Source organism: Ictalurus furcatus, chromosome 1 (genome assembly GCF_023375685.1).
Source record: "Ictalurus furcatus strain D&B chromosome 1, Billie_1.0, whole genome shotgun sequence".
Lineage (NCBI taxonomy): Eukaryota > Metazoa > Chordata > Actinopteri > Siluriformes > Ictaluridae > Ictalurus > Ictalurus furcatus.
This window is the reverse complement of record NC_071255.1, coordinates 26343516-26415604: the sequence shown is the minus strand read 5'-3', so window position 1 is coordinate 26415604 and position 72089 is coordinate 26343516.

Here is a 72089-nt window from a genome sequence, read left to right as displayed (position 1 = left end):
TTTCAAAATCCTAAATTTCAGGTTGAATATCTCTGGTGGGGGACCAGATACGAACCTGAAATTCTAACAGAAATAAGTCCTCTATAGTACCATTCTTCTGTAAAAATTGTGAGTTTGAAAAATTGTGAATTTGTACTTTCTTGCCTGCATAAAAAAAGAAAGAAGTCTCAAACCTGAAGTGCTCTGCATGCACACTATACTTCCCTAGGTACCCCCTAAAAAATTATTGATCCTAAATGTGGAACTGTGAGCAATCTTTAGCATTACATTTGGACTTAAGTTATAAGTCTAAAGAACAAGAATGCGCAAAATGTACATGTACCTAGTAATGTGCTCTAGATATCAGTTTTTGTTCCAAGGAGCTAGGCCCATCCTGAGCCGAGATATTGAGGTTTCCATAAACAGCCGTAAAACCAAAATATCTTGTGTGCCATGACACAAAGATGGCCATCATAGTTAAACCAAGCAAATAACAACATTAACTACAATAACAAAAAACTGTGGTTTTGCAATGCCAATACATAGCAGTAATCATTCAAAAAATTTTTTTTGGAAAAATTCAAAAAGGTCAAGCAACCAACTTTGCAATTATTGGACCACTTGAGATTGAATGACCCAGCACTGACTGATTACTATAGCACTGATAGCACTTCTTCATTTCTCTTTCTTATTGAAATTTTCCAGTGGATGACCTCTCTTACTGGTCTTCTAGTCTGCTCTCTTTGCACACATGCATACAGAGTTTCATACAGATACCTCTGATACCTACTGATAGCTAACACACGCTCAAGTTCATACATTTTCACAGACTCCAAAATATACTGGTATTATACCACTTCTAAAACAGCACAAATCACAGACATGATTTTCTAATAAAGAATTGGATTCTGTAGCATTAAAACCATTAAGATGAACACAATATGGATTTATATTCTGTGATGTGTGATTTAACTCCTTATCTTACCTTCTAGGAGTTCTGTTTATTAACCAATAGTCACTGTTTACAGTTTTGTTTAAACCCATCCTGTTGTAGGCCTGGTTCCCATCTGGTTGCCTAACCAATTAATAACATACAGTAGTTGTTCAACACAGACTTCAAACTATACTCAAGAGGTATAAAATGCTGGTAACCCCTAAGTTTGGGTGGAGATCCAGACAAACATTACCATCTGATCTCTCTCTGATACAATTACTTGTACATCCACTGTCCCACACTGTCCGATTACTTCACTGAGACCTCTCAATTTTTACTCATTACTTGTGCTTTACTTGTATTTTTCCTTGTGTTTTTTGGGTAATAAAGTTTTGTAATTGTGTTAGTCTTGTAGTACTCATTTCTTCTTAAATGATTTGCATGAGTGCCCTGAGAACAATGAACAATATGTGTGATGAATGTTTTGAGTCATTAAAGTAGTGGTATGCTAGACAAGTTTGAATTGAACCTCTGATGAGCAAATATGAAATGCGATTACTTGGAAGTTAAAATAAATCCTATGACAAGTAAATATAAAAGGCTTTGCTTTGAAGTTAAACAGTAAAATCCAGCTGAATAGCTGCTTAATAAATACAAAAAGCCTTTGACACTGTTACATCAAATTCTCATGAAAAACATATGTGTCCAACATTTTATATAAAGGTTTACTGGGTGGAGTCCGTTGCAGTAAATATTTAAATTGGAATCAGATAATTCTGTGTTTCAGATGTTTAAAAATTAATAACATTAATAGACTCATTTAACCTTTGCCTGCAACAGTTTACATAAGTGGTCTTTAGGATAGCAGTGAACTAAAATGTACAATTTTTCGACTTATTTGTATGATTCCTTAAGTTTGCTTTGTATTTGTTTTGTGTTTACAATTTTATTGCTACCAAACTTCAGTGAAGATGCTAACAATAAATTGTTTGGTCATTCTTATTACATGATGTGATTTTGTTTAAGCTATGTATAAATTAAACTATTGGATTTTTAACTAAATATTGAAGATAGACCTTAGTTTTCCATGATAACAATATTCAAAAATGTATTAAATCACAGGAAATAGAGCTATTTTAGAGATACAGCTGCTTTTTAGGTGACACTTTTGTTTTTTAGTTAATATACCTCCAGCTCCACTTCCAATTTACACATAAAATGTATTTTGACTTTGTACTTACTGTACAAATATGAACAAAAAGTATGTATTTATAAAAACAACAAAGATGTGTTTAAAAAAATGAAATTGATAGGGAAAAAAACAGACCCCACAAATGAACAGCATTAGCACTTTGTTGCAGAGCTGTTGCTGGCAATTTCAGCCTTGAAAAATCTATGCTAAGAAATAATTAGTTTTTTTTTTGTGCAGCATTGTGGTTCCATTTTGGCCCATTCTTCTTGGCAACTTGTCTTCAATTCTCCAAGGTTAGGATGGTCCCTGTGATGTACTCCCAATATGCAAATCCTCCATAAAATTTAAGTGGGATTCAAACCAGGAGATTGGCTAGGCCATGCAAGGACTTGAATTCTTTTGGCTCTATGTTTGGAGTTATTCTCTTGTTGAAACATTCATCTTCTCCCCAGAATCTTCTCAGTAGTGAGATTAAATTCTTCTCTAATGTGATCCAATATATTCCTCCATTCATGTATCCTTTGATGACATGTAATGCCCCAGTACCACTTGCAGAGAAGCAGCCCCATATGATGACGCTCCCACTTCTGTAGTTCACTGTGGGTATAGCGTTCTTGGGATTGTACCCACAACCCTTTTTTCCTCAAACATGACGAGCTGAATTATTGCCAGAGTTATATTTCTTCATTTGTCTGAACAGAATATAATGTTCTAAAAGAATTCTGATTTGTGTTAATGTTCATATTCACAGATCTCTGTGCTTCTTATTTAGCAGAGGAGTTTTCTGTGGCGTGTAGGAATGGAGATTAATGCATTGTGGTTCATTGCTTATTGTTTTCTGTGTAACTGTTGTTCCTGCTGCTTTCAGGTTGTCCTGCAACTCTTTTCAAGTGACTGCTGAATTCTCCCATACCATTCTTACCATAAATGTTTGCTGCTGACGGGTATGTGTAGGGGGACTTCGCCAGATCAAGTTGACCCAAGTACATCTTATCTTATCTTATACAAGCAAGGAATCAAAATAATCAACAGATTTGTAACATAAACATAACAACAATAACAACAATAATATATTATTATTATTATTATTATTATTATTATTATTATTATTATTGTTATTATTATTATTATTATTATTATAAATATTAAATATATTATTATTTATTACATATGTCATTGCTATATATTACTGCTATTATTTTTAATGATTAATTATGTATAATATTAATATACAGTAAATTACATCTGAGTTTACCTAATTTCTTCAATCCACCAGATGCTGACTGGAGTGCTCAGGACCTTGGGACTTGTTCTCTTCTCTGGATATGAGGGGTCAGAAGTGCCTTACCTTGTGTCTTTGTCATGAATTAATGTTTTAGATTTACATTTACTAGGACCTATCTGTTTTCAAGTCCTCTTTTTAGCCAGTTATTACTCTTGGGTCAAATTGACCTGAGGATCTTATAAGGGATGTAAATGTGTAGGCGTTGGGTGTAGGACGTTTTCAAAAATATATTTTTTTTCTGGTACACATTCCTCACAGAAAATAAAACAAAGCCACTGAGTTTCAGCTAGAAAAAAATTATTTGCTCTACATGTTTTCCTTTCTTAAAAAATATAAATGATTCACTTTGACCCGAGGGCTGCACAAGGGTTAATCCCAGCAGAACTGATGCTGCTCAAGGCACTGCAGCTGTTAAACTGCAAAGCACAGCAATGATTAGTGACAGCCTGAAGTACATTTTTATTATACTTGATTTGCATAGAACAAATCATAATTGTGGATACACCGTGGATCATGTCATATTATCACATTATGTATGTACTGCTACAAACTGTTTTAAAAAACCTATTTGTAATGAATAAAATATTCAACTCCCATTCCTCTTTCCTCATGCGCTAGTGCATAGGGATGTGTACTGAGGGCAAGAGAAAGAGCATCTGTTCAGTCCCTGCACATTGATTCTCTAAACACACGAACATGGCTTTTCTCTCTGCTGTCAGCTCATTCCAACTCTCGACATCATACCAAAGCCTTGCTACTTCATTACAGAATGAATTAGACTTTTAAATGATCCCTGTGCAGCAAACAAGTTAGGCACTGAGGCAGAGGAAGGTGGAGTGGGAGAGACAGAAACACAGGCAGGCATTAGCATTTCATTTGCAAAGATTTAATGTCAAATTATTCAGTTCAATTTTGTGGTCACTATTTATTTATTTCCTCATCTCACAGCTTACAGTGATTTACTGGCTTGGTTAAATCTCCACCACCACTGTTTGGTGGTTTCTTTAATTTCTTTGGCATATGGAAACAGTGCTACAGTGTCACCCTCAGCGCATCTTGTCTGTGTCCAAGAGAAGTTTATGCAAAGGGGGAAAATGTTATCTTTAGTAATTATTCACAAAAAACACACTTTATAAATTGGATAGTCTCAGTTCTAAAATCTGGCTGAGCCATGCACAAAACAGTTGTAAAATCCTCAATATAGACACACCCATGACTGCATTGCAGTAATTCAATTCTGTTTGAATGTGCCAGATCATAAATCAATAAAACTATTTTATTATTTATTTATTTAGCCACTTTTCTGTGCATATAAAAGCCAATTTTATATATTAAAAATTATAAAATTATACAAATACAAATTATATATATTAAATCCAACTTTGCTTGTTGTGTTGCTTATAAAACAAAGCTTACTACCAAACTACTGTACATTGCATGGTGGAAGAATTGTGTCTGTATAAATAATTTAATAAATAAGTTAATAGATGAAATTATTTAATACATTAAGTGATTCAAATTATAAAGTTAATATATTTATTGAAGACTTGATTTTATCATATTGTTTTTGTTGGCATTTTGTTGGCATAAAAGCAATAAGCCATTCTGCTTCATGTTGTGCCTAAGAAAGCCCACAGCCATTTCAAAATCAATATAACACATGCCCTCATGTGACTTATTGCATTAAAGTCCTGCATTGCCAGAGTCCAGCACAGTTTGGTGATTTCCCTGATCAAACTCAAATAGCGAGCCAGAATTATACTGAATTATTATATGTTTATAGAAACATATAATATAGTTCATTGCTCAATTGCTAAATTTAATTTATAGGCATAATGTCATGTATTGGAGGCTAGGCTGGATACAAGTGCAGAAAAGAGCTTTATTAAAGACGCAGGCAAATCCAAAGCGTGAATCAGAGTCATGGTGGAAAACAGGCAAATGGTCAGGCGATCGGCAAACGGGCATAAATGAGGCAAGGCAAAACACAAAACGAGAAACTAGAAGTGAGATCAAAAACACGATGAACAAAGGATGAAAACACTCAATGCTTCGCATTTAACATAGACACACGAGGGATTTCAATAACAAACGCAATCAGGGGTGAAACACAAAACAGCTTAGACAGTTTTTCTTCTCTTCTCTGTCCCCCTCCTACCCCTTCCCCTACCTCTCTCACTGCAGACGACTTTGCCACTTTCTTTTCCGACAGGTTACATCAATCAGGAACCAGTTCTCAACCCGACACGCATAGACCGGCTCCTCCTCCATGTAACTCTCAACTGGCCTTCTCTCCTCTCACAGAGACTGATGTCTCTAAACTCTTCTTCTCTAGCCGTCCCACGACCTATCCTCTTGACCCTATACCTTCTCACCTTCTTCAGTCCATCTCTCCCGCACTATTACCTGCACTCACACACATCTTTAACACATCCCTCTTTACTGACACATACCCTACCTTATTTAAGCAGGCCCGGGTTACCCCACTGCTTAAAAAAAACATCACTTAACCCTGCTACAGTTGACAACTGCAGACCTGTTTCCCTCCTCCCTTTTCTTTCCAAAATCCTTGAAAGAGCTGTTTTTAATCAACTCTCCATTTTTCTCACACAGAACATCCTCCTGGACACCAAGCAATCAGGCTTCAAAAGCAGTCACTCCATGGAGACTGCTCTGCTTTCCATCACTGAAGCCTTACGTCTAGCAACCTCAAGATTATCTGTCCTCATCCTACTCGACCTCTCTGCTTCTTTCGACACAGTGAACCATCAGGTCCTCCTGTCAACTCTCTCCAGCATACGCATCACCGGAACGGCTCGGCGCTGGGTGGATTCCTCTCTCTCAGGCAGATCCTTCAAGGTATTGTGGAGGGAAGGTATTTCTGAAACTCAGCAACTCACAACTGGGGTTCCCCAGGGGCCAGTTCTGGGTCCACTGCTCTTTTCTATTTATACTACACCTCTAGTGCAGTTGATTGAATCTCATGGCTTCTCATATAATTGCTATGCTGATGACACCCAGCTCTATTTGTGCTTGATGATCTGATGATCCATCTGTCTCTACAGGAATCTCTGCCTACCTGTCTGAAATCTCTGACTGGATGAGGGAACACCACCTTAAGCTCAACTTGGCAAAATCTGAGCTTCTTGTCATCCCAGCCTGCCCCTCAATAAACCACAACCTCACGCAATCTGCGATCAATTAATGAATGACGCTTAGTAATGCCTACTCAGCGTGGCTCATTGTCCTTTTCCAGAACCTTCACACTAACTGTCCCTCAGTGGTGGAATGAACTTCCAACCTCAATCCGGACAGCAGAATCTGTCACTAACTTCAAAAAACAGCTAAAGACCCACCTCTTCCATGAACACCAACCAACCCCTAAAATGCCAACCCCACATTATCCTTAAAAAAAAAACCAAACACCTACTCTGGCACTTTGCTTTGCTAGAACTCAATTAAAAGATCTTGCATGGTTGCACTACTATTGTTCTCCGCTTGGTATATCGCTTTGCTTATATTTCCTCATTTGTAAGACGTTGGATAAAAGCGTCTGCTAAATGAATAAATGTAAATGTAATGATCCATACAGGAAATAACCAATGACAATACGAGGTGGAGACAGGACAGAAATCACAACAAAACACACGTACCAGAAGTAAACAAAGTCAATGTCACTGACAAACCCGGAAGTGCGTGCTCACACTTTGAGCTCGCGCTTCGGGTTTCAGAACGCGTCATGTGCTCCAGCGCTTTGCGTGAGGGGAAATCGTGACAGACGCTTTCTGACCCCCCCCCCCCACAAAGGCGCTACTCCTAGTTCTAAAAAAGAAAAAGAAAATCAGATGGTATAAATTAAAAATCCATTTCAGTTAAGTATGATCTACTTATGGTGTGTTTTTGTATGTATTAGCTCAAGCAATAGACTGCTGATGATCTCCTCTGGTTCCTCACTACTCCTACACTGTTTCTCAGTCATAAAAAAGAAATCATCTGGGAAAGTAAGACCAAAACACCTTACTGACATGTTCTTCCTGTGTTCTCCTGTGTTTCCTCTGGGTTCTCAGGTTACCTCACAAAAACATGCTGCTACGTGGATTTGCTAAAATTGCCACTAACTGTGAGTCAGTGTGTGAATGTATATGTGCATGATGGCCTGCAGTGGACTGGTGTCCCATTCCCAACTCATGCGCAGTATTCCTGGAATAGACCCTGGACCGACTTGACCAATATAAAGTGGTTCCTAAAGATGAATGAATAAAGGAAAACATTAAGGGATTTGCAGCATCTTCTTTATCAATTCTTTAACAATCCACACCGTTTTATAATTTTTGTACAGCACAGCAAAGCAACAGTTACATATTTATAGCCATTAATTTATTGAACAATATTTATTTTGTTTAAACAAATATGCTAATATTCACTACATCATAGGTTATATTGAGTTGTAATCCTATATGCTGGGTTACAGAAGTAAGAAAGAAGAATGAGGAAGAAAAATGAGGGAGCTCTCTGAGAGCACTATGAAAGAGATAAATGAAGATGAATGGAAATATGATTGTAAGAAGAGGTAAGACACAAATCAGGAAAGATTATGTGAGTTTAGGGCACAAGCAGAGGACTGGGAGTGACTTTGCTTCACATGTTTTCTCTGGTACTGCCCTCTCAGATGTTGTATTTATACTACATTAAATCTAACAAACAAGGCAAATTCATTAGTGTTAAGTGAGAAAATTTTAGCTGGATCATATGGAATGATTTTATGGACCCAACATCACTAAATGGTAAATGGTCTGCACTGTTTACACTGTTTCTCATTTACCCATTCACCCACACACTCACACACCAATGGCAGCAGAGCATGAAAGGTGCTTGCCTGCCATCGGGAGCAACTTGGGGTTCAGTGTCTTCCCAAGGACACTTCGGTATGTGGATTCATGTGGGCCGAACTACCAACCCTGCGATTAGTGGAGAACCTGCTCTACCACCTGAGCCACAGCCACCCATTCACTAATTAGATGGAATTCTTAATGGATTGCAAAGCAAAATCACACTCCAAAGCTTTCCAAATACAGATTAAATTTACTTCTTGTACATGAATGACCAAGAAATATTAAGTCCATAATATTTTATAATTAATATCAGAATATTACAGATTTGGCCCACAACTTTGCTTAGTTAGTCTGGAATAATCAGTGTATGAGAAACATCAAATGGAAAATGGAATTTCAAATTGTCATATTTTGTCATATTATCCCAACTAGTCATAAAATAAAGAAGAAATATCCTGGTAAAATATAAGAACTGTACTGTTGCATCACTTTTCATACATTATAAAAGTGTTCTTTAGGTGTCTTAGATGAGGAAGTTAGGTGAGCTGCTGAAATTATATCATCCATGCTCTCTTTCCCTCCACAAGTAAGGGCACACTATATTGGAAGGTACTTTAAAGGCTAATTAAATACTTAGGCTTTCTGGGCACTTTGTGTTGATGACTAGAGCAAAGGTCCTTAATGTGCCTGCCATTTTCATTTTGCTCTAAGAGAAACTTTATTATATGAAATAAAATTGGCAGGTACCGATAAAGAGTGGAGTATGTACATGCCAAAGTAGCACATACTTTACATTTGTACATTATTCTTGTGAATGTCTGTGCTGAAAACATGTGCAGGCTTACCCTGCCCCTAACCTTAAACTTCAACTTTAATACACAGTAAGTTGAGATTTGTTACAAATTCAGAAAGTGTGAGATCTTATATCTAAAGTACTAATGAAACAAAGGTACCATAGTCTTCACTGTTTTCTTTTATTAACATTTTATGCATTTCCAATGTGTAATCATGTGAAAAACACGTGAAGGTGCATTTCAATGTGTTATTCTTTAAAATTGCAAGTGCCATCTTGTGAATAACATGTGAAAATATAATGTATGAAAATAACTGTAATATCCAGCCTGAATGTTCCCCTTCCAGCTTGGCAGAGAGCACAGTCCGCCGAATTTTTTAATTCTTTTTTGGTCGTCATTCTAATTTCCTGTATATCTGCTATATAAAGCACATGGACTTTCAGTAGCTGTGAATCCTTGCAGTTTGCATGTACTTATCCTGTTTTTTTCACCCTAGCCCTCTGGATTTTGGAACTCTGTTGAGCTCTGTAAGTTTGACTACACTTTGCATCTTTTTTATTTTTATTTTTATTATTTGTCTGTGCTCTACTCTGTCTGTTCTTGGTAACGACCCCGGACTGCCTGTGCTTAATAAACATCTTGCATATGGATACCTTTTTCTGTCCCAGTGAGGTCTGTGTTAAAGTAAATGAATAATGAATTACATGTTAAAAAAGCCTCATATATATATATATATATATATATATATATATATATATATATATATATATATATATATATATATATATATATATATATATGAGGTTTATATATATATATATATATATATATATATATATATATATATATATATATATATATATATATATCACTTGTGAAAATAAATGAAAAAAGTGAAGAATAAAAACACATTCATTACAGGTAAAATGTCCACATTTGAATATGTGTCAAAAAACATGTATCTTAAATTTTTAAAAAAACAATTTTAAATATCATGTAAATCATGTTAGGTTTAGAGCTCAGGTTCTCAACCCAGTCCTGGAGAACCCTCTATCTTGCACATTGCAAAAAGAATGATTTACATAATAAACTGTGAATAAAATGCTATTACATATGCCACTGCATACAAACACCTTCCAGGATTACACTGGTGCAAATACACTGCTTTCAAACCTGCCTAATAAAAAACAAAAAAAGGGTCATTTGATTCCCAGTGTTTCATTTCTCCTAATGTCTAAGGGTCTTCGTATCAACTCCTCCAGTCCTGATTAGTCTGCTCTGACTCCACCCTGATGCCACCCTCTCATCATCACTTTCACCCATTTTTAATTTTGGACACAAATTAGCAGGTGTGTGGATAGATGCTTTAAGTAGGGAGGTGTCAAATGAATGTAAAAGTGTGACATCATTCATTTTTTGTTGAGCATAAGGCTTCCCGAGCCTCTGCAAATTTGACCATTTTGCCCATCTTCAATTCCTACTGACTCCTCAGGAGAAAACTAATAAAATAAAAACCACAAACAAACATGCATCCTTACTGCTCATAACTCCCAACTCTAAATATCAATACAAATCAACTACTGAGGCTATAATGCAAACAGTGATGATGTATCATAGATCAGTGGAAAGATGGCAGTTATAATTCTGTAAACTGCTGTCAACCCATGCACATCAGCCTCTGGCAGCAAGCAAGTCAGTCTGGATCTAGATTATTACAAATTGTAATGAGGTCATATGTAAGGTCAAGCTAGCGCAGAATATAGCAGATGGGTATCGACCCTAATTCAAAAAGGTGCAATGTATTTTATTTCTTTATGGCCTGTTTTTACTATGTAGTTATACACAGCGTATTATTAGACCAGAGTTCAGAGATCATTCAAATGGTATTTCTTTGTGGTTCCTTACTCACTGTAAAACCGGATAGTCAATTTAACTGAAAAAAATTTGAGGAAACTAATTTAACTCAAAAATTTAACTCAAACTTGTTATATTGAAGTGTATTTGGCTTAAAGAAATTCAACAAAAATTTTGAGGTGATTAGTTTCCTCAAATTTTTTGAGTCAAATGAACTTATCCAGTTTTACAATAGTAATATGTCACTGGGCATTTTATTTTTAATTTCCAAAATATCTGGTGAAGCATATAAGTTATACTAGATAATTGGGACATTTTTTTAGATCAATTAAATTTTATTTGTATAGCAGGGGTGAGTAATTGCACTTACTGTTACTATATTTAAGTCTTATTTGGGGTATTTAAACATTATTGAAATATTTCCAATATTTCCACAAAAAAATTGCTCCTTAAATTTTTATTTAGACCTTCAAAGTACTCATCACTTAATTTCATCAATTAAAAACATTTACTTTTTACTTTATAATACCTTCTCAGAATATTTCCACCCCTGTTGTATGGTGCTTTTAACAATAGACATTATCACAAACTAGAAATCCAGATGTAGATTTAGATCCATAATCAGCAAGCAAGAGGCAACAGTAAATAAACTCCCTGAGATGACATGAGAAAGAAACATTGAGAAGAACCAGACTCAAAACTCATTCAATCCTCTTCTGGGTGATACCGGATAGTAGGATTATAAATCATTTTTCTTCTACAACTGGATATTAAAAATTCTATTTGATATATGTTGAAAGAATGTTCACTATGAGCATTATAAACTTAGTCATGGGATTTAAACACAGTCTTTTTATTAAGACAGTGGACACCTGATTGCAAGGTCTTGAGTTCAAATCCAGGCACTGTCAACCTGCCACTACTGGGCCCTTGAGAAAGGCCCTTAGTCCTCAACTGCACAGCTGCGTAAATGAGATAAATGCAACTCACTCTGGTTAAGAGCATCGGCCAAATTATGTAAATGTTATGTAGATTCTTAAGCTTTAAATCTCTAAACATTCAAATATCTAAAGTTATTTTAGATCTGCACAAATCAGAGAAAAGGATAAGAGATGAAAGGGGAACAATTTCACTTCTTCTGCCTCAATCAAGCCCTGAACATCTAATGATCTTAAAATACCATCAAGATTTGTTGCCTTCATTCACCCACATCTCTTTCAACATTTTCCTCATATGTCTTAATACTAGATAGCTATCTGCAGAGGATCTGATTGCAATGACCAATATGGGATACAACTTATTTGTCTCAGAAACAACAGACTTTGATCTGAATTTACTCTAATTTAATTTTGCTCTACCAATTACCAATAATATGTAGCCTTAAGGCAGAGGTGACCTTCAAATACAGTTGTAATCAAAATTATTCAAACCCTATTGCAAATCAGGTTTATTGTCAAAATTTACAGATATTCAGCTGTTTGCAATGAACAAATCAAACAAAAGTAATTGAAATAGTTCAACACAACGAATGCTTCAAGTGAAATATTTGAACTGGCTAGGGGCAGAACATATATGAAATACCTGGATGGGGCAGAAAAAGGAAGCTACCAACGGCAGGTTGTGAAAAACCCTCGAGTGACTGCAAAAGACCTGCAGCAAGACTTGGTGGCAACAGGCACTGAGGTTTCAGTGAGCACAGAAAGGCACCTTCTATGGGCACGTACTACGACGTTTCCATGCCAGAACTCCAAGACGTATGCCACTACTGACCCAGAAGCCCAAGAAAAGTCAGCTCAAAATCATATAAATAAGCCACAGAAATTTTGGGATTCTGTTCTGTGGAGCAGTGAAACAAATATTATAATAATATTCAGGGATGCAAACATTTACGTGATTCATGAAATCACATAATTCAGGATTTGTGATTTTTGCTGTTCAAAGGGATTTTTTTATGTTCAGGGAGTCATGATCCTTGTGTCTGAATAATTATAGACAAGTTTGAAAAAACCACATCCGTGTTATTGCTTTAGGAAGTTACAGTATGAGGCTATACTGTTAGCATGACGTTAGTAAGTAATTAAGTAAGTCTGGCTAGCTGACACGGTCATGCCATTTTACAGAGACATTATGACAATAAGGAAAAGACAATCAAATGATATAATGTTTTTCATTGGGACAGCAGAAAAAAAGGGTAAGCTGAGTGGAACAGGAAAAAAGTTAGCAGTATTTACACAGTGGAAGTTTTGTCATTCATATTTGGTCTGCTCTACTGTTTGGAACATATTATTCACTGTACATAATACAATGAAAGGCCTGCCTGGGGGTAGAGCGTGAGTAAATCTGAAATATAATAAACCATCTAATCTAACTTCTTGTTTTTGTATTGTAATACACACTGACCTTATTGTAGTTATTTTGGTTCTAAATATGAAGGTCTTGCATTGTGTGTGTGTGTGTGTGTGTGTGTGTGTGTGTGTGTGTATATATATATATATATATATGTTTACATTTAATTCATTATTCATTTACTTTAACACAGCCCTCAGTGGGACAGAAAAAAGTGACTTTCTATAATATATATAGAAAATAAATGAAATGTTAATTACACAAAATTTCACAGAAGACACAGTTCAATCATTTTACCAACTTATGTGTTAAATCTTAATATGTTTGGTTTGCAAGGTTATAAATTGGCGAGAATACCACATTGTGAGAACTGAGAACTGGCTAAGCTAAAGTGTGCAGCATAGAGGTGGCTGTCTAGCTAGCTAGTTTTGCAAGTTGGAAAAAGGTGCTGGGACAAAAATATGAGGCATATTTCCTTAGACTTGGCCATCTTGTTAGCCAGAAATCAATCTGTATTGCTAATATTTGTTCCCTCAGCTAGCAAACTTCAGAAGTTGAATTGAGTACTCACTGACAATGCTAATTTGCACATTGTGCAAGTCTGAATTTAAGCGAAAGGACGCTTGGAACAATTCACCTCACTTATCATATGCTGTTGCATATTTCACTCAACATTATGATATACATATTCGTTTGACAGCGAGGACAATTCTTAACTACAAAAACGAATACTTACCAACAACGACTATACAACAGCAAATGCATCAGCCTCCTTGGTCCTTGTAGAGCCAGCATGAGAAAATGGCGGTCACACACTGTGAGCGCGCTGTCTGAGCTTGTCTCGGACATTCGCAAATGGCGCACCCCTAATGAAACTAATTTGTGTTAATCAAATCGAAATAAATCTCATAGATGACACTATTTATATGTTATAAATATATGTATTTCAAGTATTTTACAGGTATTTTTACAGGTATTTTACAACCTGAGGGCGTTATTCAGAATGCAGTGATTTCCTTCTGAAGAATGATGTAAATACAGTGATTTATTCCCACCTCAAAATGCTTCAACACAACACTATTAAATAAGGAATACAGCATGCCAAGGAGTGCTGTGATAGGAAAATAATCAACAATAGAATGGTGTGATGCATGAGTGTTTCCACTATGGAGTTGATCATGTTTAATTTCTTATCTACATAAAGCAATTGGACATATAAACATTTTTTAATGAACACATAACTTACGTTTGTTTTTAGTTACATTTCATGTTGTGGGACATCTGCAAAACAAGATTGCTCCCTCATCAATATTTCTTTTTTTTTTTACATTTTTTTTTTTATAACTCTTTCACTTTTGAAGTTAAAAAGACAAAAATTCAGCTTGTCACATAATAAACTGCAGAGCAGACTGCCCTCTGTCATGAAGACTTCCCTGTGGTGAAAAAATTTAAAGGAACAGCTTTACCTCAAAGTGCTGATGAGAAATGTTACAATCTTCTCTATTCAGGGTGCATTCCTGCACTGAACACGTGTTTCCAGGATAGGTTCCAGATCCACTGCACCCTGGACCTCGATAAAGTGGTTATGAAAAGAAATGAATATGTTTATTGAGGCAACATTATGCACCACTTCAATAAACTGTTTAATAAACGACCTAATGAGGGGGACATGGTGGCTTAGTGGTTAGCATATTTGCTTCACACCTCCGGGGTTGGGGGTTTGATTCGAGGGTTTGATTCGAGGGTTTCCTCTAGGTACTCTTTCCAGCCCCAGTCCAAAGACATGTTGTCGGCTGACTGTCATCTCCAAATTGTCCGTAGTGTGTGAATGGGTGTGCAGTTGTGCCCTGTGATGGGTTGGCACCCCTTCCAGGGTGTCCACTGCCTTGTGCCCCGAGTTCCCTGGGATAGGTTCTGGGCTCTCTGTGTAGAATAAGTGGTACAAAAAATGGATGGATGGATGCTTTCTAATGACAAAATAGAAATGATCAATCTGTAGTTTCAGAAATCTTCCCTTCCAGCACACAGGTGTCTTTCACCTCACCTCTCCTGTTAAATGGCAATTTCCTTTTGCGCTTAATTTGATACCTATGGAGGAGAGTTTTAAAGCTACCACATGCGACCTGGATCCTGTGCCTACCCCTTTAGTGAAAAATGTGTCTTCCTACTCTATAAACGAAGGCTTGCAACGCTTCTCTTAGTTCTGGCTCAGTTTCCCCCAACTTGAAACTGGCTGCAATCACTCTAGTGCTTACAAAAGCCAGGGCTTGACCCTGAAGAGCTCAGTAATTACAAACCCATTTCTAACCTGCCTTTTCTGGGCAAGCTACTCAAGCATGTGCTAGCAGCTCGGCTCAAAGAACATTTAGCCTCCAATGACCTGTTTGAGGAGTTTCTGTCTGGGTTTAGGACAAACCATAGCACTAAAACTACACTTGTCAGGGATACAAATGACTGGTTGGTTGCAGGTGACCATATTTGTTTTGTTGGACCTGACTGCTGCTTTCGAAATAGCATCCCACAACATACTCTGGATCCAGTCTTACCTCTGAAGGATTGTGAAGGTTTTGTCATGATAGGTTAAGGTCAGACTTGTCTCACCTCTCTCATGGGGTTTCTTAGTGCTCAGTTCTTGGCCTGCTGTTATTCCTTTAATACATGCTCCCCCTTGGAATTTTCATTTGGTATCAAATTCTGCAGTTCTATTGTTATGTTGATGATATTCAGATTTACATACACTCCTACCCTCACACAGACTGCCTCCTTCTGCCCTAGTTCACTGCCTGACTTACCTAAAGACCTGAATATGTGTAAATCTTCTGAGGAGCAATAATAATAAATCTGAAGACATACTAATTGCATGCCAAGCGACCCTTAGGAAAATAAAGCACCACTCTGACTATCCCCTGACTTTATTACATCCACCTCAGCTCAAGTTTGTAGACCTGGTGTCACTTTAGACTCCACATGTCATTTGATTTGCATATTAAAACACTGCCAAGACAGTTTTGTTTCAGCTTAAGAATACCGCCAGACCTCATTCCTCCCATTTCCTGTTTGTGTTCCAGAGACACTTGTTCTTGCATTTGTTACATTTAAACTTGATTATTGTAACACTGTTCTTTACAGGCTTCCACTTCAGGCTTTCAACAAGTTGCAGTATTACAAACTCAGTGGCTAGGGTTCCTACCTACACCAGCCCATGGAACTCTAACACTTAAAAATTTACACTGGCTGCCCATTTGTTCCCAAATATAGTACAAAATACTTCTTTTGGTGTATAAGTACTGCATGTTCTGGTCCCTACTTTCTAACTAAGCTTCCTGCTTTCATACCTGCTTGCACACACTCTCAGATCTTCTGATACCCATCTTCTCATTCCTTTCTTCCTGGCTCCATACCATAGCATTAATATGATAGGACTTTTAGTGTGGCTGCCCCCAAACTATGGAACACTTGTTATCACCATTTCTGTCCTTGCACTTCCCTTCTCCATTTTTAACACAACTAAAAACCAATCTTTTCTCCTCACATATTGACTCCATATGCATCTATCTTGTCATGCCCTCTACTTTTTAGTTTTCGTATTTGTTTATTAGTTTTCTGAATAATAAAAATAATAATAATTTTGTATTTTTTATTACATAAGTTTTTATTTACTTTTCCTTTATTTAAATTTTTATTACTATTACATACTTTTTATGTACCGAGATGTATCTTTATAGTGCTCTTGGGGACACTGCAAGGCACTTATAAATAAAATGCTATTAATATTTTATCCATTTTGATTCTGGATAAAAAGCAACTCAGTACACCTCAGTCTTACAGAAGACTCTCTACACCCTCTATTTCTCTCTCAGCTCCTCCACAACAACCAAGGTCGTAAAATAAAATAATGTACAGATTTTATTGTGGTCAGTTTAATCTGCTCATAAAAGTAATTCTCAAGAGGTTGGTAATGTGCACCTTAGAGGCAGATACAGAGCAAGAATCAACAAATTATGAATATACCAGAGCTTACACTGCTGTATTTCTTTCAATCCATACACTCTATTAACTATGAAGAAAAAGACCTATTTATATGCATTACATTCTACATTGGATATAGTGGACCTTCAGAGGTCCTTAATCTCCATAGTTTCTTAGTGTAAGAGACACATTTACTGAACACAAAGTTTTGCAGTGACTGTGAATTAGGCTAACATAATTGAAGTTTTTGAAAAGCCATCTCAAATATAGAGTAGGAACACCTGAATTTATCACACGGCACACCTAGTTATCTGGAACCTATTATTAAAGCTTCAATAGCATGAATAGTATTGAGGGAGAGAGGAGGATTTGTGAAGGGTGGGGTATAGATGGTAATTGTTTTGGATGGAAAATGCTATTCTGAATCACACTATGCGTTTAAAGGCTTAAATTATATCTCATTAAAACAGCTATAATTAACTTACATGTTGGAAGAGATCCAAAAATAAATGTTCATCAGTGTAAATGATTTAGATGCTGACAAGGCCAGGTGTGAGAATGTGCCAAATCCAGGGAAGGAGAACAATAACTGTGCTGAATGAAGGCAGGGCTTCACAGGAAGTGACTGTGAAATCTTATGCAGTTGGACTGCACTGTACATTGCTCATTCAAACGCTCAACCACCACACATTTCCAGTGTTCAAAGCTTTTTTTCTGCTTGGTAAATTTTCGGTTAATGTAGATGATGATTCAACTGATCTTTTGTAAAACAGCTATACTACCTTAAAGTAGTATCTCCGAGGCAGCACAGGAGTTGCTTTAATGTGTTAACCTAAGTGCTAAGACCTTTGTGAGTACCATGCTCCCACAGCAACATCAAACACAGCAAAGCAGAAAATTATGACCACACATTTTCATTTGAGCATTAAACAAATTTAAGACATGAGGTAAAGGCTACTATTAGCATATATTTCACACATTAGTACATGGCACTTATGTACTTAATGGCCTGAAAAAGGAATTATTAATTGGCTTTTCCAAGCACAAAAAGGATTGATGCACTATTTATATTACTGTTCCTGAATACAAGAATAAGTGTGGATCTTCATTCTGTCATAAGCCTTGACATTTGTTGGGTGTTGACATTTCCTTATTTAACACTGCTGGCATTATATATTTTCTCCACACCACCTTAGCAGGAAACTAAGCTTACCAAAATGACATTATCTGCAGAAAGATCCAATGTTAAAATACTAAAACAACTTTAGTGTATGTATATATAATATGCACTGCCAGGTCCCTGAAGTGTGAATCACAGATCATAAATCGGACTACCACCCTTTTCTCCAAACTTAAACTTTCAAAGCACTTACAACCTAGTTAGAATTTGAAAGGGAAATGGATGGATACAACCTCTATGCATACCTAGTAATATGAATTGGTTTATGTCTCCAAAGAGACATTTGATTTAGCTATCCTAAATCAAATTCCAAGGCACTCCAGCTAAAACGCCATAGTATAATTCTCAAAGAAACACCCACCCATGGAAAAAAATACAACGTAAGCAACAGGGAGCTGTTCCTCATATGACTCATATAACAGGCATGATACTAGTTGACCATATATATATATATATATATATATATATACACACACACACACACACACACACACACACATTATAGGACCAGTACTACATTCGGAGGGAGGTGTAAATAAACAAATGGATTGAGACCAGTGGACAAGGTAGGTACAGTTAAGTTGCCGGCTTTACTTATGAACTATTGATTAAAAAAAAAAAATACAGAGTAATAATAAAATGGAAATGAATTAAATGGATTTACATTTTTCTGGTTTTCTTACAAAAGGGTTCTTTCTGTTTCAAATCCTACCCACAAGTTGTATCAGTCCTGCCGCATAGGCAGGTATCCTAAGGGAGGTGTTCAAATCTTCTGCATGCAATTGTTTCGGTGGCTCGCCATTCCCTGATTAGGGAAATCTTGATCAAGTGTTTCAAGGAAGAGGGGTTCCAGGAACTCTGCTGGTGTCTCCACTGTCTGGTGTCAATCCTCTACAGTAGACTGTTCATCCACACAAAAAACCTGGCCTGTTCACTTATTAAAAGAAACAGGACATTGCTTACATTCTATTAATCTCAACACTATACTGATCATTACAATGTTCTTCTTAAAGAACTAAACAACATCAGCATAGGATTATTCACAAAAAATAGATTATTAATCATTAAGCCTAATCATGTTGTAAAGACTATATTTCTAAATGTTGTACGACTGTTTATTAGCCATTTCAATTTCACAAATACATTTACCCATAATCTGAGTAATAACCATGAAGTATAAAGAACTGCAATGGGTATTAATTGCATATCTTGAACAAACATAAAATACCATACAATTCTTAGTATAATGTGTTGCAAACATCCTTCACAATAAAGTACAAAAATAAAATGGTGCATATCTCTTTGTTCTTTCTTAGCACATGAGTGCCGCAATTCCAAGATTCAATTAACTAAAATGGCACGAGGCAGCCAGCCACTTTGACTGAATCGTGACTTTACAAAACATGTCTCTCTTCAAATATGAATTAAAGTACATACAATACAAAAGTTATTTCAGTGCTATCAATATTTCTAGGAGAGGTAAACATATCAATTATCTGCAACAGCAATGCTATGCAGAAACTACGCTAGCTAGCTGAACTTACTACATTACAAGTTCTAAAAAAAAACTCAACATAGATAACTCACCAAAATCTGTTCTTGCTACACAAAATAAAAAGATTATGCAGCAGCATATACTGGGAAGCTTCAATGCAAAGTTTCAGTTTGATATATAAGAAATATATAGTTCTCCAACGTTGCGACAGCTACGTGGCTCAATTGAAAAAGAAAAAACATAGCAGGCATGTGCCGAAAGAAATATTACACAGAGGCGGGACTTCTGCTCCCCCTTGCCTTCCTATTGGCTCAAATCTCAGTCAACAGTGTCAAAACCATAATAACGAAAAAATACAAATAAACCAAAATACAATAAGAAATAATAATAATAAAGTAATCATAATAATTGCCCTACATGTCAAATTAAATCATTTCCAGAATAATTCTATAATCGTATAACCTTGGCTGGGTTACACTCACATAATCATTTAAGCACCTATCCCCATTCAAAGTCACCTGATTACTAATGGAAGTCAAATGTTTGTAACCACACTGCTCCATTTATTGTGTTGTCTCACTCCAGCATTGGGTCTGTGGCTATTCCAAGATTTGTTATTTGATTTGAACTAGGATGTAAGCTCACTTTTTTGAAGCGCTTACAACCAAGTTTGAATCTGAGAAGGTGATGAATTTAAGAGAGCCTTCTCAGGTCATTTTCAATACCTGGTAATGCCATATGGACTGCTAAAATCCACTCTGTATTTCAAGTGTTCTATACTTACGTATACAAATACATGCTCAAAAAAGATTTGATTTCCTACATTGATTACATATTAATCTACTTCAATCCTAAACAGTCGATTTCAAAGAAGAGAAGTGTGAGTTCCACAAGTCTTAACTCAGAAGAAGATTCATTCCTTCATTCAAAACTTCAACCTAATGCAAACCTTCTCACATCGAGGATCAAAGAAACTACTCTAGATTATGGAAGCAGCTCATGCTTCCAATACTCTAAAACAAGAATTCACCTCAGCCCCTATTATAAAACAGCCTGAAACAAGTTTCATAACATCTGAAGAGGGGGTGATAGACATCCTTACCCCAAGGCACTACAGCTAAAATGTATCCCATAGCATACATTTCAAATTAACAACCACCCACACCAATTTCGGCAACAGGGAGCTGTTCCTCATATAACCATCACATAAACAATTAAGCACCTATCCCAATTCATGTTTGTTGTTGATCACCTGACCATTTGCCTGCCCCACCTTTCTGAGTATTGCCTAAATAAAACCAGAAAGCAGAGAAGCACTGTTGCTTCATGCCAGTAATTAAATTTGGTTTGTTTTTGTTTAACATCATTACTTCCTGCATAAAGCTTCCTTGTGCATCTTTATTGGCATCTAAAGTCGACTGTAAACAAATTACAGGAGCTGTTGGTCATGGAAGCTGGAAATTGGCACTTTATTATAAGGTACATGTATATAAGTCCTTGTAAAGACAGCCCAAGTAAATGTAAGAAGTTGTTACAATAATTGAGAATTGTTTCATATTGTATCATGACACATACCTGGTTAGATCTATAGAAAACATCAACAATGCATAACAATAACTAGAAAATTTCTCAAGAAAGCAGTTTCCACTGAATAGACAAAATGTGCCCCACTATTATCAAATTATTTGCCCAATGTTTTTATTCACTGCAGCTGTTCCATTCAGTACAGCTTTGCTCAAATTCAGATTCTGTTTATGTGTTCCACTAGATATGGGTAGTCAGCCATGGTCACACACATTTCCATTATGAAAACGTTCCTTTGAACTTGAACTTCATGATGCATAAGGAAGGTGAGTTTCTGAGTGGAGATCTTCATTAAAATGATGCAGATTTAGTGGTCCACAGCAGGTCCCACTATAAAGGCCAACCTGGATGCATAGCATAAAAGAATGTGAACAGATGGCCCAATCCTCTAGACTCAGGGTGAAACCATAATGGTTTGTAACAATTGTGTGGAACATTTGGATGTGGCTGCACAGTGGTCTCTACACAGGGTAAAACAGGATATCGTAATACTCTAATGTATTAGAGGAGACAGTAAAATGGGAGGATGTGTTCATGTGAAAGGCAGATAATGCAGAGACAGACCATGCATTCATGTCTTCAAACTAAAGTATTCAGCATATCATTTTAGCTGAAAAGCATTAAACATAATATATCTTTTCAGAAAGATGTTTTGACCGAATAAAACAACTTGTAGATCTTTGGCATGAGGAACACAGTTGGCTAAAATTACATATTGCTAAAAGCATGAGAGAAATTTTTAAAGTTTTTTCCTCATACAGATGCTAAACTCTAAAGTGCATTTATGTTTAATATTCATTTTGTCACATGTAAACCCATAAGAGAAGCTTTCACTCAGGTCTTGTATTTACCAGCAGGGAATGACTCAGGAATGCAGGCTGTGTGACAGACTGATGCCCACCCTTCTCATTGTGGAAGCATGAAGTCCATGCACTTAAGAGCCAATTATTTTCATCTTTAATTTACATTTTGTGAGAGTCTAGTCATCAATCAAAGCAGCTGCACCATTTTTATAGCCTTTGAGTTACTGAAGTGAGACATCCACAGCAGAAGGAACAAGGCAAAAAAACTAAACATTGTCAACTGACAATGACAAATGCTTATAGCAGGAAACAGACAGGCAGCTTCTGTAAAGGTCGAAAGTGTGTGTGTGTGTGTGTGTGTGTGTGTGTGTGTGTGTGTAACAAATCCTACTATATATACCGGTATTAATTCTATCTGACACTAGAATTAATGCATCATTTGAGCTCTGATCAATATTTCATTACATATACAGGCTCATGACAAAGACATTCCTAAATTTTCAATTGCTTTCTTCTACTGGAAAAGTGTATTGTTTAGGAGAGGCACACACTGTTCAAGTCAATTTGTAACATGCGGTTTTATACTAATGTGTTTACTTGGTTGGCAGTGGTCACATGGCATTGTTGTATATCTTGGAAATACATCATATGAATTAATTGTGAGTAATTGTAAATGGAACTGGATTTATTGCATGTGCAAATGCCATATGGCATAGCTATATGACATAAGAAAGCATTTGGAGTTTCTTGCCCCCAAATACTTGTGCTTTTAGAGTATTAAAGTATTTTTTAAGTATTACCTGTAAGATAAACATTGTGCTAGTTATTTGAGAAGTCCCTGTATATAGTGATATAAAATGGCTGAGTATCAAAATAAAAGAATCACATTGGTCCTATGGGGGGGCCTAATGAATAAATGATTGCATACTAGCTGGGATGACTGGTATAAATGGGCTGGTAGGGTCCAATCTTTTTGAAAGAAAAATGCATCAAAATATGTTTCATTTTTGGGTTTGAAATGGGGCTGATTTCTTTCTAGCCCTGACTGTAGATTTGTGCAGCATATTATTGACAGTCATGTCAAGTGATTACAAATTGCAAAATGCCCTTTAGATTTGGTCTCCATTTTGACTTTCTAAGCCTCTTTTCTCACATTCAAAACACATCAGCAGTATTCAGGGGCATACGAAATACAAAAACAAAGTGGATTACATACTCAATAATCCATTTTTCAAAAAGTTTTTGAAGGAATAATTAAAGGTACATAGACTAAACATATGTGCAGTCTGTCACAAAAATTCCCCTTCACAACACACAGTCTGTTTCCCAGAATGATGAGGGCTGCTTGTGCCATTTGTTTAGAGTTCACGTAATTTGCTTTTGTTTATGTTTTGACATGCATTTGCTTTGGTTCTAGTCTTGTCTTTAGTTCTAGTCTTGTCATTGGTGTGTGACCTGACTGTTTTCATCTGCTCTGTGTTAAACCTTTGATTAATTTGTCTACTTTTACCCTCCTGTTCCTTTGTCTCATGAAGAAATCTCATAATGATTTTTGTGTCATTACCCCTTGTTTCCTTAGAACTCTTTTTCTGTATTCCATGTTTCCTGGTTGTGACCCTTGGTTGTGTATTTTGTTGCTTAATATCTGCCTTTAATGTTGTCTGCCCGTGATTTGGCCTCTGCTATGGACTATGACAATGACTTTTCATTTGCCTACAAAAAACACAAGGCTAAATTTACAACAGCTAAATGTCCTGCCATCACTAATTGCAAGTTACAAATTCAGGACAAAATGTTAGTCTCATCTTCTGATACCAGAAGCAACAGAGGATATAATACAAATTGATCTTTGGGTATTACAGAAACAGCCTAAGAATCAGTAATATTACTATTTCATCAAAAAATGGCCTTTTTGATACATTTGGAATTATTCATATAGAATTTTAGAATTGTGAAACAGATTTTATTTACGATACTAGTATTTAATGGGTTTTGTTGTTACTGCTGTTCTAGTGTTTTAGTGGCAGTATATACATATTACAACTCTCAATGCTAATTTTCTTTCTTTAGGAAAATAAACGTATTTTGATGGTTTTTAAAGGTTTATTAATTTCTTTATTTGTATGCAGCCACAACCAATTAACTCCTAATTATGACTATTGGCCAATCAGATGGTTCTAAACATTATTACATTAACTTCTGGAATCTTCCCCATTGTTTAAAGAGACAGTCAGCTTGGTCTAAGTAAACATTTTACCTACTGGAAGTCTGAATTGTGAATTAAAGTGGAAATAAATCATATTATATCTCACATAATAAATCTCATTGTCTCATAGGTAATGACATCAGATGTGAACAAAGTAGATGCCCTAATTGGTTTGGCAAAAGAAATGTACAGTAACAGGAAGTGTGTGGAGATCTGGATATCTTTAGCCTAGGTGGATGCAAACCTATGGCCTCGACTGTAAATAGAATAGATTGCATGCCACATATAACAGGTTGGAATGGGTTGTCCTCTGATCGCAGCATTGGTGGTTCGATCCCTAGCCCCTCCACATGCCACGTGTCCTTGGGCTGAACCCCAAGTTTATTTTGATGGCAGGCGCCTTGCATGGCAGCTCTGCTGCCATTAATGTGTGTGATTGTGTGTGTGTGTGTGTGTGTGTGTGAATCAGTGAATGAGAAACAGTGTAAAGCTCTTTGTAGAACTCCTAAGGTTAAAAGGTGCTAAAATATATAAGTGCAGACCATTTACCATTTATAACAGTTAAAAAGATCATAATAAGGAAATACAGTACTGCAAATTGCACAAATAGTTTCATTGTTTATTTTTCCTCTGTGAAGATTCAGAAAAGTTATTCATGCCTTGACAAAATCTTTTATAAAAGAAACAATATTCACTATTTGGCAATTGTATAATGTTCAGGTCCTTAGTATATTGCAATATTTTTGTGCTTGTAAACACTTAGGATTTTCAGTACATGCTGCCTCAAGCAGGTAATATAACTCATCTGAAGTGTGAAGTCTGAAAGGTGACAAAATAATTCTTTCTGATTGCTATTGGCATGTTTCATCACACTTTGTAAATAAAAAAAAAGCGGGGAAAACAAAGACTCCTTCTCTAAACCATGTGTATTATGCAATATATTTAGAAATATATAATGTTTTCTATATTTAACATTACTATTAATTAGCAAGGCAAACATAATGAATATCAGATAACACCAACAGTGATAAACTGACAGCCAAAAGTGATCCAATGCAGAATGCTTTCAACAAAGTTCCAAATAATAGATGGATCAACAACAAAACACTTCAAAATGGAATCAAATACGTAATGCCTTTTAATACACATTGACAATCGATTTGTGATTGATGTTTAACTATAAAAGTGACTGCAAATTACTGCAGAGATTTTTAATCCGCCAAAGTTATAGTAAACCACTGACAACTGACTTTTATTGTTTGTAAACAGCAGTTCCTAAAAGAGTTATGTGATGTGAATGGATTAAGATCAGGACTGAATTACTAGTGCACTGAGGAAGCAAGTATGCGGATAATTCTTCCACAAGACTTGAAGATGTCAATGTATATTTTTCAACCTACTTCATTTGAAATGCTAAGAGTAGCACAAGCAACATAATTGATAGAAAAGGAACAACATTGCCTTGCTGGGCTGCAAGACAAATTAATGCAAGTGTGAATTTTCTCCAAAGTAGCACCCTACCCAAAGCATTCAGTAAGGCAGAACAAAGCCATAGTTGCAGTTGCCTTATTTCTTTTCTTTACAATTATAATACATTACATTTCAGATAACACAGATACATAGTATAAGTGTTTGTGACAAAAGAGTTTGCTCATACTTTGGCCTTTATTTTCTTTAGGCACAATTTTTTCATTTGTTTATTAATTTTTCCTTGAATGCAAACATTTACACATTCACAGCTGGGCAAGGACGGTGTCTCTTCGCTTCAGTGCTTTATCAAGAAGCACAGAAAGGAAATGAGTTGGAGGCAAACAGCAGCTTGTTGTTCTTTATTGCTTCTGATAAGCACAATGAAATAGAAAGTGAATAAATACCCAGCCACAGCCTTGCAAATTTTGATTCATTTCATCCCCTTTGAATCAAAATTCCAGTGTTTTCCTTATTGTGTTTTGTCCCTCTAATGTTTATTTTGTAGGGTGTGGTATGTAGTGTGTAATATATTTAATATCTGCTTTCTCTGTGTAGTCCCATCCTCATATGCACACTGTTAGAAATGACTAGTTTCTGCATTTGACAATGCAGTATTAAATATGGATTGGAAACATAAACTCAAACTAAAGGATTCCCATGACAAAGATAACTACTTTTTGCTTACTTTCTGACATGCTTTACAAAACATAAGACAAGACAATGTTACATTATACGATCAGAGTAAGATATTAGCCAAAAACCATAACTACTAGGGATGCATCAATACCAATTTCCTTTCAGAATGATTATGATACTGATACCAAAATGAGTAACCTTCTTAGTATTAAGCAGTCAGGGGCATCATGGAACATGTTATTTAGCTTTGTTTATATTGGTTACTGTTCTGTGCTACTATAGGTAAACTCCTCCTGATGATTTTTATGTTTTAAAGATTATGCCATTGAAACAGTGTATTTTGTTGGGCATTGATTGTCTGCTGTGTTTGGATTGCCTAGATGGCTAGAATATTTCACATTTAGCCATACACTAGGCAAAATGGTGCTTGAAAATGGCACAAATCCATTCTATACATATCCCTTCAATATGTATAACTTTTACACTACTGTTAGTACTACTACTACTAATACTACTAATACTACTAATACTACTGCTACTACTATTACTACTACTGCTGCTGCTGTTACTACTACTATGACTATGACTATTACTGCCATTACTATTACTATTACTTCTACTACTACTACTGCTGGTACAACTACTACTATTACTGTTACTACTACTACTACTACTACTACTGTTATGACTACTATTACGTACATACTACTACTACTACTACTACGGTTACTGCTACTACTAATATGCTACTACTGTTACTGTTACTACTAATACTATTACGTACACACTACTACTACTACTACTAATACTACTGTTACTGCTACTATTATGTACGCACTACTACTACTGTTACTACTACTACTACTACTACTACTACTGTTACTGCTACTATTACGTATGTACTACTACTGTTACTACTACTATTGTTACTACTACTACTATTGCTGCTGCTACTGTTACTACTACTGCTACTACTACTACTGAGATATCCCTGCCTAATCTGCAGTACCTCCTGTCTAAACTACTATAAAGTCTACAAATTACTTGTATCAGCTGCTGGCAGAGACTCTTTTTCAAATAAGAATCCAATTATATCTGTAGCAGCTCTAGCTATATTCAGCAAATACACTGAAATGTCAAAACTCATATTTTGTACAAAAGAACACATACTGACAATATTCTTTACAACAGGTAAAGAAGAAGTGACAGAAGATATAGTTAGTTGAGAAAATGTAATAGGAATTGACAGTGGATGTCAAGGACTCTGGACTGATTTTGCAGTGTCTCCAGGAAGTGAATGGGTTTTGTGCTTAGCAGAAAAGCGTTTTATCTAATGGTCTGTTCTCTGTGTTCTGGACATGGTCCACACAGAGTAGTTGCTATTTAAAGACATCTGTGATATAAGTGTTCAGCCACAGTTTACTCCAGCAGATTGTGGCTGTGCAATATGGAATTGTTCTCTTGAACACAGAGCTAGTGTTCATTATGTTTATTTTTGTAAAAAACAAAACAAACAAACAAAAAAAAACACTAATCTCTAGTAATAAATATAGAATCTCTCACACAAATACGGATGTAGTAAATATACTCACCGGTCACTTTAATGGAACACCTGCTCATTCATGCAATGTGGCTCAATTTAGCTTTTATGCAATGTGGCTTTATTTAGCTATTCATTTAAACATTTACTTATTAATGTATATTTATCAGTGATAATGAATTTGATCTAAAATATGCATAGAAATTAAAATACTTTGACCAGTCAATCTCAGAGAGCTTAGCGATTGGTCATGTATTTATGACACTCCCAATTCTTGTGCAATCTACAACAATCAAGCAGGGTGCGACTGGAGTGCCAAGGCAAGTCATGAGAAAATATTTGTTTAATTTTCCATTTGTTCCTTATGCTTTGGTGACAGAAAAATTTGATGAGCTCAACAGATCTTTGAATTAAATATATTTGATGAGCATCTGTTTCTGGTCTGTATTACCATCCCATCAGCGGAAGTGGAAAATGCCTTTGATAAGACCTTGCATTATAAGGCTCATTCCTAATAGTTTTATTATCATAACTACAAGCTATATACTTGTTAGACTTTTTAAGCCTAGTCATCACTGGTATTGGTAAAAGTTAAAGCCATTGTACAAACAGCTTTCAATTACTTAACAGCCTGAAATGTGTAGGAATGTGCAGAGGCGGTTTTCTTAACATTAAAGAATGAGAAAGCCAAAAAGGATCTTCTGGGCAACATGAACAAAATAATACCAACTTATTCTTTGTTATCGTGGGAGTTGTTGGCAATGAATTAATTGTGCAGAAAGTGGGAAAGATAATATTTAATGATTTGTTCAAGATCAAACGCACCCTTGCGCACATGCAACTACCAGCCATACATGCACGCACATACACACACACACACACACACACACACACACACATACACACACACACACACACACACACACACACACACAGACACACACACTCGATAATAATGCCCTCACAGAAAATCAATGAAGCAGACAGTACAAGTTTGTTTAAGTAAAAAAATGTGTCTCAATACAAACTGGATAGGTCTCCCAGTGGAAGAACTGCAGTATGGGTAGCTGATTTTTTTCCCCCCTGGCTGTGGATTATGAGTCATATTTCGATTATATGATTAGAGAAAAAAGAGGGTAGGAGATGAGGTCCCTGCAGATGAGTTCTTCACTTCACAATTCACCTGCGCACATCGATTAAGATGTGAAATTTTACAATTCCAGCAGTCCACATTCAGCTCAGGGGGTCTTATCTGAAATAAAAAAGCACCCATCTCATGCACTTTGAAGTTCCTCACAGACACTCAAATAGTTTCACTGGGTGATGGCGAGGGAAAAGGAATACTTTGATTTCCAGAGCCAGTTTTGCCTGTCACTTCATCTTACACAGAGGGTGGTAGTGGATGGATGGGGATACAGTCTTTTATTAACATGCAGAGTGAAAATCAACTGCTTAATTAATTACCACATGTTGACTGGAAAAGAGGATCATAGAGAATGACACTTTACATACAGCATTTGTATGTCTGTTGTTAACAGGTCTTTTTGCTGATGCATATCTGAAGGTCTTTAAATGATAAATACTGTATGTAGTTACTAGGAATGCACAGTCAGCTAATCAGGCATTTGAATCAATGTTATCATGCTGCACATCTCTTTCCACCCTCTAACTTAACCCTAAAATTAAGAAACGCACTGACTCTGCTTTACCCTAAATAGTTGGATTAAAACATGATCCAAATTGGGTTGGAAATTGGGATTTAAACGCTGGTTAAAATGGCAGTGTATTTTGTTCTGAGACACTCTTAGACTACAAATGCTTCAGTAGCACTTTTGGTGCACTGGTTTGTTATTGATTATGCTGTTTTTGGCCTGTCATATTTCTCATCTCCAGCATTTTAAACAAGTTTTCAAAAGTTACACTATATGGCCAAATGTAAACACCTGACCATTATATCCACATTTGGTCCTTCTGCAAAATGGTTCCAAATCACACAATTTCCCTTTGCTGCATCTAAGAGGTCCAAGCCTGTTTCAGCATGACAATGCCTCAGATCGCAGTCCATGATCATGGTGTGACATGGTGTGACATGTGACATGGAAGACATGGTGTGCAAGTTTCATGTGGAAAACTTGAGTGACCTGCACAGACCACTGACCTCAACCCCGCTGAACACCTTTGGGATGAATTTGAATGCTGACTTGAGTGGAGTGGAGGCTGTCTAAGCCATAGTAATGCCCATGTGTTTGGAACAGAATGGTAAAAAATTACATATAAATTACATGTAAAATGTCTATCAAATAAAATGTCTTACTGTTTTAAGCCCTTTAACCTTTTTATAGCGCATTTGAATGAGTCAGGAAAAGTTATATAAAAAAACAAACCCTGGTAATAGCTGGCAGGTTCTGTTCTCAGCAGCAGCTGTCGGGTGAAGTGGAAAAAAGTTCCTTTTGGTGCCTGATCTAAAGAGATTTAGAATTGGCTTGAGCTCTGAGGTTGAGACTTGGCTGTTGTTTGACATTACCTACAAGTAAAAAAAGTGTTTCATTCACATAGTGCAGTCTGTATTACAATGCTATACTACTGCACTGACATTTTGCAGTGTGTATGTGATAGGTGCATCTCTATATTTATATTTCCCTCTTTAATTATATTACAGTATCATTTGGATAGTTTGGGGGAAAACACAACCACATAACAAAAACAGCTTCTGTTTAAAAATAAATAAAAATCAATCAATCAATAAAAAACCTAAATGAGCAAAATATTTCTTTTAGGCTAGCCATGTTAAAATGGGATGTTAAAGTATATAAATAATTTTATTTAGCTCCATTATTAAGATAATGAAATTTTCACACAAACCTAGTACATCTGTCATGTATGTGTTCATGTGCATATTGGCTAGTTTGCTGGCTTTTTATATGATAATGTCTAAAAAAGACTTGAAAAAAGTCACACATGTCCTCTTTTACTTCTAACAGAGATTGTGTTGGCTGTCTGTGAAGTGTGAGTACCAGTAAACAATACACAAAAGGATCGCTAAGAGAAACATATGAAAAAAGGACGTGGATAAGGACTGTGTGGGTGTAAAGACTGGAGCATATAACTTTAGTAGTGTGTGCATTATAGTGGTTTGTCTGTATGTTGTGAGAATGGCAGAGTGCTTGTATGTGCTAACTCTGATAAGACTGGAGTGAAACATTTATCTTTTTGCCCTCCCTGTTTACTTACATTCACACAAAAGGGACCCTTAACAGAAAAGCAGCAATCAGTAATAACTAACACCAATCATTGTCACACTGTGTGTGTGTGTGTGTGTGTGTGTGTGTGTGTGAGAGAGAGAGAGAGAGAGAGAGAGAGAGAGAGAGAGAGAGCTAGCTGCATGGTAAGGGCAATGCCATGGGCAGTGTGGCTCAGTGTTTCAGTTGTGTTATGAATGAGAACTAGCTGTGATCCTGACAGACTCAGTCAGCTAGACAAACAGTCTCACTTCTGCCAGAGAATGAGGCTGTCTCAGGCATATTACAGCTTTAGAACAGAGACAGTTAGTGCGTAATCCATCCACAGTACTGTGTCTGTCTTTCACATAACCAGCACAGCAAAACAAACAGATGCTATATACAGGGGTTAAAATGGAGAAAGGATAACATTTAATAGTTTAAGTCACTCTGAATGACTTGCATATTAGTCTTTATAATTATTCCCACAATGCCAACTATCTGCCGATAGAGGCATCAGAGGGATTTATCCCTTGCTGCATGTCTATCTAAAGAGATTGATGCAGCAGTGCTTTAGTCCTCTCTGTCCAGCTGTCTTGGCTCCTCACCTGTATATGCTCTGCTCAAAGAGATCAGGCCTCAGTGCTCAACTTAAATGATAATACTACCATAATTCATGAAGGCGATCATGCTTGTCATCTCGTAGATCACTAACTAGCTGAGCCAAGTCACTGCTGTAACTCGGCACAACTGCATAGCTGCATTGCATTTTGGAATTTGAGTACAATGTTTGCTAACAGCAAAATCCAACCGTTCACTTATGATTGAAGTGTTCCATTATGATTGAATTTTTTCTCTCTAATTAAATGTCACTGGAAATGTACTAGCAGTGTCCTCCTGTGACATTGGTGTGGCATATAACTGCTAACTTCTCACAGGAATAACAAAAATACAGCATCAATGGACAACTTTTCATCAGAATCACTAAGCACAGACTAAAAAGATTCAACATAAGCATATTTAACAGAAAGGACAGAACCAGGCATATACAAAAATTCTTTTGCGCACATATTCATGATAGATGTATAAAGAACTCTATATAATAACACATATATTGACCTGTACTAAAATTGGACCAAATTTAACTGAAGAAGTCAGTAGTTAGCCTTAACCACACATGTGTGGCCCTTTACTACAGTGGACACACTGCCTCTGTCCTGGCTGTCCATACTCTGGTTGACAGCAAAGGGAAATTCCACATGTCCAAAATGAGCCGTACATGTAAGAGGATATTAGCTTTAGTGGCTGGCTCGTTTGGGATGTCTGTTCGATTTCATGGCTGCCAATCTAAACCTGTAGAGGTACTTACTGTACCGAGCTGAGCTGTCCTCATCCACACTGATGAATCTAATTGTGCCTGACGTCTGTCAGTTGCACCCTGATGGGCCACACCAAATCTAAATTTTCTAGTGAATGTGTGTATTAAAATGATAGGGATGACAGTAATAAATTAAGACATATAACCAAAAGGGGCCATCATGCTCCACTTTCTATCCAAGTTCCAAAGTCCTCCTAATGAAATTCAAAGCCATTTGCCAATATTTATTGCCTTTTATTTCTGTGGATGTCTAAAAGCAGAGAGTGCATTAAGCTATTGTCTTCAGTTCTGTCACAGATCATACCGCACTGAGAACTGATAAATATTTATGAGCCTCACAGGAGCATTGTGATGGGGAGTGAGTTGATGTTTGTGCTCATATAGCGTGGCTGTCTGTTTGTAAGGCTAATTTCCTGAATGGAGGCAGAAAAACTCATGTCCCTCAGGAGCACTCTGGGAAATACTGCCAGAGGGCCAAGCAGTCACATACTAGCACTGTAAGGGGGAATGCAGAGCCCTATCAGAGCTTCACAGATCTCTCCAAATCATTAGATAGGAGTGAGAGAGAGAAAGAGAGAGAGAGAGAGAGAGAGAGAGAGAGAGAGAGAGAGAGAGAGGAGGAGGAAAATACAGAGGGGGAAAAAGTGAGCCTAATGTCTCTAATCACAGTATGAGAGGCATACTCGTGTGTGCGCACACACACACACACACACACACACACACACACACACACACACACACACACACACTCCTGTTTATGAGACACAGAGTGAGGCCATTGGATATGCAGATAGGCTCAGGTAATTAAGGATACTTGAAGGGGTGGGGGTATGCACCAGCTCTGCTTTCATTAACATTTAACCATTCAACTCATTCCACATCTCATAGACTCTCTACCCTAGACAATCAATCCCTAATCACACCTCCCTCTGCCATCAGCCAGACAACTCAATTCACACTAAGATATGCTAATCGTATTCCTGCAATGATTGCACTGCGCAGTCAGCATTGATCTTCACTGACCTCCCAAAAATATGAGCCATGTCTGAGAAACTAAGAGCTACACTTATCTCATGAACACGTCAGCTAATCTCAGACATTTAGCTGAGTGTGAAAGAGTATTTAGAGAGTAACTGCCCAATAGTTCACACTAAAAAATGCACAAGTCCATTCACTTGACTTCTACTGAGACTTAAAATATGAGTGTATGTTTTTAGGATTCAACATAAAACAAAATCCAATACATCCAATACATACATACATACATACATACATACATACTACTACTACTACTACTACTACTACTACTAATAATAATAATAATAATTATAATGTTAAATTCTGTTAAATTATCCATTCTAACCCCCCCCAAAAAAAACAACAACAAACAAACAAAAAAAGACAAACAAACAAAAAAAACCAAAAACAAACAAACAAACAAAAAACACCCCAAATGAACACCTTCTTACCAACTGGTCAACTGGCTCTTACAATAGTTCCAGTTGCTTGTTTTATAATAATGTGCTCCTTTTAATATGAATGACAGACGTTCCACATAAATGGATTAAAATCCTGTACTCGTTGATATGGTGAAGGTTTCTATGTAAATATGTAACTTTAAGAATTCTGACTTGAGAAAGTCTTCAGGACAGAGAGCTATGTATTTTGAAGAATCTTGGTGACATGACAAGCTGCATTTTTTTCTTATTAACTTCAAGAGCAAAAAAAAAAGAGGTTATTTGTAATTACTGTTATTAATTGTTAATGTAAGTGATAACAAAAATAATCCACAATATAAATGGATAAAACATATACATTGTTGTTCATTAATTTAAAAAATGTAAATTGTAAGCAAATTGCTGTGGTATAAGAGAAATAAAACATTTGGTAGAGAGTAACTCTGTTTCACTTCAGGATGCATCACTCTAACCCATCATAGATTATTTTCCTTTAAAAGCATAACCCATTGTGTTTTATTCCTTACTTAATAATAATAATAATATAATTAATTATCAAATTATTATTTATTATTCTAAGCCAGGGGTGGGCAATCTTATCCAGAAAGGGCCGGTGTGGGTGCAGGTTTTCATTCCAACCAAGCAAGAGGCCTGTATAAGCATTTTTTTTTTTATTAAGTCTCCTTTCCCCTCATATTATTTTGCATGTGCTGTCCATGTGTGGGATTGGCTGTTCTGATAAAGTAGACAAACACAAGTCATGCAACACTCACCAACGCAATTACTACACAGGTGGAGGAGTGAAAGAGTGAGAGAGAGAGACTGTGGTTCTTTTATATGGACCAGTAGATGGCAGTGTGTCATCACTCACTCTCTCTCTCTCTCTCCCCCCCCCCCCCCCCCCACTCTCTCTTTCTCTCTTTCCCAAAGCAGAGAGAGTTGAAGCAACCGAAGTCCATTTAATGGAACGTCATGAAATGGCAGTATTTGGTTGTGCTGTTTGCAATACACAATGAGTTTCAGCAGTGCAAATCTGTGCTTGCCTTTCATTATAGATTGTGTTTTCAGCCAATTTATAGCAGTGAGTGTTCACTGACCAAGATTTAAATTATATTTCCTAGCTACTTAAAACATTTTTTATAGTTTTTCTGAAACTTTTTTATATAAAGAAACTGATCTTTTCTGTTATAAGGTAGAGTGGTATACTGTATGGTATCTGCTTCTCTGCTCCTGTTAGTCTCTGTATCATTGAGCAATATAGAGGTTTGTCAAAGTGAGCTCATTAATAACTTGCTTATAATTCATACAGTCTTGCATTAATAATACAGGCACTTGGACATATCATTTGGGAATCTCCCGATAAATGTGGAATAATATTCCTTAGCTACAGTGTGTACATGTGTAAGAATACAGACACATAACTGTACACATATCTATGCACAAAAAAATTGTTTGTAGCATCCACCAAATTGCAGTGACATGTCCTTGTCATTTGGGAAATGTTTGAATGGCCAGATTATGTTTTTGTTAATGTTTTTTATGTCTGGCCTTTATATATATATGTATATATATATATATATATATATATATATATATATATGTGTGTGTGTGTGTGTGTGTGTGTGTGTGTGTGTGTGTGTGTGTGAAATATTTTTATATGTAAAACATTTCTCCTATAAGTGAAATATTTCAAGCCTTTTTTTGTTTTAATCTTGATGATTATGACTTACAGCTCATGGAAATCAAAAATCCAGTACCTCAAAATATTAGAATAAAGAATTTATAATACAGAAATGTCGACCTGAGAAGAGCTCTAATCAGCTAATTAACTCAAAACACCTGCACACCAAAACACCAAAGGTTATCTGAGCCTTTATTCTCTTAGTCAGGTTCAGTACACACAACCACAATCATGAGGAAGATAAAAGTAAATTTTGCATTTCATTTGGAAATCAAGGTCCCAGAGTCTGGAGGAAGAGTGGAGAGGCACAGAATCCAAGTTGCTTGCAGTCCAGTGTGAAGTTTCCACAGTTAGTGATGATTTGGTGTGCCATGTCATCTGCTGGTGTTGGTCCATTGTGTTTTCTCATGTCGAGAGTCAATGCAGCATCTACCAGGAGATTTTATAGCACTTCATCCTTCCATCTGCTGAAAAGCTTTATGGAGATGCTGATTTCCTTTTCCAGCAGGACTTGGCACCTGCCCATTAGTAGCCAAAACTACTAGTAACTGGTTTGCTGACCATGGTATTACTGGCCTTGATTGGCCAGCCAACTCGCCTGACCTGAACCCCATAGAGAATCTATGAGAGACAACAAATCCAGCAATACAGACGAGCTGAAGGCCACTATCAAAGCAACCTGGATTTCTATAACACCTCACCAATGCCATAGGCTGATTGCCTCCATTGATGCAGCAGTTTGTGCATTTTTTTCATTATATATATATATATATATATATATATATATATATATATATATATATATATACACACACACACACACACACATATATATATATATATATATATATATATATATATATATATATATATATATATATATATATATATATATATATATTCCTTATATTCCTTATATTCCTCAACAGTCTAATGTCATTATAGCTAGTGCTTCCTCCAGTTTCGTGTGGTTAAATGGAGGTTAACTTGTCACAAGCCCCTGTCATATTCCACTGGAATATTTACAGGAGGTTGTTTACTTATCTGCCTGATCATGGTTTCACTGAGGCAGTAAGATGAAGCAAAGAAATGTTCAGACTGTAAATGTTGATGCTGTGAACAGCTCATAAGATCACAGTGTTGTAGTAGATGGGATGCTGCTCAATACAAGGACATGATTTGTTGTTGTGATGAACAAAAGAACTATTGTGTATCTTTTTATCAGGAGCTCATTGTATCTACATCTTCTTTCCTTTTTCACACACAAAAGAGCCTGTAAATGGACCTGGGGTTGTAACCTCAATGTCATCCCAATGGCAGTGCACATATAAAAACATGTGCAGAGCTGCATATGCCATTTCAAACATAACCTGTATGTTTTATTTAGGTGAAGGCATCTAAAATTTATGGAGAGAAAATTAATTTGTACAACCATCTCTATTCCATTATACATTCATTTTCCTTATGCAAAGGTTAGAATGTGAAATCTTACACGTAATAGTAAACATAAATTATTGGGTAAATCTAATACAGGCTCTTCTCAACAACTGGGAATGTCAGTTAATTCTTTTTTCTCTGCCCTTGGCATTTTATATATATGATTGTCTTTGTGTGTGTGTGTGTGTGTGTGTATACTATTGTATGCATGATTTATTCATCAGTTCTGCTGCCACTGTGGCCGTTCTGCTCTTTACAGATAGACTGAAACCAATAAAGAAACACTGGCCGTGTTCTGATAGTAGCACAAGTCCCAAGTCAATAAAAATGATGAGCTTTTGCAGGCCAGGAGTGGCCACTAAACACTTTCAGCTTTTCTTCCCATGCATCGATTTGTAATGTGCTGGATGCTCACCTGATTAATCGTTGGCTGCCTCTGGGAAAAAGGCTGCTCATGGTCCTTGTAGCTCATTGAGGGAGGTTTACCTGCCTCTGCACTCAGATCAGACACATTATCAGGGCAAATGGCTTTGATTTAACCATGAGCACAGGAGAAGTGGGGTGTTTATTCAGAATTGAGAGAGAATCAAAAGCAAATTAAAATAACAGCAATACACCCTGTTGTTTTGGCTTCCTTGGGGAAAATGCTTTTTTGAATTAGAGCAAAAAATGCAAAACAGAGAGTGGGAAGCCAATTAGACACTGCGGGATGCCTGTAATCAAGAATGGATTGGAAATGACACCCCCCATAGATATTTTCTTTTTGTGCCATAGATATAGAAGTGATGGCTAGATAAGCTTTTGGTGCTTTTAGCTGTGTGGTTTGAAAATTCTACTGTCCTGATGCGATGCGCCAGCCTGCTTCACACTCCTGCCACTGTTTCTCTCTTACAGACCTACATTTGTACATAAAAAAAACACCCCCAACCCCCCACCCACACACAAGCACACATATACACTCCATAGTGATTCACCTTTTGTGAATCAAAAATGAGTGAACAGCTTTATCATCTCCATTCCCTGCCGTCTTTAAATGGCCAGGTGTACTGTTGAGAAGACCCTAGTCACCTCGAGCAGGCAGGATATATCAATCTTTAGTGAAACCTCAGTGTGTGAAACTGGCACTAACAGGAGCAAAGAGACAGACAGGTCTTGTGAGAAAGATGCGATGAAATAAGATCACACTGTTTTTCCATTCATTTCAATCATTCTATCTCTTTCTACCGAAATGTACCCAGCATCAGATGTATTTTTTTTCTTCACCATGAAAGGTACATTTTCATTAAAGCAAAACAGATGATTTTTCTATAACATCATGCCCCATCATGTTTTATTCCTTATGTAGCAACGTCATCAACAAAAGATAATCAATAAAATAATACAGTTCTATTCCTCTTATAATACAGCAATTTGCCACTGATTGCTTTTTTTCATTTATTAAAGAATGACACAATTACTTTTATGTCCACAAGACAATGTAGTTGTCATTCAAAGTAGTACAAACAAATTACATACAGTAGTACATACGAAGTAGTTCCTGTCATCACTTATGTTATGGAAGTTATAAACTGTTATGTATCAAGGGGGGAACTCTGGACTTCATTTCAGCCACTGCACCATACTCATCAGTGTCACATGACCACCTGCACCTGATTTAAGTTTTGGTTAATGAGCACTCTAGTATATATGCCACTGTTTACACTGCTTTCCTTGTCTCATGTTATTGTCTATCTATGCTTTTGTCCACGCTTCCATGTTTAGTTTTTGCCACAGTATTTTGCCTCGTGTTATTGTGTCTTTGTGTTTTGTTTGTTTGTTTATTAAATGTTTGAAGATCTGCTCTTTCTTCCGAATTCAACTTTGTAACTTGACTTAAACAGTCATCGACTCTCCAGTCTCTCTTTTTTCTCTCTTGAAATAATAAGACAAAAGAACGCAGCCTCTCATATTACTGAAAAACCAGAAAGTGCAAAGTGCCTTTATCCTGACTGTTACAAAGTGCTGACACATGACACCTTCCACAAATGTTAAATAAATGTCTCCTTACAGAAAGTTCACAATATCAAGTATTTTACATCTTTGCTGAATAACAACACACACACACAAAAATCGGTTTATCAGTTCTAGATTATGTGGTGCATCCATCATACAAGTCCCTGTGAATAAGTTGTTATTATAGAAACGATAATGTATTAGAACAAGCACATTACTACAGTATAAACCTGTCATTTGATTTACAGCTGGCTCTACTATCAATGCTGCTGTTATATAAATATAAAATTATTATAAATGTACACCTCTAAGTCCAATCAGATTCGAGAAATTAACAGCGATGTGGTATAAATGAATGATAACAGATTGTCAGCGGTCAGAAGTCCACATTAATTGTTCTTCTTGAGGTTTGTGGTGCATAAAATTTATGAGTAAAGGATAAATAAAATGGTCAGGAACAAGGATAAATTCTAAAATGACAAAAGTGTGTATTCGAAGAACAATCTGAACATATACTATAGTTAGATGCAGACGGATGGTGATGAGTAATCTCAGGGCTCTCAGATGTTAGTGTTTCCTCCACACCGCTGCTGACTGTACATTGCTTCTCGTTAAGTTCAGCATGCTTATGTCACTTTACATCACTTTCTTTTCTCTGTGCCCCAGCTGCGTCCATATTCATCCATTTGCATCATGCATCATTTCTTTATGTGTTAGTAAAGAATGAAGGAGGTTGAGGTGAACACTCTGCTCCTAAAACAAACTGTTCTAGAAGGAGCCAGAGCGTTTCTCTGAAGTATAAGTGGTTATCACTGTGAATCATAATGTCCATGTTTGGAAAAATTGCACAAGTGTGCTGATGCAGATGGAGCTGCTCTGCTACGTGGTTCCTGTGGGCTAGCTATCTTCAACACAGTTTGCTGTATTCTATTTGTGGCTGGGCAGAGTCTCCTTGCACTGCGTGGGAAAGTTCATTCCAATCCAAACGAGCATCTGCCGCGTTCTAGCGTAATCAGCATACTGTGGGAGGATCAGGAGCGCGAGAGAGAGCGCAGAAATAAAACACCATAGCCATTGAAGCTGTCATAGCTTACCTGCTATGTGTCACAGAGAGAGCCAGTGGATTGAGATATGAACATCTTGAAATGGATGATGGCTTGTCAAACTAAATACACATATAGGCCTAAACACACTCATACAGTATATGGATATTATTAAGCTTATGTTCTACTCTCATTTCTCACTGGTCTAAGGCATGTAGTTTATTTATAGTAGTTGTACACTCACAGATGTGGCTCATTTATGAGGCTTATCTATTAGAAAGCAATATTTAATTTAAGATGATATGTTTAAGTTAAATGAAATTTGAATAAATAGAAGCTAGAATGTGCTTGTTTATGATGAGCCATTTAGACTGGAATTGATTTATGTGTTTGCATATGCAAACAGACATACTCTCATGTGAAAAAACAAGTACACCCCATGGAAATTGTTGGCTTTTTTTGACATATTTGGACATGCAAATAACCTCTTTGAAATACTGCCTAGTAATAAAGTTGATATACTTGAACAAATCCAGGAGGAAAATTAGTATTTTCAATCATTTATTCAACAGAAATATCAATGGATGTAATATTCTTCTGTGGAAAAAGTAAGTACACCCTTGGCCTCAGAAGCTAGCATTGCCCCCTGTAGCAGAAATAACGTATTGTAGGGGTTTTTCATAATTGTCCTCCAGGATTGCTGGAATTTTTGACCACTCTTTCATGCAATATTTTCAGTTGCAAGATGTTTGAGGGTTTTCTTGCATGTACTGCCCGTTTCAACCCCCCCTCCCTCCACAACATTTTAATGGTATTCAAATCCAGGTTTTGAGTAGGTCAATCGATGACCCTCCATTTCTTTTTTTTTCTGAGCCATTCCTTGGTGGATTTGCTAGTGTGCTTAGGATCATTAATCTGTTGAAAGGTCCACTTTTGGTTCAACTTCGACAGATAGCCTCATATTATCTTCAAGCATTTCTAAACTTAAAACATTTTTGTCTTTCCAAGATTTGGAGAAGGTTATTCATGCTTTTATCACATCGTGCTTAGATTATTGTAATTCATCGTACTTGGGTCTTCCTCAGTCATCTCTTGCTCGTCTCCAGATGGTTCAGAATGCAGCTGCTAGGCTGTTGACCAGGGCAAAGTAATTTGATCATGTCACTCTAATTGTAGCATCGCTCCATTGGCTCCTGGTCCATTTTAGGATCCATTTTAGCCCCTCATTTTTTTTTTCTTTTTTTTTTTTTTTTTACTATTTTCTATCTTTATTTGGTTTTATTCTGTTTTCTATTTTACTTTTCTTTACTCTGTTCAGCACTTTGGACAGCTTTGCTTTGTTAAATGTGCTTCATAAATAAAATTTACTTTACTTACTTACAAGCAGTCTTTGATATGATTCAGAATTCATAGTTGAATCAATGAATGCAAGCTGACAAGTCCCTGAGGCAGCGAAGCAACCCCAAACCATAACATTTCCAACACTGTGCTTCACAGTTGGTATGAGGTGTTTCTCCTGAAAAGCTGTTTTTGGTCTGCATCAAACATGTCTGCTGCTACTGTGGCAAAACAACTCTATCTTTGATTTGTCTGTCCAGAGCACATTATTCCAAAAGGCCCGGTTTTTGCCTATATTCTCATTGGCAAACTGTAGTCTTGCAAAGACTTCTTGGCATGCCTCACATGCAGGCCAAGTTTGCTATCTCTTTCTGATTGTAGAAGCATGCACTTTGACACCAACAGTTGCAAGATTTACTAGCAGATCCTGTGATGAACTTTTGGGGTTCTTGGAGACTTCTTTTTGCATCAGACAGTCTGCTCTTGGGCTGAATTTGCTGGGACGGCCAGTCCTGGACAAATTGTCAGTCAGTTGAAATTTGCACCATTTTTAGATGATTTTCCTTACAGTGGAATGATGGATTTAAAATAATTTGGAGATCTTTTTAAATTCCTTGCCAGACTCATAGGCATCCACAACCTTTTTTTCTAAAGGCCTTACAGAAGTCTTTAGATCTTGGCATGATGACACCACACACGTCAATTGCAAAGGGAACACCAAACACTAGATATGAGAGGGGTATAAATAAGACAGGTTCCACCTGCACTCCCAAAGCAGGTTCTAATCACTGGTAGTCAATCTTGAACACCTGATTATAATTTTATGGATTTAAAGGTGTGATAAATGTAGAGGTGTACTTACTTTTTCCATGTGACTGATCTGTTTTTTGTTAATTTAAATAGTGAAAATTAGTACAAAATTTGATAGTCATTTGATAGAGCTGATCAACTTTATTAACAGACACTGTTTCAAAGGTGATCAAATGTTTGCTTTTCCAAATATGTAAAAAAAACCAAAAACAAAAACAAAAAAAAAAGCAATAATTTCCATGGGATGTACTTATTTTGTATGCATGTCTCCCTGTGCACCCATTCACGCATGTATATCTCATATCCAAACCTCTCACTCTTGAGGCTGTGAAACGTGTCAAGTTGTTTCTGTCTCATTTACATTTACATTTACAGCATTTGGCAGATGCCCTTATCCCGAGTCACTTACAGAAATGCTTTGTAGTCAAAAACATACAGTATATAGTACAAATAGGTCAGGGTCTAGGAGTACCATCAGCTAACCGTCTGTTAGAGAGAAGTTAATACGAGATTCTACAGCAACAGAAGCAATACAAGTTGAGTACAAGTTTATTATTGCTCATTTATGTTGTTTGCTAACAGGGAGGTCTTTGGTCCATTGTGGCAAAGTTAAACACCATGCTAAACCTATCAACAAGGTTGCTATTTGGCAACAATTTCCAAATTGGGAACAAGTTTTTATTTCTGTATTTAAGAAATTGGTTACACTTACTTGCTCAATCGTCTTACTTACATCCAGTTCCTATACTTTAGAATTAACCTCATTCCTCCCTGCCAATTTGTCTAAACTTTTCTCTCCTTTCTCTGTATCTCCTGCTCCTAGTTAAGGGACTACAACAGACAGCGTGATGATGAGGGATCTGTGATAAACTGGGGGCTCTCAACACATTGCAGTGAAGAGCATACTGCACTGCTAATCAAGAGAAGAGTTCTGACAAAACAGATGCAATTAACCCTCATTAGGGTCAACACACTCTACTCAGACTTGTCAAACCCATGCAGAGACACATATTGCCACACATGTCTGCTCACACCCACACCTATAAGCGCACATACAGTGTTGTGATAAAGTATTTTCCCCATCCTGATTTCTTCTGTTTTTGTATATATCTCATACCAAGTCTAATCTAATCTATACTAAGTTTTAGATCTTCAAACAAAATACAGCATAAAACAAAGGCAACCTGAGTAGACACACAATACAGTTTTTATTTATTTGTTTATTTTTATTGAAGCAAAAATGTTATCCAACACCTATCACCGATGTGAAAAATGAATTGCCCATTTAAATTGAAAATTTGGTTGTTCCACCTTTAACAGCAACAACCACAAACAAATGCTTCCGATAACTGGAGATCAGTCCTTCACTTACTTCTAGGACTAGGACTTACTCCTATACTTTGGATCGTTGTCTTGCTGCATAATTCAGCTGCGCTTGAGTTTCAACTTACGGACTGAAGACCGGACATTCTCCTTTAGGATTTTCTGGTAGAGAGTAGAATTCATTGCCCTGAAGCAGCAAAGCATCCCCACACCATCACACTGTCACCACCATGCTTGACCATAGGTATGATAGTTGACCATAGGTATGATACTTTTTGTGGAATTCGGTGTTTGGTTTACACCAGATGTAACAGGAGCCCTGTCTTCGAAACAGTTCCACTTTTGGCTCATCAGTCCACAGAACATTCTCTGAAAAAGGTTTGAGGATCATCAAGGTGTTTTGGCAAAATTCAGATGAGCCTTAATGTTCTTCTGGGTTAGCAGTGATTTTCAGCTCTCCACTCTTCCATGGATGCCATTTTTGCCCACTCTCTTTCTGATAGTGGAGTCATGAACAGTGACCTTTATGAAGCAAGAGAGGCCTATAGTTCCTTTGATGTTGTCCTTGGATCTTTTGGGACTTCCTGGATGTGTAGCTGCTGTGCTCATGGAGGTCGGCCACTTCAAATAATGGCTCTCACTGTGGTTCTTTGAAGTCCCACAGCTTTTGAAATAGCTTCGTAACCCTTCCCAGACTGATGTATTTCAATCACCTTCTTCCTCATAATTTCTGGAATTTATTTGGCATAGTGTGGTGCTGGGTAAAATCTTTTAACCAACTTCATGCTGTCGAAAAAATTCTATTTAAGTGCTGATTTGATTGAACAGGGTTTGCAGTAATCAGGCCTGCTTGCGTCTAGTCCAGCTGAACCCCATTATGAATGCAATTTTATAGATTTTGGGAATTAGTAGCTATGGGGGCAAATACATTTTCACACAGGCCCAGTTGGTGTTGGATAACTTTTTTGCTTCAATAAATAACATTATCATTTAAAAACTGTATTGTGTGTTTACTCAGGTTGCCTTTGTTTTGTCTTAGATTTTGTTTTAATTTCTGAAACAATTTAGTATGAGATATACACAAAAACAGAAGAAAAATACTTTTTCACAGCACTGTACACACAGCCAGGTTTACTAGCTTGGAGTCCTCTGTTGGAAGATTGAATGCACAGTGCTATTTATATTTTTTGCCATCTTGATAGGCCATATGTTGTCTAAGAGAAGCATTGTCTTCCCAAAGTACAATAGAATCAAATGAGTGCACATAATCAAGCTTATTTTGAACATAATTTTAATCTTTCAGAACAAAAACCTCATGATGTTACATTAAATATATGTGGCACTGATTTAATCCATTCATAGTGATGATACGTTTGGAAAAGTGGTGCACCCAGAACTGGATCTTGCACCATCACAATACACCTGCACACACTGCACTGTCAACTAAGGAGTTTTAAACCAGAAACAATGTGGTTATTGCTTTGGATATTCTCCATATTTGCCAGATCTCGCTCCTTCTGACTTCTTTTTGTGCAGGAGGCTTTAGACTTCATGACAAAAGACGGCTACAGGAAATTTTTCAGGAATGGGAGAAACCTGAGAACAGTTGTATCGTGTCACAAGGAGAGTACTTTGAAGGAGATTAAAGAATAAATGTTGTACATTTTATAACTAGTTTTTTTTCTTTCTTTCAACAATTCTGAGAATTTTTGCCCCCCTCTACAGTATATGTTGTCATACTTGTTTGCTCTGTTTGACACACATAGCATGATGGAAATCAACAAACTTTATTAAAGAGCATGATGATTCCAGCAGTCATCATCTGCTGCAATAATGTCTTACAAAATGCAGTAGGACAGGGTATTTCCATCTTTTAAATGAACACAGACAGCACCTCTAATAGTACAGACTTTTTATGTTGTTGTAATGAGACCTTAATACCGAGACAGCCAAATGTGTCCTTGTCTTTCATGAGTATTGAATTTGGATCAATTACACAAAATTAATGATCACTAGTGATGTCTAGTCAATTAAAAAAAGTTACTTTTACACTGCTTTCACTATGTAAAAATAGTCAGTGCTGGAATTCAATGGTATATAGGATAGTAAAATGCATAAGAAATATACACAGAAAACCCCAAGAAGTTGACTGTACTCAACTGACTGAGTAAACTTGTTCCCTCAATTTAACTGAGTAATGAGGTCTCCCATAACTTGTTCACTTAACTTAACGTTCATGTAATGTACTTTATCATTTACTGACCAGGAATTGAACACAAGTCATGACAGTAAGAGCACCGCATGCTAGCCACTAGTCCACCAGAGAACCTGTGAATTAAGTTAACTGAAGTGTAAGTTAATTGAAGGGTGTCCCAAAAGCAAAGGGGAAATTAACACTTTTTAGCAAAATGTAACTTTATTTACAAAACATCCTCTACTAGATTGCCATTTCTTTGAAAACACACACAGAGTCGTCTCTGCTACTCATGATGAACTATTGAACTTCACTACACCAGTACCAACAACTGACAAGACGAAGAGGACCGTCTTTTGCAATTATCTACCAATCACTGCACTAGTTCTCTTGTTGCTAGGTGGAACTCCTTGCATGGCCAATCACATCAAGGAAAGACCAGCCTGGGCTATTTTAATAAATCATGATTTTAAGTTCATAACTCTTGAAATCTTAAGTTATGTTTTTTGTGGGTAAATAAGTTAAATGAATTTAGAGTTTAGATTTATGGGTCAAAACATTTTAGTAATGTTTAGTCATGATTACATTACAACATTACATGATTACAACATTAGAGTTTACAGTATAGACTTTTCCCTAAAAAGAATCAATCTTTTTATATCAAATAAGGTTACAAGGTTTGGACCTGTTCTGTTCTGTTATTGCTCTTGATAAATTCAATAACTGCAACTTGTGGTTTAAATCCTTTGATACCAAGACAATAAGATTCTATTCCAGAGATCAACAGACTTGTATTGTATCTGCCCTTTAACTTTGTTGTGCCCTTGTCCCCTTGAATACAGATTATCTAGAGCTTGTGACAATACTGTATCAGGTTAGGATTTACTGAACTTTAAAAATGAATTGAAAAGGATTTCTCTACAAGAACGAGCAACAACCACTAAAATTATTCTTGAACAGGTTAATATAGGACATGATGCTGTAAAGGCAATGTTTACTCAGGGGCAATATGACCAACACTTGAATTTTTCTATAAGTTTACCCTTTCTGTTTGGTGGCTCTCCCCTCATATGAGAGGGGAGAGCCGGCTGGTGGGGGGAATTGGCAGGTTTTGAGAAATTAGAGGGAAAAAATGGAAAATCCTAAAGAAATAGATCTAATATCTCTTAGGTGTGTCAGTGAAGTTGGCGACATGCTACTGAGCACGTTGTAACTTTCATAAAGACAATCTATTAACAATCTTGGTGGACTTAAATATGAAATAATGCTGTTCCTGTTATAATCCGACCAAGACTGGCTCATAACAATATTCCTAAAGATATTGCAACAGTTTGCGGGTAACGAAGAGCAAGGGTTTATTATAGACTTGCATAAATTAAGTGGCTGCAAAGGTTTATTGGTGCTCTGTATGTAGCAAAGCTTTGCGCATATCTGTATTCAGTTTGTTGTGTTCTGTCTGCTAGAGCAGCAGGGATTTATTGTGAACAATAATTGACACTTCAGTCGATGAAAGCTTTAGGGACGGCATAAAATGCTTGTGGATAATAAAAGCTTGAAGAAAAGTCCCCACACAATCCCTGCTGATTAACATGTGAATGATGTGCTGTGGGTGCTGGTGTGAACCTCTTAGCTGTGATATGTCAGCAGTCTCACCTCAATAGAAGGGCCCATTTGCAGTGAATGAAGCCCATCTGCTGCTCAAACCACTCTGGAAACCTTTGCTTTTGCTGCATGTGTATTTAGATTATGGATTTTGACTAATTGAATTCTTCCATACTCTCAATTAGACTGGAGTATAATTAAACAGATGTGTGTGTGTGTGTGTGTGTGTGTGTCTGTGTGTGTCTGTGTCTGTGCACGCATTTCTCAAACTGTGATTAGGAGAGGGCTTGCGGTGGCTTGTGTTGCCCGAAATGATGTGAGCAAATTTACTAACAAGGTGACCATACCACTTTGTAGCAGTTTTTCTACTAACATAAAAGATATATTAGCTTTTGCTGTTGGGTCCACAGTTCTATTTTTCTCAGCTTTTTTATTATTATGTGACATATTATCATCTGATCTGATTAACAGCACTGAGCCCAGTGATTATCCTAATTAAGTCTCTTTTTTTATCCTTGCTACCCACACTGACTTGTATTCTTGTGCATCATCCTCAGCTAGGTTGAAAACTGCTTCATAACTCTTGGCCATCACCCTACATGTCATAGAGTCATTAGCTTTCCTCTCCTGCTTTCAGTGATGGGGTGGCATATGCTCAGCTGTTCATAAGGAGCCAGCAAAATGACTGTCAAGAGAAGGAACGTCCCGGTCCAAACATATTCCTATTAATTTTGGCCTGTGAAAAGAGCTGAACTCCTGTTGAAGCCATCTGGACTCATTCCCCAGGGTATAAACTGTGTATAGGAGAAGGGGAATGCTGAAAGGGTCACAGAGAGAGAGACAGAGAGAAAGAGAGAGTGTAAAGAGAACATTGACCTAGATGAGAACCAACAAAAATGGATGGCTGAATAAATGAGTACATATTTCATTATTGTGAAATACTGAACCTCTGTAGGTCATTTAGATAAAACAAGTGAAGCATTTTTTTTTTTTCATAACTATGAATTTAAAATTCTAGTTGGCTTACTCAGGTGCTTAAGTTCATTTTCTGGGTGGCCCATTCTTATTATTAAAATGACCTGTGTGTAGTGCATTTCTCTGGCGTTACAATATTTATCTTAAGTAGAGCTGTTAGAAGCAGATTTAGTTTTTTTCTTTGTTGTTAATTGCAATATGATGTAGCATAGAAGCAAGAGAAAGACTAATATAATGATAGATAAGTGAGAAGATAGCAAGAAATAAATACCTAATTAGAGTCTATTATATTGCCAATATGTTGCTGCATGAATATTCCTAGTTGTAATTATCACAACCAATGCAATTGTGGTTTAATTTAACAATATGGAATCTGCAAAACTGTCTGAGTAGATTGTTCTTTATTTACATATTAGGTCTGATTACCAATTTCTGTATTAATTGTGTAACTCACAATGTGTATTATGTGTAACTCAAATCTGAATACAGCCTATTGGTTTCTATATGTTTGTCTTTATGTTTATTAAAAGGAGCCTACAATTAACAGCAAATTGGAAGTTAATCTTCCACCAAATCTTGATCAAGTGTGTTGTAACAATTGGTGCTATGTGTTGCCTGAGCTCATGTTCATGTGAAATATTGTTCAGCTTTTACCTGTCCTGATAATAGAGCACAGCCTGGCCTATCAAGACTGATTAATTAACAGGGCATTTGAGACAATTTAATCAATATGTGAGTGGCAAAACCATTTTGGCTCATGACTGAGTATCAGAGGGGACAGAATAAAGTCAAGGGAATTCAGTGGCTGATTGCATAGGCATAATCAGTTTTCGTGTTTTTATGTATTTATTTATTTATTTATTTATTTATTTATTTTTTACAGAGAATCCAGTCAAATATTGATGTATTTGTAAAACATTTTACCACTGATATTTCATACATGCAGTGCATGACAACATACAATTGTTTTGAGATATTTAAAAATGAGTTATCTTGTTATCTTGTTTCAAGTTATCTTGAAAGAATATGTTCACAAGCAAAAAATTATATACTGTGAGTATGTTGGATGTTGTTGCAACAGTTACCATCACTGACTTCTGAACCCTTAATGAACACAAAACTATTTTAAGCACAATAATTTAGATTAAACTTAAAAACTATGGCTAGATTGATGTATTTCTTATGGTTTCTCTGCATAAACTACTTTTTTTTTTGATCATAGAATTTTTATTGAAAATTTACATTTTACATAACACCCCACCCAACAACCCTAACAAACAACCACAGCCAAAACCAAAAGAAAGGGGGAAACAAAAAAACAATAAACAAACAACCAGAGAAAAAAAAACAAACACAAAAAAACAAACAAACAAACAAAAGCAAAAAAAAAAAAAAACCCCAAAAAAACTAACAAACATAAAACCCCAAAACAACAACAACAACAACAAAAAAGGGGGGGGGGGATGATCAGGAATTACAGTCCACCTCTCCTCAATCCACCACCAGGGTGTGTACATCGTTGAAGTAGGTAATAAATTGTGCTCATTTTCCCAAAAATGAGTCACCCCTGCCTCTGATGTACTTGATTTTTTCAAGTTTTAAAAAGAAGATTAAATCTTTAGGCCAGAGTGATATAGAGGGGGGTTGTGGAGAGGTCCAAGACAACAGTATTCTGCGCCGAGCAAGTAACGATGCAAAGGCCACAACCCTAGATTCTTTATGGTTCAGAGGTTGACGCTGAGATGGAACACCAAAGATGCCAATTAAAGGACAGACATCTAATTTGATTTTAAGAACGTCGGACATAGTTTTTCTGCAATTTGGGACAGAGTGCAAACATATGACTGAGGTTACAGGGTGAAAGTTTGCATTTTTCACACATGTCAGGAACATTGGGATATATTTTAGACAGTTTACTCCTAGAGAGGTGAGCTCTATGGACCACTTTAAATTGTATGAAACTAAGTCTAGCACATGACGTGGTGGTACGTATATTATCTAACGCTCTGCCCCAGTAATCATCCTCAAGCTCCAGGCCCAATTCCTCTTCCCAAGCACTAATGGTTTTGATATTGTAAGAATCGTCCTGTGACCAGATCGTTGCATATATCCGTGAAATAATGCCACCTTTATTAGGATTCAGCTTGAACACCTCTTCCGATGCAGACTTTGTAGGTAAGGAGGGAAAACCAGCGAATAGGGAGGAGACACAATGCCTAACTTGAAAGAAACGGAATAGGTGAGACGGAGACAGGCTGAATGAGGAGGATAATTCAGAAAAGTTTGCAAACACATTATTAATGAAAAGATCCTCAAAGCGTTTCAGACCCTTCTTTTCCCACAAAGAGAATGTGGAATCCATAAAGGAGGGGGGAAAGAGGTGGCTATTACATATAGGTGCCATGGTTGAGGCCGAGATGGATTTAAAATGACGGCGAAACTGATAGAAAATTTTTAGAGAGGTACATACTATTGGATTATCCGTGTATTGTGAAAGGGCTATAGGAAGGGAGGAGAACACCATAGCAGGGAGGGAGGTTGAAGTACAAGACTTCGCTTCTAAGTGGCACCATGGAAGAGAGGGGGCCTGCACCCAGAGCACCAGTTTCTGAATATTAGCCGCCCAATAATAATACATGAAATTAGGCAAGGAGAGGCCACCACTTCGTCGACTTCTCTGAAGTGAAAATTTGGAAACCCTGGGAGTTTTCCCTGCCCATACAAAAGAGGAGATTAATTGGTCTATATTCTTGAAGATAGATTTGGGTAAAAACAAAGGGGTGGACTGGAAAAGGTAGAGGAATTTTGCAAGAATGTTCATTTTTACTGTGTTTATTCTACCAAGAGGGGATAATGGTAGAGCTGCCCATCTTTGGAAGGCTGACTTCATGTATGAAATTAAGGGTGTAAAATTCGCCACCATTAACGCAGAATAAGAACGGGTGACATTAACTCTGAGATATTTGAATTTTGAGTTCTACAAATGAAAAGTTATTTCAGTCTGTTTTATTTTTTGGCCAGATTGGTTTATGGGTAAGCATTCACTCTTCTGTAGGTTCAGTTTATACCCGGAAAATTTCCCAAAGTCATTTAATATGCGTATTATCTCAGGACTAGATGCAATCGGATCTGTAACGTAAAGTAGTAAGTCGTCAGCATATAGGGCTAGTTTATGTTCAATTCCTTTGCGAATTATACCCTGAAATACAGGAAGAGTTCTAAGTGCCATCGAGAGAGGCTCAATTGCTATGGCAAAAAGTAAGGGAGACAGAGGACATCCCTGGCGCGTACCCCGTGACGGAGTAAAATAGTCAGATTTAGCATCGTTGGTATATATGGAAGCCTGCGGTTCCACATATAATAAACGGATCCATGATATCAGTCCATCCCCAAAGCCGAACCTCCTTAGCACCGTAAAAAGATATTCCCATTTGATCCTATCAAATGCCTTTTCTGCGTCCAAAGAGATGACCACTTCAGATGAGGCGCTGTTTTGTTTTGAATACAAAATGCTAAGTAGAGTATGAATATTAGAAAAGGAATGCCGTCCTTTTATAAACTTGGTTTGCTCCTCTGAAATAATGCTAGGGAGAACCCCCTCCAAATGAGAGGCCAAAAGTTTGGCTAAAATCTTGACATCAACATTGAGGAGGCTAATAGGTCTGTACGAATTACATAATGTTGGGTCCTTCCCATCTTTGAGCAATAGAGTTATAGACGCTTGTCTCAACGTTTGTGGCAGCGTCCCTAGTTCTAAGGATTCCTCGAATACAGCCAGAAGTAATGGGGCCAATACAACATGAAATTTCTTATAAAATTCGGCAGGAAACCCGTCCGGGCCAGGTGAATTCCTAGATTGCAATGAGTTGATTGAGTTAGTGATCTCATCTAAGGTGATGGGGCTGTCAAGCTCAGATGCCAATAGAGGGTCAACTCCGGGAAAATCAATATTTCCAAGAAAATGGTCCATGTTACCTGAATTGTCAGGAGATCCAGCTGTGTATAAAGAGGAGTAAAAACTTTGAAAAGTTGAATTAATTTCTATAGGATCCAAGGTTAATGCACCACTGGACTGCATAATCTGAGTGATAGAGCGCGAGGCCACTTGGCTACGCAGTTGGTGAGCCAACAACCGACCGACCTTATCTCCATATTCATAATAATTGCCACGTGTATGTAACAACAGCCTCTCCGCCTCACCTGTCGATAACAACTCGAACTCCGCCTGCAAATTAAGCCTTTGTTTATGCAGCTCAGGGGTCGGGTTGAGAGCATATTGGCCATCAATGGCTCGAATATTATCCGATATCTCTTTTTTCTTATCCTTGCGTTGCTTATTGGCATGAGCAGAATAAGAGATTATCTGTCCCCTTAAGAAGGCCTTTAAAGTTTCCCAAAGTAAAGAGTAAGAGATTGAATCAATTTGATTAGTAAGAAGAAAATCATCTATTGAAGTAGAAATATACTTGCAAAACGCTGAATCGGATAGAAGTAGAGAGTTAAGCCTCCATGGTGGACGAAAGGCGCGATGTGAAGGTAGAAGAATGTCAAGACTTAGAGGAGCATGGTCTGAAATAACAATTGGTAGATATTCAGAGTTTACAACCCGAGAAATTAGAGAGTTATTAATAAAAAAGTATCAATGCAATCAATGCAAGAAAAAGATTTATGTACGTGAGAAAAAAAAAGAATATTTTCTCACTGTGGTGTTAAAATACCTCCACGGATCAATGTAACCATTCTGAACCATAAACTCAGAGAATACCTTTGCCATTGCAGAGGGAGCCTTTGCAACAGCGCTAGATTTGTCCAAAACCGGGTCAATAACTCAGCTTAAATCTCCCCCAAATATCAAGAGATGCGTGTTCAAAGCAGGAATTTTTGATAACAAATTCTGAGCAAAAGGAGCACTATCAAAATTCGGGGCATATACATTCACCAAAACTACTGGCGTTTGTGAAATTTTCCCTTCCACAATCACATATCTACCATTTACATCAGAAATAACGTTATCAAAAGAAAAGGGCACAGTCTTACTTATCAAAATAGAAACTCCCCTGGACCTGGAATCAAAATTGGAGTGGAACATATGCGATGTCCAGCGAACTTGGAGTCTGCATTGATCCCTGAGACGGAGATGAGTTTCCTGAAGAAATGCAACGTCAAGTTTTTGTCGTTTTAAATGTGTCACAACCTTGGATCTTTTAATGGGACCATTCAGACCTTTCACATTCCAACTTAGGAATCTGAATGAGCTTCGGGTATTTTCCATCAATTTAGATTAGTACAGAATGGAGTACAGAGAGGTTGATATCAATAAGGAAAGGGGGGGGAAAAGAAAAGGAAAAAAAAAAAGGAGAAAAACCCACAACAACAACACACCTAACAACAACACACCTTCATAAACTACTTTTAATAAAACTCAAACCTGCACTTGTGTTCTCCTTTCTGCCCTTCATGCCAATCACATTGATAATGTTCTAGCAATTTCAGCCAATATTTGTCACCGACACAGTAAAGTAGACTGCAGACAGAGAAAAGACAAACATATTTTTTGGTGCACTTTACGTTTTTCAAGGGCTGAACATCTGTTAAAAAGGTACATTCAGAGCACAGGTTAACCTTTATTTGAAAAATTCCTTGTCAGGGCAAACAGAATCAGAGTGACTTTCCTTCAAACAACTAATGCATATTCATGACTGGAACATATTTTTCAGTCTGTGTAAACATAGCACCATTCCAGATGGAGTGCACATAAGTGTGTGTGTGTGTGTGTGTGTGTGTGTGTGTGCTTGCATAGGGACTGTACTGATGTGAATCTACGGTGTGTAGATTCTAGACATACTGTAGCTAGACACTCCTTCTGAAGGCAGACTCAATGTCTCTGACAGCAGTCTGCTGCTCTGCAGCCAGAGAACAAGATGCAGGACAAGGTGACCTTTTATACACACAAACACGCACACATACAAACCTGCCTCTTCATGTTTGAGTTGCTTATTACTGGACTGCTGCACATTTAACACCTTTAAGCGAACAACTACAAATGATCTTCCTCCCATTTATTGCCTCAACAAAAGACATTCATCAGTCTGTGTGGGTGTTTGCATGGCCAAAAAGTAATATTCTCTTCAGATGGACGCAGATAAACTTGACTGTTATATTTGGCAGCCATATTGTATTTCACAGTCAGTAGCAGCTATACAGACAGATGGTGGAAGATGGTGGGAGGAGGAATATACAAATATTTAAAAAAAGATTGATAGAGAAAGACAGGAGTGCGAACATTTTTAAATAGCATTGTAGTTCTCTATAGCTTTTAAAGTGCTGGAGTCCAACCCTGACTGAAAGAAGTAGAAAAAAAAAAGAAAAAGAAAAGTGTGCTGGCTTCTGAGACTGTAGGTGGTAAAATCAGGTAATATTTGAAATGGTTGAAGTGTTTTTGTTTGTTTGTTTGTTTGTTTGTTTTCAAAAGTGCTGTACTTTGGTTATAAGCCAAGTTAATGTCTTAGCTTGTACAGTGCCATGAACTGTGGCTCTCTCCATATCCTTCAGAGTTACCCTTGGACGCTTGGTTCTCTGACTAATGGCCTCTTTACCAAACACTGAATTTTGGTGGATGGCCTCCTCTAAACAGAGTTATTGTGCACTGTGTGATGTTTGAAGCTTGGCATATATTTTTCAAAAATCAAACCGTATATACACTACCCGTCAAAAGTTGTCCCCCCAACATTTTAGAATAATAATAGAGTCATCAAACCTCTGGAAGAACACAAATGGAACAATGGGAATTATGTTGTGATAAAAAATCCAAAAAACCCAAAATAATTTACTATTTTAGTATCTTCAAAGTAGGCATCCTTTTTGACTAGAATTTCCAGAAATGTATTCTTGGCATTTTCTCAACCAATCTCTTTAGGAATACCCCTGAGATGCTTTTTAAACAGTATTAAAGGAGGTCACACCTACATTGCACACTTACTGTCTGCTTTTTGGAATATTTTGCTCCAAGTCATCCATTTAAAAAAATATTTTTTGTAAATAAAATGTTAGTTTTCTAATGAAAGAAATGAATATGTTGGCACAATTATATTTTTGTCTTCAACACTGATTAAAAAAAATCATCAATCATACACCTTCAGATTTTTAAGATCATGAGAAACAGATCATGAGAAACATATCATGAGAAACAGATTTTTAAGATCATGTGAAATATTTCAGTCAAGTGTCTCCAAACTTTTGAGTGGTAGTGAATTTTCTAGAATTTTTGTCCTGAATGTGTTTTCATAGCTCCTTAGTTTTTATTATGCTATTGGTTTAGGTATGCTCTCTACAGAGTCTTGGGCTTTCCACAAGCTAGCGTATTTATACTGAAGTCATGTGACCCTTTAATTGCACACAGGTAGATTCTATTTAACGAATCATGTGGCACCTGGTTACACCAGAGCAAATTTAGGAGTATCACAACAATGGACTGAACACTTACACAATCACAAATGTTTAATATTTTTTTCTTGTAAATACATTTGCAAGCTATATTGATTTTTTCACCCGCTTCAGTATTACATGATATTTTGTGTATGCCTCCTGGTTCACTGTACAAAATGTTTAAAACATTCCAGGCTGATTTTCTTTGCTTTTTCTTATCACCAGACATTAGACATTTTTAATATCCATTGCATGGATAGTCTGATGAGTTGTATCTCCTCCTTAGACATTCCACCTCAAGCATTTATCCATGTCAACTTTCAGGCCATACCTACACCCATGGGATCATCATAGTCAGTCATTAGTAATAAAGGCCAGGTATTATTTCTCCACCTATCTATTTTATAGCTTGCAGAGTGCCATTAAGTATGAGCAGAGTGACTCATCTCTGAATTCATAGAATGGCAACAATGTCTCATGATTGCAGATGCGACTAACATGGATAAGGTTAGGTCAGTGGATGATGTTTACAGTTTTTGCTTTTTTTCATAGCTCATACACAGCAAGCATGGCCTTCATTAATAATGCTTCATTTAAGGAATGACTTCTCACATACTAACTCTTCACTTTGCATCACACTGCCACAAAAGTATACTAAAACATGCCATCTGTTCACCTCCCCCATTTATCCCGCCTGATGGATCATAACTGACAAGACTAGATGTATAAAGTCAAGATTATTTAAAACTGATTTCAGGTCACCAGAATGTGGTGAAGAAACCATGAGTGAAATTTTACAAGTGAGCCAGATTAAAAAGATTTTGTAGTGTTATCAGTGCACTTGTTAACCATAGTGCAACACGGTAATAGAAGGCAAAATGCTCAACACCACAGTGCCTGTCAAAAGAGATAAAATATTCACCAGTATACCACCTTTTTTCAACCCTTGTAGCTGTCCAATATCCTCTTGGGTAACAGGTTTACCAGTATGTACCCTTCAGTGTGAAGCACTCTAAATGATAAAATCCTGGATTTGAACATAGATGACCACAGCCACTTTCTATATACAGTGCCAAGAAACTTTGCTGTGCCAATGCTGATCCAATAGGCACTGAGAATGCCATCTGGAGCATAGTGGATAGATTTTGATAATTTTCCCTTTCACCACAATTTCAAGATATTTAAGTGAACCTCTTCTTCTGTGAATTATCTGTCAAGTTTGTAGATCAGGGAATTGAGCAGTGGTAGATAGGAGTACTTCTGAAATCTTTTTGAATTACCCTCAGACCATTTTTTTTTTTTGCATCACATTCATTGATTTCTCTCTGACATAAAGTAGTAGTGACCAGAAAGCTATCAGGAGAGCAGTGTGTTTTTATCAAAGACCACACTCTGCCACTTGCATGACCTTTTCATCTCACTAGAAGTACTATCCCAGTTTCATTAGAGCTTTCTGCATTTCAGTAAACCCAGGATGGTGCAGTGAATACTGAGCACAGCTCAGCACAGCTCAGCACAGCATTACTGTTAACCAAAGACAGACATTTTAAAAAGCATCTTATATTTGTTTCTATTATCAGCTCAGTCGTTTGCTAGCAGACAAAATGGTTGAGTTTTGAGTCCACAATACATCAGAGAGAAGAAAATATAATATAATTTTAATGATCATATTCTGTGTATTTTTTGCTCATTTGTGGTGAAGTAATCAGTATTGTGCATGACTAGCTGAAGTGCAATCCTGATTTATAATTCTGAAACTTGTACATACAGTTAGACATTACTTAGTCAAGTGAAGCCAAGTCAAGTGGATGTATATTGTCATTCCTCTTTATAGCTTGTATACATTGGAAAGAAATGGACCATGAAGATCATGGTGCATCACATAACAATACGCAAGACTACATAAAATGGAAATACACAAGAGTGTGAAATGAGTGCAGGACAATAAATACACTGAACAGAACAATAAATACACAGGACAGTAAATATACAGGACACTAACTCTACTAACTCTAAAAGCAAGATGATGTATACAGTATATATTTGTAAAAACTTTCACTTTAACTGTTCTGCATGTGTTGGTATAAATGCCCATTATAGCTGCAGTCTGCTAAGCAATGCCAAAAATGTTTGGTAAAGCTAAAATGTGCAGTGACTTAGTTAGAATAAACATGTGAATTTTGTGCAGGGAACTTGAGTTTATTAATAGAAGGAATAAACATGTACATTAATATTGATAGTCTGTGTTATTGTTTTTGAGATCATCAACACACAAGTTCTTTCCAAATAGAGATGATTGCATGGTTGCCGTTGGTCTTTTTTTGTTCAGTTCTTTTAGGTTTTGATGTACATTGCCAGATTTTGAGTGCAGTCACCCCTGCACAGAATGGTTTGATCATTGCAATATGCAGTAGACCATTAATCTTTTTTTTTCACTCTTTAAGTGAACAAAGCAGTAGCATTGGGCAAAACCCTTAATAGTCAGTAGGATGATTTAGTTTAGAAAACTTAAATAAAGAAGAGTAAGGTGAACTTTGTTGACAGTGGTGTCTTGAATCTTATAATGTAGACGTGTAGGGAACAAATGGTGGATTCAGAAAAGTCCTGTCCATGCATCTGGCCTATAAATCATATCACACAACTTATCTGGAACTTATCTGGGACCTCAGAATTCTGGTTGTTTAAACGTGGTCAAAAACGATTAGCTATTCCATAATTTCTATGGCATTTAAAAATCAAACAAACAAACAAACAAACAACAATAACAAAAAAAAAAAAACAGGAATGTGCAGAATCATTCTATTCTGCAAAAAAAAAAATACTCCTCCCTTTTGGAAGGCATTACATGTTTCACATATTTTCATGTAAGATGCCATGAAATTCACTTCATATTCTGGTAGCTGTCAATAAATATATACAGATGGTTGACATATTGGGGGGGGGGGGGGGGGGGGGGACCAATGGCTCTGTTATGTGCTGTATTTTGCTGCCATGGTTTGGGACCACTTAGAGTAACTGAAATTCTGACTGATCACATTTATTCTATGATTCAACATTTCTATGTTGTAGGGAATGGTTTCTTCTAGGATGACAATGTCCCCATCCACAAAGCACAAGGAATCACTAAGTGTTTTGATGAGGATGAAACATGTGCGTTAACCTTCACAATCACCAGATTTCAGCTCAGCTGAATACCGATGGGAGATTCTGAACCATTAGACAGCACAGTTCACCACCATAAAAAACAACAACAATTGAAGGAATACATTTGGGTAGAATGGTGTTCATTCCTCTAGTACAGTTCTAGAGACTTGTATGATCAAGGTACAAGTCCCCCATACAAGGTATTCCCATGGCCCATAGTGGCCCAGCACCTTACCAAGACAGTTTATGTTGTTTTTTTCTTTTAATTTGTCAACTGTCTGTATGCTCATAGGACAGATCTGTGACACTCCTGACCTTGTACACTTGTAAACACTGTGGCAAAATAACATCTAACAAATCTGGACAGAGATATCTCTACTTGTGATGCCTGCAATTAGAGAAAACTTTATCCAGATTTTGAGCTTCTTACAGAATCAAACATGGAAAAAAACACACTCAAGTATTAAGTTTGTTAATTCCTACTAGAGACCCTTATAGACCTGGATATATATTGTGCAGCCAATGTTATTAAAAAGCATTTATGCTAGTTCTTGTGGCTGAATAATGAGGAATAACAGAAGCTTGGAGTAGGATCAAAGCATTTCTTTATGTGTTTTTCAGAATACGCTGACTGAATAGATGTTCTGCGTAGTTTGTTATTGCGAAATGCATTCAGAATCTCTTCTTTAAGCCTCTTAAAAAACATCAAAGCATTTTTATCATTATCATGTGAAATGAATATCCATCCAAAACATGACAAAGCATTAGCAAATTAAAAAATATTCACTTCATTGGCTGTATGGTCTGATACTTCTGTATTTAGTAATCTGAGTGAAAGTATGGGTTTTAGAAGCAGAAACAAACCCTTAAAACCTGCAACACTTGGAAAACAATTTACCTACTTTCTACAGCAATTGACCTTCTCATTTGATGCTGAGATTCAATGAAAGATCAAGGCCTGAGTTTAAAAGGTCATCTTATCTATCCATTTTAGTTTGATTGAGCTTTGACAAGAGTTGTCTAAAGTTTAGACATATGTCAGACACTCTATATGTCAGCTGCACTGCAACGCACTCCCAAACTTAAAGGGCACAACAAACTTGTGCATTCTATGCTAGTTACATGTCAATCACATTTGCAATCTGGCAGTTTGAGATTAATATTTAAAACAGCTGGAGGGCAGGTGGGGTACAGGCCCACCATATACACTATACTTTCAAACATTTGTGGACATCTGAGCATCACACCCATATTTGGCTCTTCCCCAAACTGTTGCCACAAATTGGGAAGCACATAATTGTATAGGATGTCTTTGTATGCTGTAGCATTAACCTACAAACCTGTTCCAGCATGACAATGAGTACATGAGTCCTGACCTCAACCCCACTGAACACCTGTGATATGAATTGGAATGTTCCATGTTTCTTGTGGAAAGCCTTCCCAGAAAAGTGGAGGTTATCATAACAGCAGAGGAGTATATATAAAATTGGATCTTCAACTAGCAAATACTTTATGGGTGTGATGGTCAATTGTCCACAAACCTTTGGCCACATAGTGAATATCATATATATATATATATATATATATATACTGGCCCATTTAGCTGCCTTGAGTTATTATTGAACCCAATGGTCAAAAATGAAAACTACAGCAACCACTGATAGAGGTCCATCAGGTGAGAATCACACTGCCCCATGTTTTGTGGAGGAGCAGAAGTCAGAACAGTTAATAACAAGGTTGCTAGATTGGGCTAGTTTACAAATTATTTACACCACATTCATCCTCAGCAAACCATTCAACAGATCTTGTATATAGAGGAAACTGGAATGTAATCTAATACATTTCACCAGGTTGACCTTGTTTCCTACACAAAGACTGTGAAAAAGAAGAAAAATCTCCCTGTTACAGTACTTAATTTTTTGGGGCTAGGATTTGTTTGTTATTTTGCTGATAGCTGGTAAGCACACCTGTTGTACTGAACATAATTGGAAAAAGGTACATCTCATCAAAAGGTCCCACCTCCACATTGTGCTTATGTCATGAAGTGAGAAGGGAGTATGGATCAGGTGAGGGACATACTTGAAGAGTATCGCTAGCATTTTATGCTTCATAGCACTTTATTTGAGTATTACAATGTAAAACTACAGACACTGGAGTCACTTTTCCCCACTTCTGCACTGCAAACACTTCCTGCAGTATACACAACACAATACTATTGTCAATTTGTACTGTGAAGGCTTCTGTCATGCGATTGTTAATGAACAAACAACTGTAATACAGCAAACTGCATTAGAGTTGAGATGCATCTCCACGAATGAAAGGATAAAAAAAAGTTTAAAAGACTTGTTAATGTGGTGTATGACAACTTGGCATGCTGCAGGGTTATTTTTTATTTTCTAAGTTATTATGGTGCTCTGCATGTAATAGAGAAAACCTGGTAATGTGTGGTAAGATTTACAAGATAATGGATGAGTAGCAGTTTTTCACTGTGCTTCTGAATGATTAAATCAGGGCTTTGATAAATATTTAGATTAATCTGAAATGAGTTTAAGCTCCGCCAAGCAGGCTGGCAGTGCATGCTGTCATCTGGGGACCTCAACGTCTCTGAATTCCTGATGAACAACGTCAGAGTCAGTGTTGCACAGTTCCAAAACAAGCCCGTTTCTAAACTCATCTTTCTTTAATAAGCCCTCAATCTCATAGAAAACATACATTTAGAGAACACGATCTGCTGATTGTTAGCAATCTGTGCATTTAAACTTGAAATGGAAAAAGAGAAAAAGCATATCAGGGTGACACCTTACTCATTGTTCTCAAGGCACTGCCTCTCATGAAAGCAAAATGGGGCCTCTGATCAAATCAAGCCTATTGTATATTGGTCTCAGGAAGCCTGAACAAAGTTAGAAGTTATTTTGAATCTTGTCTGCCATCCACTACACCCACAATTCAAGCAGGTAGGCTGGTATGTAAGTGCCAGCTTTTGTTGTAGATAAGCTGTAATGTTAATTTAATTTAATAGCAGTATGGCAATGTGAGCATAGCATTTTGGCAAAATTATTTTTGGCAATATTTGTCGGCGTGGATCTAAGCCTGTTGTTGATCATAATTTTCTGCAGAAATTTTTGTAATTTCTACATTTTTGTTTTGCTTTGGGAAGAGACACAGTTGCAATATCAGAATATGGCCTTGGCCTTGGCTCTGGATTGTCACTTGATGCTGCAAGAAATGCAAACAGCACTTTTCCGAGTGGAACAGATACCGTTCCACCCTAACAGCCCAGCCTTGCCCTCGAAACCAACATTAAGACAATGTTGTTTTTGTGCATCACCTGCAGATCCAGCAGGTCAGTGACCATAACCTGCTGTAAGCTGCGGTAAATTGCCACTCCTCAGGGGCGTAGCCATCATTTCAGATGTGGGAGGGACAGAACGTCAAGGGTATTCTTTTATTCTGACCTTTGTCTAATTGATTGGTTTTATGTGTTCTTAATTGGCTTAATATGCAATTTATGATTATGTACTTGCATGTTATATTGAATATTGCACAGTATTATTTAAATATTGCAAATTGTGTTTAGTGTACATTGTATTGCATATATATATATATATATATATATATATATATATATATATATATATATATATATATATATATATATATCACACTTTTAGGTTGAATATCTCTTGTGGGGTACCAGATACAAACCTGAGATTTTAACAGATATAAGTTCTCTATCGTAGCATTCTGCTGTAAAAATTTTGAGTTTCTGATTGGAGGTAAACTCTGCAGGACAGTGGACCTTGAGGGAAGGATTTGTAGAAGCCACCTGATTTATCATGTTGATACAGGTGTACAGGTGGTATGCGTGAATAGATTTTATCCAAATATGGAAGTACACTGTTCAGTTGGGTGTTTTACAAATGAACATTGTCATAAACAGTGCTGTGGTGTTGTTTCTCCTGTAATAAAAACAATAGGTAACTTATGAGCTCATAGTCACTTACTGCTTTTACCACGGGAGAAACAACACCAGATCAGTTTTTATTCTAAGGAGCTAGGATCATCCTGAGCCAAGATATTGAGGTTTCCGTAAACAGCTGTATAACCAAAATTTGTTGTGTGCCATGACGCAAAGATGACCGTTGTAGTTAGACCAAGTAAAATATTTTAAAATGTGGTTTTTCAATGTCAATACATAGAGGTAATCACTCAAAATAGTTGAAAAATTAAAAACATTCAAGCAACCAACTTTCCAATTATTGGACCACTTGAAACGGAACAACCTGAACTGGTTTTTCTTCACCAAGGAAAGAATTATCATTTATCCACTTTTTAAGAATGTACCAGATTGTTGATTTGGCCACTCCTAAAGTTTCTGCTATCTCTTTTGTTTTTCAAGCCTAATGATGACCTCCTTTATTTGCATCAACACATCTTTGGACTGTACATTGAGAGTTCCCATGAACAGCTACCAAATTATTTCCTCAATTTGTCATGAAATAATGAGGAAACAAGCCACACCTGGCCATGAAATGAGCCTGTGAAAATGGAGGGACTGTGTAAAAAATAGCTGTAATTCCTAAATGGTGAATGCAATATCTTTGTTAAACCCCTTAAAAAGCTGAAGGTCTACACTTCAACCACATATTGATTGCTTCATTTAAAATCCATTGTGGTGGGGTACAGAGGCAAAATTACAAAAATTGTGTAGATGTCCAAATACTTATGGACCCGACTGAATATTTAGGAACATGCATGTTCTACTGTGCCTGTTTCGGTTAACTCCGGGTTCTCTGGTTTCCCTCCAGCTTCAAAAAACTTGCTAGTAGGTCCAATGGCTATGCTTAAATGCCCCAAGTGTGAATGAGTGTGTAAATGTGTGTGCATGGTGTCATGTGATGGACTGACATTCCATTCAGGGTGTGTCCCTGCCTCATGTCCAGTGTTTCTGGGATAGGCTGCAGATCCACCATAGCATGAGCAGGATAAAGCGGTTATTGAAGATGTATGAATGAAAATATGAGTGAATTAATGAATGAATTAACCTGTAAACATTTTGTGTTTTTGTGATTCACAAAATACATTATGTTAGATGAAATGAACATCAGGATTTACTGTTTGAGCACTTGGTGCTGTGACCCCTTATCTTGAAGATTCCAGGACTGACAACACAAATCTGATTTCAGTGTGTAATGAGTCTAATGCTGGGAACAGCAAAACTACTTTTAACTAAACTTTAACCTTAAATTAATATTTTTGTTTTCTATATCTATCTATCTATCTATCTATCTATCTATCTATCTATCTATCTGTCTGTCTGTCTGTCTGTTTTTCTGTCTACACACAGAAAAAAAGAAATAGAGAGAGAGAGAGAGAGAGAGAGAGAGATGACTATATTGTGGAACTCTATAAAACTGCCATATTTGAAGACAAATAAATATAAACTGGGTGAAATAGGACTGGAGTCTATATACAGCCACTGAGTGCAAATTTTTCCACTTCAATTTTTTCCATCTCTTCACTTTTTTGTCCATCTACATGACTGCTTTTCATAAATCCAAGAACAGGTTATTTATAATGATCAGAACCTTTTGTTATTTGCTTATATGCTAGGTAAATTCCAAGCTTAAAATAACCTTAATCCTTTTTTCTGAGTCAAGGATGTGATGAGCTGATATAAAGGATAAATAGTTTTTGGACAGATAATCATTTGTCATATTCTATGACTCTAGTCCATAAAAAAAATAATTGAAATCTGGTTGTAAAGCATGATCACTGAGCTCAGTTAACAAAGTCAAACTTATTCAGACACGCACACACGCACACACACACCCACACACACACACACCCACACACACACCCACACACACACACACACACACACAATCACATCACACTCTTATTCTTCCCTGGCTTCCTGGTGGCCTTATTTAATGTGAAAATAAAACCTTATAAAATAAAATATTTTATGGCTTCTCCATATCCTCTATCTATTTCAGCACAGCAGAAATATGAAATGATTGTCCCGACATTGGCCAGAGTCATAGCACAGGTAGGGTTTAGAATAGGATTACGCACTAGCACATCATCTGTCATGCAAAATGTACAATTCAAGCAGATCTTCCCTTTGTGTTTATAATAGTTTTATGGCCATCACTGTTTTGATCTCTAAATAACACATTCCTGCTTTTTCTGCTCTTAAACAAATGGGTCTTTTACAACCCAATCAATAGTTAATTATTAGGATAACAGACTTGGGAAGTCAATGCTAGTTCTTTTGTTGACAGTTTCTCGCTTTGTGAGACCTTCAGATACGCACATTAATGTCACTGAGCATATTCGAATTTTCTTTTTTCAACCACATTTGGCTGTCATGATACATAATATACTATAATATATCACCTAGGAAATCTGCATTTCATTCTCTTTTGCTTTAGTATGTGCAATAACATGAGCTTTATGTCTGAAATTTGAAATCTATACACCTTTGATGGTAAATGGCGCACTTATATAGCACTCTTATCCAAAGCACTTTACACTGTGTCTCATTCACCCAGTCACACACACACACACACACACACTCACACACCAAGGATAGCAGAGCTGCCATGCAAGGCGCTAACTTACCATCAGGTTAACTTGTGGTTCAGTGTTTTGCCCAAGGACACTTCTGCATGTGGAGTCATGTGGGCCAGGAATTGAACCGCCAACTCTACAATTAGTGGACAACCCGCTGTACCAACTGAGCCACAGCCGCCCATTGATGCATACACAGGTCTATTAAAATGGGAGTATTGATCAGGATCTGGTTTCTGTTGCATACTACTTGACTACTTGTTTCCATTATTTGAACTTACAACTTTACAGCATGGACAGTTTGCTTGCAAAAATTCCAGAGTGGACTTTTTTCAGATAAAATAATTCAGTAGATGAAATAATAGATTTCACATTCTAAACTATAATGGGAAAATGTATAGATATAATTCTATAGGAATGTAACCAGGACTGTACACTGAGTTGGCATACTATTAGTTAATATAAAGTTGTACCTAATAAACTGGCAATGTAGATTTCATATGGACTAAGAACTTTTAGTTGTGACACTGAACACATGGCTAATGATACTGACTGCAATGTAGCTGTACTGATTAAATGGCAGAGAGAATAGTAAGGGTAGAAACAAAGTAAAACATTTTGCCTGAAATAAAAGTGTGAGAGAATATGAGATTTGGCATTTATAAGTGTTTAATTAAATTTCTTAAAATGTAGTCATCTGAATGGCCTAGCCCAGTGGTTTTCAAAGTGGGGGCTGCGGCCCCCTTGGGGGCCGCCAGGGAGAGCCCGGGGGGCCTCAACAATTTGATGTGAAAAATAAATAAATGTATGTTTTCTCTTTCTCACTCTCAGACACACACACACACACACACACAAACACACACACACACAATCAATTCCTAATGTAATGTAAAGATGTAAGATGTAATTATTAATAAAAAAGGGAGATATATTCAGAAGTGTGTATTTTTAATGTGTTTTAAAGACATCTCGCAAAAGGGGGGCCTTGGTCAAATTTTAATGCCATTTGGGGGGCCTTGCCCTGGAAAAGTTTGGGAACCACTGGCCTAGCCTATCAAAATCTTAAATGCCTAAACTGAGCTCATCACTGGTCAGTGATGGCTGGTTGTTATATTAATTGTGAGGTTAAAAGCTAATATCTGTCAATAGCGTGACAGTAAAACTGTGAGGTCTCACTGATTGCATAGTGTGATTCATTCAGTTTCTTTATACCCACAATGGTATTTCACATGTGCCTTCTTAATCAGTGCTGATGACGTGTTATGGATGTATTAGCAAAGCTGGCTGCAGGAAAAATATAATCTACAGTGCAGACAAAATCTTGTGGGTGTTTTCTAGTGTGTAATCACCTGCCAGGATTGTCACTGATTGTCTGCATGGATCTACAGTATTGGCTGGAAAGAATGAGCCAGTCAGAGAACAGTTGAGGATGTGCTTTTCAATGGTTTTATTTAACGAGGTAAACAGGACAAAAATGCAATCCAAAAACATAGTCAAGAAAACATGCCAAGGTGAAGTGATGAGCAATCAGCATTAGTGTTCCTGTTTTGCTTGGTTCTATGAGAGTTGAAAATAATCCATGTTAAAAAAATTTGTTAACAGCACAACTGCCAAAATAAAACCTTATATTGATGTCTTTTTATCTTTAAAGTCCTGATAGTTCATTTACAGCAGTCATCTTTGGCACTGATACTAAAAAAAGAAGGGCAAATTTCAATCTGTATGTCACTGTACTGGAGATTAGCTCATCACTGACTTCTTTGCAGGAAATACAGAGGGCCCTCCTCTGTGTCTCTGGGGTGTTCCTTCATGCATGTCATCAACATCATCCCCTCCAGTCTCTCTATACCAGTGGATCTTAACCTGGGGGTCGTGACCCCCTGGGGAGTCGTAAAGCGGTAGCAGGAGGGTCGTGGGAAAATGTTATTTTAAACAATTGTAAACAGAGGTTCACAGAGAAGCCAAAAAAAACATTGTCATTCTTAAAAGTGGGTTGCACTCGCAAAAGCTTAAGAACTACTATTCTATACTGATTCATTTCCCCCACTCTGAGCACTCTGTCTCTGGAGTAGTGTGTGTGTGTGTGTGTGTGTGTGTGTGTGTACTTGCTCTGGCAGTGATGATGGAAACTTGATTTGGATCCTGCAAAGACTACCCACCCTCCGTCCAGTAGAGTGACAGTGTCCTCCTGTGGAGGTTGCCTCTGCATTATTGGTTCACAACACAGGTGCTAAGAGCTCAGATGGATTTATTGGTGGATGAATTTGGGGTGTGCTGCTGCTGAGAGTGTGGGCTGTGCTGGTGGGTAGTTGTATTGGCAGGCTAATATACTGATAATGATGAGGAGAATGAAAGAGACCTATTTGGTGTAATTCTCTGTGTTGTGCCTAACAGATGTTCATCCGTGGACAGTTTAATAAGAGACATCAGTGAGAGTGTTAGATATGAGTGCTATTGGGAGCTGCAGTACAAAACAGAATACAGACATTTATAGTTTTGAGTCTGTAAGAGAGCATTTAACACTTTTGTGAAGGGAAAATTGCTGCCTAACCTCATACGAATAATTTTAAAACAAACAAACAAATAAACAAAAAAACAAAACAAATAGCCCAAATTTAAAGTTCACCATTTTTAATACTTTACCATACACTTTCAAAACCCAGCATTCATAGAAATGTCACTGAATGTATAACAAAGCAATGTCTATGTTTTCACCTCAGTGCTGATGGACGGCATAGAGGTGCAAAAATCAAATGTGTGACTCTTTAAATTGCGAATAATGTTTGAGGAAGGTCTGGTAAACAGCTATAGCTAAAAAAAAAAATCTGTCTGAATGTCTAAAAGAGCAAATGAAAAAAAAAAAAAAGATGTAGGGTTTTAAGCACACATGGTGACTTCAAGTTTAATTAAATGTTTGAGACCTACAATACATAAAAGCCTCATTGCTTCTGAACCCCTTTATGTTTTGCATGAAACTGCTGTCATTTCTACAGTAACATACATTATCATGATACATTTTTATTGGGATAGTCCAGTGTGGAATCTGCATCTGCAAGCTATCTTTAGACTGTCATTCATTAAGCATTTATCAACTGATTCTCAATAACATAACTGATATTTATTTATCTTTCAGTAATGTATCATAAATGTATCAATACAGTCCATGGGAACTGGATTAGGGATGAGTTGATATTTGCATATTTGTTTATTCAAGCATTTGGGAATAATTTTTTCTTAGGTAAAGGAGCAGATCTAGAAGCCTCACAGGCATTGAGTGTTGTGGTGAACTGGGAAGTTTCATGTGTTCACCTAGGTTTGTTGATGGTGGAGTGGCTGTCCGCCTTATGTCCCAGGGCGTCCTCACAAAACATTCATGTGAAAAATGAGTGAATTTTCCTGGTTACACAATTGCATTATTTGACCATTAGCACATTTATAGAATAGATTTATTTAGAATTATACTATTCATTGTTACTCAGATGAGGATGGTTCCTCTCAAGGTTTCTTCCTCATACCATCTCAGGGAGTTCTTCCTTGCCACCGTCAAGTGGTTTTTTATTGTTATTTCACCTATATACAGCTGGTATAGTACACAGTGAAACAAAACAACATTCCTCCATGACCATGGTGCTACATAAAACACCACACTAACCACATGAGAAGACACAGAAGTAAAAAAAGACCTACACATTCTACATAAAGTGCACGTGTAAACAACACAAGACAGTACAGTAACTACTACATCAGTACAGTGGGCAGAGTAAGTGACAGTGTAGCGCCAACCAATACACAGTTCTAGTATGGAAATATCCAATATAACAGGTAGTACAAAAAGATATAACAATATAATAAAAAATAAAAAAGAAATTTAAAAATGTTGTGAATATAAACATAACATACTATGACATAGTATTCAGCAGGTTAGTTTATACCCAGTGTTGTTTAAGTTACTCAAAAAAAGTAATCCACATCAGATTACTAATTACTACTTTAAAATTGTAATTTGATTACATTATTGATTACTGCATGTAAAAAGTAAACAGATTACTAATTACTTTAGTTTCATGTTACTTTAAAAACCTATCAAACCTACAAAAATACACTACAAAGTGAAACTCATAGTTCTTTCAGTAATTTTAGCATGTGTCAATGTATGACATGATCAGAAAAAGTTGGATTTATCATGAAACTTGCCTCGGGTGTTGTCACTGTTTGTAGAACTACCAGACTGATAAAATATTAAACTTTTATAACTAGGCTAGTTTGGTGTTGTTAGCCAAGAGGAGGCACAACTAAGCTATCATTGTCTGGGTTTAGCTGTTACAGTCCCATGCAAAGTGCATTAACTTTCCTTATGCTCTACTCATATCATGTTCATGTAAACTGGAACTCATATAGACATTTACACACCTAGATTTCCTGCTCAGCATGAGAGGATATTACTGTTTCAGTTTCAACTCCTTTACTGGATTAAAAAAAATAAAATAAAATAAAAAACGGCGTTTATCCATTTTTTCTCACACTGACTGTGAGCTAGCATTTAGCAGAATTGAGAGCTGTCAGCCAATAAGACACGAGTGTTTCCACGTATTCACCTGTAAACCCTGTCTGATTGATCTCGCCTCCATTCCCTGAAGATATTAAATTACAGGCGGTCTTCTTTTACTGATGTTCAGTTACGCAATGACAAACTGCTCCAAGTGGAGAATTATTCGGGGCTAAAGAAAAAATCTTTAGGGCAAAATGTGACATAATTTTATTAACATCAGTAACTGTAATCAAAATACATAAATTTAAATGTAATGCGTTACATTATTGTGTTGTCAGAAAACGTAATTAGATCACAGTTACATGTTACTTTGTAACACCAACTCTGCTTATACCATATGTGGACATAGCAGTTATTGCGGTAGCAGCCAGGTAAAGAGTATAGTAGTGACAAGAAATTGAACATAATATTTTTATAAGTACAGTAGCAGCAAAAATACAGGTTGTCAGTACAGAAATGTTGCAAGGGGAGTGAGATGTACAAAAATTGCAAGGGGAGTGAGATGGTGTTCAGTATGTGTGTGTGTGTGTGTGTGTGTGTGCACATGTGTGTGCGTGTGTCAGTCCAGTCTCTGATGAGTCTGATGGCTTGGAGGAAGACGCTGATACACATTCTGGCCGTGAGGGCCCGGATGCTTCGGTACCTTTTTCCAGATGGCAGGAGGGTGAAGAGTGTGTGTGAGGGGTGTGTGGGGTCATCCACAATGCTGGTGGCTTTGCAGATGCAGCTTGTGGTCTAAATGTCTATGATGGAGGGAAGAGAGACCCCAATGATCTTCTCAGCTGTCCTCACTATCTGCAGGGTCTTGCAATCCGATATGGTGCAATTTCCAAACAAGGAAGTGATGCAGCTCCTCAGGATGCTCTCAGTCATTCCTCTGTATAATGTGGCGAGGATGAGGGGTAGGAGATGGGCTTTTTTCAGCCTACGCAGAAAGTAGAGAAGCAGCTGGGCTTTCTTGGTTATGGAGCTGCTGTTGAGGGACCAGGTGAGGTTCTCCGGCAGGTGAACACCAAGGAATTTGATGCTCTAGATGATCTCCATGGAAGAGCTGTCGATGTTCAGCAGAGAGTGGTTGCTCCCTGCTCTCCTGAAGTCAACAGCCATCTCTTTTGTCCACAGTCACAGACAGGTTGTTGGCTCTGCACCAGTCCGTTAGCCACTGCACCTCCTCTCTGTACGCTGACTGTACTCAGTGTGGTGGTGCTGGAGATGCTGTTCCTGTTTCGGACTGTCTGAGGTCTCCCAGTCAGGAAGTTCAGGATCCAGTTGCAGATGGAGGTGTTCAGGCCCAGTAGGTTCAGCTTTCCAATCAGGTGCTGAGGAATGACTGTGTTGAATGCTGAACTGAAGTCTATGAACAGCATTTGAACATAGGTGTCCTTTTTGTCCAGGTGAGTGAGGGTCAGATGTAGGATGGTGGTGATGGCATCATCTGTTGAGCAGTTGGGGCGATATGTGAATTGGAGGGGGGTCCAGTGAGGGGAGGCAGCAGGGTCTTGATGTGCCTCATGATGAGCACTTCGAAGCACTTCATGATAATGTGTGTGAGTGCAATGGGACGGTAGTCATTGAGACAGGACACTGAAGACGTCTTCGGCACAGGGACAATGGTGGTGGCCCTGAAGCACTTTGGAACGACGGCAACAGTCAGGGAGATGTTGAAGATGTCAGTGAGAAAATTTTAAATCTATATCCTGAATATTTGTATTTCTGTAAAGCTGCTTTGGGACAATGTTCATTGTTAAAAGTGCTATACAAATAAAACTGAATTGAACTGATAGCCTCTAGATGAGCTACTATACAATTTTAAAAGTGCGGCCATCTACTCTTAAACATATATGCTGT